Raw genomic sequence first — 72,089 nt, 5'->3', positions numbered from 1 at the left:
TATGCATTAGAGTTTTTTACTGAAATTTTGCAGGTATGGTAGGCAAATGGTGGTAGTGGTGGTAACTTTCTGGTCTTTCCTTTCTGTCATGGTCTTCTTCAAGGCATTTTTGATGAAGGAAGAGGTGTAACCATTCTGATTAAAACTCTCTATGATATTTTGGCATTCTGCTTCAATGGATGTCTTATCACAAATGTTTTCTGCTCTCATATTTAGGCATTAGATTATACCACGTTTTATCAAGGTTGGATGATAGGACTGGAAGTGTAGGTATCTATCCATGCCAGTGGGTTTTCTGTATACAGTTGTGGTTATTTGTCTTGCTTGTTTGCTGATGATTATGTCAAGAAATGGTAGACTGTTTTGTTCCTCTATTTCCATAGTGAAGTGGATTCTTTTGTCTACAGAATTGAGACTTTCTTAGAAGGCTGGTAAGTTTTCATGACTGTGGGGCCAAATAACGAAGGTGTCATTGACATAACGTCTGTAAGAACTTGGTTTTATCTGTATGGATAAAGGGCTCTTTCTTCAAAGTCTTCCATGAAATTGTCTGCTAGGATTGGAGAGAGTGGTGATCCCATGGCTAGACCATCTGTTTGTTTGGCCAACTTAATGCAGATGGATATTTGCTAAAATAAATGGAACAGTTATAATGGACCAAGGACCCTTTGCCATCTTTCAGTTATGTTGCAAATGGTTTCACTGTTGAAACTTGCATTAGTGTTCACACATCATTGAAAAATAATGGGATTAATCGTTTCTTAAATTATTCAAAGTTTTATGTATCTCCACTGGTGCGTCTAAATATTTTTCTACTTAATTACTGGCCAACTTTCTCTCTAGCATCAATAGAATTTCAGGATTTATTTTTTTCTTACTAAATTATTTTAGATAATTAAGGAATTGTTTCTTTTCCTACAAAGATAAAAAACACAATAACCAACAGTAAAAAATTTCATCCATAGTAAGATTACCATTTAAATGTATAGTTACAGTTCACAAAAGTGTACCTCATAAAGTTGTTCAAGCATTTTTTTTTTGCTTGTGTTATTAGACTTTCTTAGCTGTTTTTTGGCTCAACATTAGTTTGCAAGTATGCAACTGAAAAACAACTAAAGTACATACACACATATATTTTTAACAATTTAAAACTGATAGTAATTATAACCTTGCAGGTTGAAGATGTATCCACATGAAGTAAAACTGAACAATGGATGGGTTTCTAAAGCTGAAATATGAAGTTACACATCCAGAAGGTTCTTATGATGATTTACTATCTTATTTGAATGACAGTCAAGATAGTTCAACACAGCAAAAACTGGTAAGATTGTTCTGGTTGTTTTAAAACTCTGAATGTGGCTTTAATCAAAAAGATAAAATATATTGTCTAGACGTATAGTCCAAAGGAAAACAATAAAGAATAAATTCACATGTCTACATGAAAGCTATTTTTAGTTTATTTTCTGTGACACTTTAAGCAGATGCCATTTTTCAAACAGTAAAGACCATGTTGCAGTGGGATTATGCTCAGAAATAGTCATTAAAAGATGAGATAATGTGAATATTCTAATCATACACATTCAATATGGATCAGAGTGACAAAAGTATTGATGGTAATATTATTGAACTTATTACATAATTAGTGTTAAAGTTAGGAAGAATGTGGAAAAGAAGTAATTAGAAAATTGGATTTATAATTACAAACTCAGGAAAATGATAAACATAAATTTGCAAATTATGAAATACTAACCTAGTAAAATAAAATAATAATCGTGAGAAACAATTATTGGGTGGAAAAGACTTTTGAATAAATAAGTTTGAAGAGGGACATTTAACCAGAAGTAAGAGTTAAAGTATAAGTGCCTAAATAAAAGGCTTAAGTGAATGAACTTAGAGAAAGAGTTGACAAATTTTCATAATTATTAAAAAGTAAATATTTTGTTTATCCCACATGAGGATTTGGTGTTACGTTGAAAGATAAAATGGTGTTCAAGGCTCTCTTATGTTAACTAATTGAATGTATATTCTCATGACTGGTTTTACCATGACAGTAGGTAAACTCACTTTCTTCGTCCAGTCTACAGTGCCACTTCATGATTTTTGTTCTTTCACATCATTATTAGAAAGTTAATTGCCTGGTATAGCCAGGCAGTTAGGAAACTTGACTCATAACCTGAGGCTCATGGGTTTGAATCTCTATTCCACCAAATATGCTTGCCCTATTAGCCATGGGGGCATTATTCATTGGTAAGAGAGTAGCACAAGAGTTGGTTGTAGGTGGTGATAACTTGCTGCCTTCTCTCTAGTCTTAACTGCTAAATCAGGGACAGCAAGTTCAGATAGTTCTTGTGGAGCTTTGCAAGAAATTCAAAGACAAACCAAATAAACAACCAGTCTGTAAGTTGTTATGTTTAGCCAATATTATGATCAGTCAGCAAATAATATTACTGTACCAAGACTATTAACTCAGCTGTTAAATATCCTCTTGAACAAAAGACACTCAACTGCTATAAAGAACAAAGAAATAAAATAATTAGAAAAAAATAACCTTCATAATTTACTTATCTTTTTTTTTTCACCATTAAACCACAGAACCTACATAAGTAAACAATTTAAAAAATATCCCTGTATCACTAAAGCTGGTAGAAAACATATACCTTTTTCCCTTCTTTCTTTTGGGCTTGTTCCAAAGCAGTAATTCAATTTAACTTTAAAATCAATCATTTTAAAAATAACAAGATGATATATTGCAAAGTACAAATAATTAATAATGAAATACATATTATATGCTTTAATATTGAATATGTCAATACCTTTTAACTAAAAAAAAACAATGCACATGTACTCCCTCACATAACAGAAAACTAAGGAAAAAGCATTTACAAATGGAGAGATATAGTGTCTGTATTGAGAGCAGACAGACTAATGTGAAAAAAATCAAAAGCTAAAGTAAAATGAAGGAAATGATCATGGCAGCTTCTCACTCTAAAAATGGGGCAACCAAATGACATCTTCTTATAGAAACTAAAGATCTAAAATGAACACAAAATTAAAGCTAAGCTTAATACACTAAAAGAAATTATTAAATAACCACAAAAAAGTATATGTGCATGTAAATTTAAAAGATAAATGAAAATACTACTATAAAGCCAAAGGAAAAACCTCATATTTTCCTGCTTGCTCGTTTTCAGCAAAGGCATCAGTGTTATAAAAAAAGAATGAAATAAGTTAAATATATCTACACTGGATATGTACATAGATAAAAAACTTAAATTTAACATTTAAACCTTACAACAAGACTTTTAAATTCCCTCTTTCTCTTATAAGTTTGTATATGTGAAAGAGCGATGGAAGTGTTTTCAAAACAACCTATATAGATAAACTTGTAGAACTCCCTAAAAAAACTGTGAAGACCCTTTTTTCAAATTCATTATAACAGTAGAAGGCAGAAGGCACTCTATTTTAAAACCACATAGATAGAATACCCTTGTACTAACTTTGTGATTTTCTTGGACTGATCTCAGCATTGCTTTGTGGAAAACTTTTTGCTCACAATGATTATATTGGTCCTACCTGAGAAGCCAGTAGTTGATACCCTAGTCCTTATCATGGAGGTCCCCTTATTGATTCATGGAGTTGTTCTACAAATCAGCTGGCTCATCCAGATGACTGTTGTCAATGGAGGTCCCCTTAATGATTCATGGAGTTGTTCTACAAATCAGCTGGCTCATCCAAATGACTGTTGTCACAGTATTTTGATCTGTAGTCATCCTGGAGCCTGCACTTCCTCTGTTTTTTGGGATTGTCTCCCAGTAGTACAGTGGTGAGTCTAAAATCCAGGGTTTGATTTCCCTTGGTGGACATAATGCAGTTTTGCTCTAAAACAATCTTCTCTAGAGTTGAATGGCCTTAAGGAAGTTCTGATTCAGTTTTGGGATGTAGTGGCCCCATCAGAAGTTCAAGAACACCTGATGCAATCCTCTAGTGATATTGATGTATCATTTAATGGAACAGGACATGAGCCCTCATCATTCTCAGTTACATCTTTAAAAAGCTCCAAAGAAAACATGGTATATGTGACCACTCAGAAACATATATGCATGTAATGGAGATGGCATAACACTACCTCCACATTGTGACCATGGGGTGACATCACAGACACATCATCTTGCAGATAAGTTAGTGGTTTGCATAAACTTTGTTAAAAGAAAACACATAAAACTAGCTAGTTCATAATGATAAAAAGGTAATTCAAAGGAAATAAGTTAAGAGTAATTCAGCAGTCTTGGCTAGTGGAATACTGCTGATAACTCATCAAGAAAGATCAGTTTTGAAATGTAAGATTTGTTTGCTTTTGAAAAATGTATAGGTTCTCATGTATCACCCCTTCAAGAAAGTGTTCTGCTTAACCTCAGGGGTATGCTGCTACACCCTGATTTTTGCTTTTGCAGTAATTTCCTGAGTGTCTAACCTACTTGTCATACCAGTTCATATTTGATGCTCTGCTATCTGGCTGGGGCATTCATAGCTCTTCTATTTGATCAATATATATTCAATACATTGTTCATGGAAGAGGGTTCACTACTTTCCTCATAATTCTGACCATGCAGTAGTCCCATCCTAGGTCTTTGGTTGAGCACAGTTGTTCCACATCCTCCCAGTAATTCTGGGAGCAAGTGGAATATACCTTGCCCATTTTGTTTGAGAGTGAGAATGAATGTCTATAATTTCAGGCTGGATTAGTTCTGTATCCTTTGATTAAGTGAGACAAATGTGATCTCTTTTTCCGAGCATGGGGTGCTGTCTTTCTGGTTTCTTCAGGTGGAGGAGAATCTTTGTTCACTTCAATGTTACTTACTTTCTTGTCGTGATTCCAGTGGCTCAAAATGCATCACTCTATGGTCACAGATTGGGATCCACTCATAAGTATATGTAATGTTGTGATCCAATTGCCCTCACCACTAACGTTTGATATAGGGGCAAAGACCCCTTAATTCCTACTCTAAATAATTTTTAAAGCAGATATGACAAGGTATTCAGAGATAGTTAACTAATGCTTCACTATGCAAATGATTTGACCTAAATTTCTCCCTTACATTTTATATTTCAAATTTTTCATATCTGATTAACTGTCTTGAAATTTGAAAGATAATATCTTCATAAATTTAAAAAATATTTCTAATAATACTTATCCCCTTCTCACACTTACAGTTATTACTTGACTGCCAAGGTTTCTTCCATTGCCCATCTTAGAATTGATTTGATTTTTTTCTCGATTGATCCAATCTTTTATACCCCAAATAACTGCTCTTGAAAATATTTGTCTCATGACACTTTCCACCTATATCAATGTGCCCTCTATCCTGGTACTTTATATAAGTACCTCATTCGGATAATGTTATCACTTTTCCAGACTGACTCCATGCCAGTTTCTAACAATGGCTTTTATTGGGGAGGAAGGGTGTGAGATGGTGAATGGAGTTAAATATTATTGAAAATTCTTTTTCAATTTAAGAAAAAGTTAACTTCCAAAACATACATACCTCCTCTCCCATTTATAACTAGAGTTCCACTCTGAGAGCATTATCTATACAGAAATAGATCACAGATGTGTCAACAAAAATATTGGCACCCTAATGCAGGAACTATACTACATCCGTGGAACTGTGTATGAGTGATCATCACTATAGGCTAGTGTTAAAAATATTATAAAACATTAAATTTAAAAAAAAATGAGAGAGTTATTTGATAAAATAAAGAGAGATTGAGTCTAAATTTCTGTTGAAGTTTGGATTTTCATTCATAATATATTGACTTTTGTTTATCAACAGTTTGTAATTATTTCACCCAGAATTTAGAATTGAAAAGTATTCTAAACAAATGGGTCTGATGATGTTTTCTTGTGAGAATATATGGGAGACTTAGGTTTGTTGCTGTTGTTGTACACTATTTAATGTTAGACTTCCTTTGCCACAAAATATATCAATTTGCTAACCTTTATAAAATTGTCTTTATAAACTTAGAATTCAAAGTAAAATGTGTTTCAGTAACATTTATTAGATACACAAGGTCTCCAGTTTGTTTTGATAAACTTGGAGGTGTTTGATAGCTGTAGTCTTTTAATTGCTAAAATTAAACAATGTTCTAATAATATTATAATATACCAGTTGGAGTACCTGTCCCCAGGATGGACGTTATGTAATTCATGATTATTTAAAGGTTATATTAGAACATTAAAATTGCATCCTTATATGCAAAACTAAAAAAAAAACACAAAAATGCCCATGAAAAGTTCAAAACACAAAGTGTGAAATTGAAAATTTGGACCCAAGATACCTCCATAGCAATTTTGGTGAAGATGCATCCACACACTGTAAATTAGTAATATGGAAAGTCATCTAATAGATATGATATTGATATATCATTAATCTTTTTTTTCAGCACATACAACTTGATATTAAATATCAACTGTTTTCATTGTTGTAATTACTCTATTCATCATTATGGTACATATTGATATATACCATTCTGCAGAGATTGAATATGTAACCTTAAAATGATTTTGGAACCTCACCATAATAATACAGTCCATATCCAGTCATGCTTTGCCTTTATCTGTTTAAACATACCCTTTCTTGGAGGATTGGCTATTATGGATCACAGAGGAGATTACTTTTGAAGCCATCCCTTGGTTCCATTCCAGTGAGAGCTCAGCTCTCCTCATTTTGCATCCATGAACTCTCTTTGCAGATAACATATAAATTCTTCTCATGGACCTTTTTCTGTTTTACTCAATCTTCTCTTCCTTCTTTGTTTGTCTTTCCACCCTTCTCAGATCTCATCTATCTTCAACACCTGGAAGAGGTTGTATTCACTCTATGAGTCATTAATGCCATAGAATAGATCCTAAACCAATCTATGAGATTTTACACACTTTTCTTTTGTCATTTTCAATAATGTAGGTGAATGGTGCCCTGTCATAGATATATTGTCCCTTAACCATTTGCTTGTCATTCATCAGTCTAAGATGGCCAGTTTTCTCATTTTGAGGTGGATATTCTCTCCTTCTGTTCACCAGTCATCTTGAGCTTGTCCAAATCATCAAATTTTTCAATTTTGGGCCCTTTCATTAGGTTAGCCATGACCTTGTATATTTTTAATAGTGTTACGAGATCATTTGCATGGTAGATGAATTCATTAGATCTCCATTTTTCTTACTATTTGGATAACTTCTACTTGCTTCATCTAAAGAAGCTTTTACAGCAATGTTCTCCCTCCACCTTAAGGAATTATCTAGTTTGAGTTCACTGGTCAAATTTTCCAAGTTTGTCTTAATCCCCACTTAGTATCTAGCTCAGCTGAGAGTTTTTTTAAAAATTCAGATGCAAAGTTCGCTCAGTCATTTTCTTATATCTTCAAGATATGGAGCTTCTGGTTTAAAATGCTCTCATGTTTCCTACTTTTCCTAAAAATGAGATTCTGTTGCTCTTGGAGTCTCTAGCTTTGCTTGAGTACCTTTTTCCGCTTAGACATGACCAGATATTTCCCCTGCAATGCAACCTGGCAGGTCAACAGAATATGGAGCTTAGCATGGCCAAGTGGATAAGGCCCTCGACTTGTAATTTGAGGGTCACAGGTTCTAATCCCTGTTACACCAAACATGCTTGCCATTTCTGTCATGGGAGCATTATAATGTGATGGTCAATCCCACTATTCTTTGGTACAAGAGTAGCCCAGGAGTTGGCAGTGGATGGTGATGAATAGCTGCCTTTCCTCTAGCCTTGCACTGCAAAATTAGGGACAGCTAGTGCAGATAACCCTCATGTTGCTTTGCGAGAAATTCAAAACAGACCAAACCAAATCAACAGAATATGTGCAAAGATTATCTGTTATCTATATTATATTTACTTCTGTCTCTTCTTTTTTTACTGTCATAGTAGTTTGATTGGTCCTATGTGGCACTGGATATTGCTGTTCCATGACTCTACTCAGACCTACATCTGTTCACTGATGCCCACTTTCTTGATTGTGGGCATTTCTGGACATTTACACCCTATCTAGGATGTGGTCTCCAGAAGATTGGCCCCATCATATCAACATCCTAAAAGTGTTTGTTGCTTATTAAGTTTGCTGTCATCTTCAGTCCTATTTGTCTGGTCATCTTGTGGCTGAATAACTCCACTGTTTTGTCTTGCATTGATGTTCTTTGAGAACACTGGGATTCTGAAACTCTGATGTATAGCTATGGATTTATTTTTAGTCTTACAACCACCAACTGAAATTTATCATTTCTCATGCACTATATACCTGGTGGCAGATTGCTCATCTTGCTTGACCTCAATCCTTTCACAGAGTGGTTCTCCATCTTCTGATGTTTCAGTGAATTTATTTTTCACTTTGGGAGTATTCCTATTAATGTCTTTGCAAATTTCTCCATCACTAAACTTCTGTTTTCTGTTAACCACTCCTAGACTATGCAGCTCTGGCAGTGGATGCTGCAAGCTAGGACTAAACCATTTTCTTTCTTTATACCTATCTTATTCTTTCATTTCTTCCCATGGTTCTGTCTCTTATTCATGACACCCATTCTCTTTGACCATGGTTTCCATTTCTGCACCTCTTGATATCTGAAGAGCCTCTTTCACCTTGGAGGTTCTAGGTATGTAAGCTTTACACTTCTTCCATCTTTCTTCATATGGTGTCACATCTTCATGTGCAAGATTTGTTACCCTTTGCCAGATGTCTTTTTTTTACTCATTCTTGCAGGCCATCCATCTTTGCACTTTATCAATGTAAAGAGATGATTTACCACTACTGTTCCATTTGCCATTCCCATCCTCAAAGTTGTCCTAGTTTTTTTTTATTTTATTCCTTTTTTCTACCAGGCTATTCAAAATCAATTTAGCAATTTCTATGATTGCTAATTATAGAGTATCTTTGTCAATAACCTTCTGGCTCTTCCTTGGCTATTTTCCTTTTCTTTTTCTGGTTCTTATGGACCTCTTCCAAGATTTTCTCATCAGTTAATTGTCTCTGTTCCAAACTGGGACTTCATTCTGGCATTTTTGCTTTAGAAATATTCTGCATATTTTATCATAGGGATAATAAATTTATTTTATACATGTCCCACTACTTTCTCCTGAAGACTTGGACTGCTCAGGACAGTGACTGAGTGTTTTCTCAAATCACTTTCCCTTCTATCTCTTCTTTAAAGATCATTCCAACTCTACTCTCAACTGTGTCCTTTAAGGCTTTTTAATGTTATCATACTCTTACTGCTCCAATTTGTGGCATTATCACAGTTTTTTCTTGCAGTGGGATCCCTCTTCTTCTCAGGATTTATTATCTTCCACTTTGACTGGCCATATTTATCAACTCATCCAGGTTGTTTTTTTATTCTGTGGAAGAGGACAACTGCTATCTTTATTGTATCACCTTCCATCAGGTTTCTCACCAAGAGTGATCACACATTTATACTTCAATTATGGTATATTATTAATCCAAGGTTGACTTGTAGTAGATGTTTGAAATGTTTTATTCGTGTAAATCATTTTCCAATAATTTACAGAAGTTGGAACTTATTATTATAAATATGAAAAGAGTGAAAAGAGATTAATTAATACTTCTAACAATAATATTCTTATTTTGTGTAAATATGTATTTTTACTTTTCTTGTATTTAAAATACTAAATAGACTGTATATTGAGCAAACCTGTGCAATATTTTTTCTGTGGATTTTCTGTTGCTTTTGAATTAAGTGTAACGAAAAGTTAATGTTAATATTCTTAATCAAGCTAATTTCTTCAGTATCAAGTGTTGAAGGTTCAAGCTTGTAGATGATTCTAATTTGGTTCAATATTTGCCTATTACCTTGATACATATGTTCAGAATTCTTCAGGTTGGTTTGATGGTAAAATGAGATATTTTGTTCAGTTGTTATGACATGATGTTTTATATCTATTCTGTTTGTGATATTACTTCTAACTCTGTATGATAGTGTTATTTGTCTCCAGAAAGATTTATCCAAGTGTGAATCTTTGGAAGAGGTTAAATTCCTAGAAGTAAAGATTAATGCTGACAACAATCTTCTATCTAGAGGAGCTAAATGGTTACCTGGACTTTGTTCATTAAATTTATCTGGAAGCCGTCTCTTAAGCTTAAGGTAAAGTCTTGACCTTTTTGTGAATTATTTTTTCGTACAGGCTTTGCATTTTACTTTTTGTAATTATTTTATCTTCATATGAAGTTTTAAGGCCTTATAATTTAAGTATAAAATGATAACAGAATAATTAAGTCTCATCTGAGAAACTTAAATCCCAAGTGATAATCCAAGGATAAACTTAGCACACAATCACCTGACCTGTGCTATAAATGGACAATTGAGAATCTAGTGTATGAAAGGATAGGTGTATGAACTTCTGGAGATGGGAAGACAAGCATATAAACAGGAGTTTATTTATGTAAAAAAACAACAACACAAGAATAAGATAGGTGTTTGCTGACCACCTACTAGTTGTAGAACTATTATTTTGTGTAAGAGAGAAATGGTGTTTGGTGAAAAGTAAACAAACAAGACTATTTAATAAAATTAAAATATACTTTACTATGAAAGTAAATCAGGAACATCTATCTGTTTAACTGAATGATTAAAAGAATGGCACATGTTATCAGGTGGTCACAAAAATGGATACAAAAAGTGAATATGAGTTTTGTTATTCTTGTTGCAAACTGCATAGAAACAAATATGTTTGAAAATGCCAAAAACTGCATTTGCAAATAATGCATCTTGCTTACCATTAAAAAGATTGAATCAGAATAATTTAGAAGTACGTATCTGCTTCATGTGACAATTATAGAACAGTCTTCCGTAATAATTTAGGACATAATACAACCCTCTCATAAAACAGTGAATAGCTGATGTCACCTGATCCTACTAGAGAAAGTAACACCAAGGACTGTGAATATAAAATACATTTTACAGAAGATTGAGATATGTGATATGTGGGTACAAAATCCCTGAGACAAAACCATCAAGGAGTACTAAAATATTTAGAAAATTGTATTATTGTTATGGATCATGATTTTATTACCTTGATTGGTTTGATTTCTTTTGAATTTTGCACAAAGCTACATGAAGACTTTCTCTGCTAACCGTCTCTAAATTAGTGTTATAAGAATAGAAGTGAGGCAGATAGTCATCACCACTCACTGCCACTTTTTGGGCTACTTTTTATCAATGAGCAGCGGGATTGACTGTAATATTATAATACCCTGACAGCTGAATAGGTGAACATATTTAGTGATATGGGGATTAAAACCTGTGACTCTCAAATTGTGAGTCTTGCACCCTAACCACCTGAATATGCGAGGCCATCCTGATGGGAACTTGAACCTGGGAACCCTAAGTAGTCTTCTGAAAGTGATATGTCTTACTTCCTGGTAAACAATGAACTTTAAGCTCTTAGGCAGTAATTTCAAGGAACACCTTGTCCTTGCAACCATTCTTCTATACCTGTGTTGATCCAGCTGAGTAGTTTGATTCACCAACATATAATCACATGTGTATATTCATTTTATGTAAAAACTAAATAATCTTAGTTATCATTTATCATTGTACTCATCATAATAAACTGTATGTTTTAACTAGCTGATATGTTCATTCAAAGCAAAAAGAAAACATGGAGGCCCCAGGGAGTGACATACAGTAGGGGCTCAATATGAACACCCTGTGTGTCATTCTTTTAGGTGTTTTAAGGATGTTTTGGAGGTTTTGTAGAGATCTGTATGATAGTATGAGGAACACACAAGGTTCCCTCTGGGGGTGACATAATATGGTCAGATCTGCTCCTATTGACCCATCCTCTAACCCACTGTGGCAGCTCCTGGGGCTGGCTCAAAATGTGAATGTCAAGTTTAGTTAAAGTCCATCAAAAACTCTAGGCATGAAAAAAAGACATTTCTGTTTTGTACACACACGCAAACACATGAAGCTCACATGACATTATATGTCATTTCTTGTATTGTGTTTGTAGTCACTTGCTACAGCTAATGTATTTTTTCTCTTAAAGACTTAAACATACTGTGTTTATTTAAACTGTAGTTTATTATAAAGAGATTATGCCTGGAATATGTTTAAATATTTATTTGCACCATTCTCTGTAATCTGGAGTTTAATGTGTTATTTCCAGTATTTGAGTATTTGATTTTTACATTGTAGTTACACATTTTTTGTTGGTTTTTAGAATACAACTATCTTTAGTTTAAGATTTTTTACATATATTACACTCTGTTATAATTTTTGGACACATTATTTTATGTAAACTTATACTTTCACAACTTACATTTTTATTTTGAAATTTAATACTTATAATCCATTTAACTGTTATTAAAGATTCTTTTATTTCATATATATATCTGTTAAACTGTGCAGCTGCATGCTGCATTTTATTCTTATTTTTTATATTTAAAATATTCACTCTTTGGCCTTTCTTTAATTTCTAGCTTTATATTTGACATTTTGGTGGCCTGGCATGGCCAAGCATGTTAAGGCATGTGACTCGTATCTGAGGGTTGCGGGTTCGCATCCCGGTCGTGCCAAACATGCTCACCTTTCAGCTGTGGGGGCGTTATAATGTGACGGTCAATCCCACTATTCGTTGGTAAAAGAGTAGCCCAAGATTTGGTGGTGGGTGGTGGTGACTAGCTGCCTTCCCTCTAGTCTTACACTGCTAAATTAGGGACGGCTAGCACAGATAGCCCTCGAGTAGCTTTGTGTGAAATTCCAAAAACAAACAACCAAACAGACATTTTGGTTTAAAACATAATTGTGAATTTGCAAGTTCTGTTTTAGTTTTTTATTTTTGTTAGTTTTTTTTATCATTTACATTACTTTGCTTTAAATTTTCATTTCACATTTGATACTAGCTCTGTTTTTTTTCAATTTTATACTTTGTGATAAAAATCATGTAAAATCTAAATCCTTTCCTACTGTGTTATTCTTAATTTGTCCATTTTACAATCAGAATTAGAAGCATTTAAAAAAGCCTTTCAGATCTAACTTTTTTTTTTGTTTTCCACAAATTGCTGTCCAAATGGCCATTTGTTCAGTTCCAAAACTCACAAGTTGGGCTGGAAACTGTTATTTTTAAATGTAAAAACTTCAGTAGTTTGCAACCCATTGAAATGTAGCATTCATTTTAAGTTCAAAAAGTATCTACGTGTGATCTTCATGAAAGAAACATTAAACATTAAAAAATATATGTATTCATATATTTGTCAATTTGTAATTCTTTTATGAATATGAAAAGTAATAAAATTTTAAAGTTAGCAAAACGTTAGTTTTATTTTTTCTCAGTTGTAAGAACAGAGGGTCCTTTTTGTCCATAAAAATAATATACACTTTTTTTCCCCATTTTAATTTAGGATAATTGGGACAAGTCTTCCAAATCTGTCTGTTTTACGGGTATCTCGATGTGGTCTCTCAAGCTTTGATGGTATTGGAAATTTTGCCTCTCTTAATGAACTTCATGCATCCCACAACAAATTAACAGATACTTCACCATGTGTTTTATTGGAGAAATTAACAACATTAGATGTTAAAAGGTAAAGTGCACATGTGTAAGTTTTTTATATAAATATCCACATATTTTGAAAATTATAAGAAAAGAAAAGTGAAAGGCTAGGAAAGAATAATTGAAAAACATTACTTGAAAAATTATGGACTAATGACAAGTCTGAGGCACGAGTTTTCCTTCCTTTTAGTTGTCTCTTCAGCTCATCTCTTAATTTGTCCACAAGTTCTTTTTGTTGGACATCTTCTAGCATCATCATCTCCTTCATCAGGCCTTTTTCTTCTAATAGTTTGAAATGATTAAGCTATCATTTCCTCAGAGATTCCATCGATTTATTCTGCCTTACCTGTCTTCATATTTTAGATTACTGCAACAGTTTCATTTTTAAGAATAGTAGGACCCTCGTCTTCTTTGTCCGCACTTTCCTCTTCTTCTATTTCAAGTTTTTCTAGCTTTTGTTCCTTATTGCAAGGCCTGTAAATGTACTCCTTCTACTTTTCTTTGACTTTCTAATACAATCCCTTACCTCTTCTCACATATTAGTTTTTTACCAGTTTTATGCTGTCCTCAATATGTGCAAATATTTTTACTCTCTCTAGCCTTGAGGCTCCCACCTAAACTCACATGTTTCCATGTGCTATTTCTGTGCTGTAGCAAGAAAATGAGCATATGAAAAACCTTACAGCAGTAGGAGTATGACATCTCCTCCTAGCACAGTTCACTCTGTTCAATCATTACTTCTCAATTTGGAATTTTTGTGTAACAACATGTCTTTGTGTCACTTATAAGCTTTTCAGGTATAGGCATTTTTTAATGGAAGTATGTATAAAAACATTACCTTTTATGGAAGTATTGTTGGATTTTTACTTTCCAACATTTTCTACACCTGTATATTTTGTGGCCTTTTAATTACATTATTATTATTTCACATTAATAATATAATATAATAATTACACATTATTATTTCATAAATATCAGTAATCTTCACTTTATCTAGCATGAGACAACTAGACATTGTTCACCCTACTAATGGAATAATTATTAATACTAATATTCTCATTTTTATATGTGTATTATTATGCACACACTGTTTCAACCAGTAAATTTTCCAGCCATCATTGTTTGTTACATCAGACAACTAGAAAGCTTTTTGTGGAATTACTAGGATTCAAACCCCCCAAACTTATGTTCCTGAATTCAGCACTCTAACCACTTAGCTATCAGGAAGGCACTTTTTGGGATGTTTTGGAAGTACCTCTATTATTTTATCTGAAGTGTTTATTTCTAAACTTGGCTTACTAATAGAATTAATAGTCAATTAGTTTTTCCTTCTCCTGTAAGTGAATTCCAATCATCCATAATGACCATGTAGCTACTTCAATTTTCTGTGCCAATCATCTCTTCCATCTGTTCTTAGACTGCATATATCTCCTCTTCATCATATTCAGGTGTTTTCAAGTAGGTCTGAATGATCATTATATCCACTGATTAGGTTTTCAGTTTGACAATTAACAATACATCACTTCTTTAAACATATCTTGATAACAACACTCTTTGCTGTCTTTTCAACAAGCAACACTCCTTCTCATCTCTTACTCTTCTGTCCTGAACCACAGATAATATACTTCAGTATTGATGAATCCTCTTTCATTCATCCACTGCACATTCAGAGTCCTGATATGTTTAGCTAGGCATGCAGCAACACCTTCTTGGTGTTTGCTAAATTCTACAACCTTAAAGTTCTCTAATGTTCTTTTTTTCTTTCATTTCCTTTCTTTTTGTTCTTGTAAGCATTTCATATGTTGACAATCTACAAAGTCTTACGTCTTCCTCTGCTTCCCCGTACGTAAGTTACGAGGCTTCATTTATGTGCCTTACTATGGAAAAGTGGTTTCACTTTGTCCTCCTAAATGGATGCAGTTTAATCCCATACCCAGAATGAACTTACTTGAAGTGTATATTATTTATAGCAGATTGGCTGACTAATAGACTTTTGGTACTGCATGTGCTTTTGAAAGTTCTGTTTATATACTTCTGTGTTAAATGTATAATGTGGTCTATTTGTTGGCTCTTAAGCATAAAGATACACAATTGGTCATCTGTGCTGTGCCCATCTTAGGTATCAAAATTTGCTTTTTAGAATTATAAGGTTTCAGACTTTCAGACTTAAGATGTTAACCATACTTATTTCTCTCTATATTTTAATATCTTGTTTTGAAATGTTTATTTTTAGCAATTTCTTTATTCAAGGTGAAAATATATAATAATTCGAATCTATTTAAAATTGGGGCAATTTTTGTTTCATCCTATAAAGTAGTTGTGTATTTCAAAATAAAACATTAAACTAAATTTCTCTCATATTTTGTTTCCATGTATTAACTTGTTAAATTACATAAAAAATTTTAAAAATTATTATAACTTTTAAATAAAATTGTTATTTATTTAATGATTTAGAAGATTCTGAATACAAGTAATCTATTAAAATGTTTTGAAGTTGATATTTCATTTTATATTTACAGAAATTGGATAAGCTGTTTGAAAAACATTGAGGTGCTGTCATTATGTCCAGATTTGGCTTTTATAACACTAGAAGGTAATCCGATTTGGCAAGCTTTTATAAAATCAGAAAATGAGGTTAGTACGCTATAATCATTATTATATGAATATTAACCGTTTATTTAATATTTTGTCTTTTTTATATATTGAAATTGTTTTCATAGTTCAAAATTTTGTTTTTGCTAAAATCATCATTTTGCAAAATTTTATGTTTATATTTGTATTTTATATTTATTATTATCACCAAAATGAATATATTATATTTTGTTCCTGTTGTAATATTAAAAGTGAATTGGTATTTATACATTTTGTTTTTTAGATATGAACTGCATTAAACTGCACAAAAAAGGTTAAATAATACGTTATTTACATAATTATAATAAGCTTTAGTCCATTTGCTAACAGTATATCTACAATCACTTATTGGTGCTACTATAGCATGCAGTCTACAAAGATATTTACACTGTAACATGTGGTATACACAGATGCTACCGTCATCGTCATTTTAATGATTCACCAAAACATAATTTCTTGCTAAATGATTTATATCTACCCACATTTTTTGTCCACCAAATTATAATAATTTAATAACCCATGTTTTCCAAATGTTATAATTGAGCTAGTTTTGATTGTTGGTACTTTCATTCTGATTATATTTGCCACCACAACATTATGTAATGTTATTTTATACTTTATTAGTTTAAAAAGCATTATTTGCAATAACTGATACCAGTTGCAAATAATGGAAAGCTTAAACAGTTGTGATCATAGTATCTGTGTAGATTGCACACTATATTAGCACCCACTTATTTTGGTTAACAATAACAAATATAAATTTATTATTCAGAGTTTGAGAATATAGTGGTGATTCTTGTTACTGTTTTCTAGGAGAAAACATTTGCATCAGATGATTATAGAAAAGCAGTTAAAACTGCTATCCCACAGCTCCAGATGTTAGATGGATTCTCATTTTCCACTGAATCTGATGTCTTTACTAATTCTTCCAATGAAATGAAAAGAAATCAGCTGGTTGTTGATAAATATCATGTGGATGTCTCATCTAGCGATGAAAGTGGTATGTGATTTATTTTGTTATTGTGATGCTGCATTTTTGTATTTTTGGATATTAAGAATCTGTTAAATCAACTTTATTTGACAACTTCTTAATAGGTCCAGCATGGCCAGGTGGGTTTAGGCATTTATCTCATAATCTGATGGTCGTGAGTTCGAATCCACAACGCATCAAACATGCTTGCTTTTTCAGCCGTGGGGGTGTTATAATGTGATGGTCAATTCCACTATTTGTTGGTAAAAGAGTAGCCCAAAAGTTGGCGGTGGGTGATGATGACTAGTTGTCTTCCCTCTAGTCTTACATTGCTAAATTAGGGACGACTAGCGCAGATAGCTCTCAAGTAGCTTTGCATGAAATTGAAAAAACAAACAAACAACTTCTTAGAGATTTAGTGTTGTTTTTTTTTAAAATGATTTCCAAAGTAAACATATTAACAAAACATTCTCTAGATAATTATGAGATAAAAATGGTACTAAAAACAGAACACTCAGCAGGACACTTATTTTAAAATGACCTAAATATGTATAAAACTCTTTGTAGTGTTGATTCATGACATTATATACAAAGTGTTAATTAATGACTATTATTCATTGGTTGTTTACTAGTGAAACATATAGACATGAGAGGATCACTGACTAAATACTTAGTAGTTACATACTTTATGTAAATGTAAGTACTGTACATGCAGATAATTTAAATAAACTTTTCCATCTCAACCAATCTCCACCTATATTTTCCAGGGTCATTTTGTGCAGTTTATTCATCTGGGGTCATTTTTAATTTTTTTTTCATATAAGTACTAAATTTAGCAAATAGTTGTTTTTGTGTGCTAGGGAACATTTACTAGCATATAACAAACACTGTGCTATGTCCTTGCCAATTAATATTTGCACATATTTGAAAGAGATTTTATTATAAGCTTCTGGGTTAGATATGTATGTAATGATGGTAGAAAGGTTATGAATCATTTAATGTCCAGGTTAACGTGTCATCCGTTGCCATATGAGGGTATGTAGTTTTGATACAGTAACATGTGATTTTAAGCAAAGGAGTGTTTTACATTTTAATATTACCTTTACTGTATACCATTATTATATTAAACACCTCAATATCCAAGACTTGAGGGTTCAATACCAAGTCTAAGAAAATATGGGCTGAAACCAAGACCTTGTAATAAATTACACAAGAATAATAAAAACCATGTGTATCAAACAAACTTTGTCAACACTTTGACTGCAAGTAGTTTATATGTTAACTCCACAGTCTTTGTTTTTATGTTTCTTCCTATGGAAAAAAACAACAACAACTAATGAACAAATGAAAAAGGTTAACAAATAAATCTTAAAGCTGTTTTAGAGTCAGTACATTCTGTATGCTTTTTGGAGCCAAACACGATCACTAACATTTGGTGTAAATATGTGTCCCAGATGAGGTTTTTACAACCTTGTAGTAAACATACAAGTAATGCAATGTACAGTGGCAGTTTTTAAATAGCTCATGTTATAACCAAGAATTGGTGTACAAACATGATGATAGCAGTGTAAACAAAAACAATGGAGGTGGTATAAACATCACTACAAGGGTGTAGTACAAGGTGCCTTGTATGAACTACTGTGTAATTAATATTCAGCACTCAATAATCTGTGGTAGGTGACTGGTCTAATGCAATTAAAACTTTTTTTTTTAATTTAGCTGGTGTTGTTTTTAAAACCTTTTGAGACTGAGGCCTGGAACACTACTGTATACATATGAAAAAATTTTGAATTATAATTTCGCTTCTGTTAAAATGAATATTCTTTGTTCTTGTTTGAACATATTGCAGAAATGCTCACTTTTGTGAGAAGCAGTCTGTTTGAAAGCATATATGAATACATACAGTCCTCAGTACATAGTGGGGACTGGCATGGCGTTTGACTCGTTATCTGAGGATCACAGGTTTGAATCCTGGTCGCACCAAAACATGCTCGCCCTTTCAACCGTGGGGGCATTATAATGTGATGGTCAATCCCACTGTTCATTGGTAAAAGAGTAGCCCAAGAGTTGGCGGTGGATGGTGATAACTAGCTGCCTTCCCACTAGTCTTACACTGCTAAATTAGGGACAGCTAGTGCAGATAGCCCTCGATTAGCTTTGGGCAAAATTCAAAACAAACAAACAGTACATACTGAATGTATTTAAGTATTTAAGCACACATTGTTAGCAAGTGATTAATTTTTATATTCAACTGACTATTTTAGTTAGTACTTGAAGAGCAGAAAATTAAGTAGGGGTATTGGCAGGTCTCAGTGAGAGGGCTAAAATATTCAGGGACAAATTTTATTAGAGAGAAAAAAAGAGGTAATGGCTTTGATTTTAAGAAGTGGGGATATGTCATACCACTTTGTATCCCCTCATTTTGAACACTGATTTTAGTATCTAAATATACATATATAAAGCACAATAAAACTATAATTTCTAAAGGAACAGCAATACAAAAATTTGAGTTAAGAAACTATTTCTGTACTAATGTAAGTAAAGCAGTGAATCTGCTAATTATAATAAATAAGTTACCCTACTGTGTGGTTACAAGATAACTATTGCTTTAATCACCTGATGCAACAGATGATCCTGAAACTGACTCTTCAAGCAACTTGACATCTGCACCTGAAATAATATGTGGTCATCCTGGTAGAAAGCTTCCAAAACGACATCAAAGAGCTCTGATCTGCAATAGCACACCTATTGTGTCAGAATGTGAAGTGTATTCACAGAAACTGGTTAGTTATTTCACATTTGCTAAATTTAAAAAATTGTATCCAGGAGATATGTTATGTTCCTCTAGAAGATAAACGTAAATGAATTCCAACCTGAGTACATTTACTTTTGAATAAAAGAAGGTGTAAACCAAGTTTTTTTATTTAAGATTGTGTTTTTATTATATTTATTTGTGTGTAACAGCAATTCTTGTGGGTAACCACTTAGTGGTGGATCTGATATACTTCTTTGAGTGTTTCTGATATAATGTTCTCTACTGTTAAATATCTCATTTGTTTTTAACTGAATATTCTTTACAGCAAATTTATTTTAATTAACTAAAAGCATTGATTATAATGGAATATATATATATATATATATATATATATATATATGTGTAATGTTTCTAATGTTAATATTTTTTTCAGAGAAAGGACAATATTTCTTGCTTGAAAAAAGGAACTACAGAACAGAATGTTACTCATATATATCATAATAGGTGAACCCATATTTCTTATGTTAAGCATAATTATAACCAGTAAGATACATTTATGTCTTGCAGTGTTCATTTAAACATAAGTTGAGTGTGTTATATTAAAACTATTTTGGAACCTTACCACAACATTATAATATACATCACCACATCTATTCATGCTTTATCTGATGGCTGAGTATATTGAAAGTAGCCTGCAACACGTTTTGTTGTAAAAGGCCTAATTATAAAATTGTCATGTCAAAAACACACCACTCTTCCTTGCAAACTTTCCATATACATCTAATGTACAAGCACAGCAGCTTTTCAGTACCCACTTCAACAGTCTGATTAAATAAATCCATAGGCATTGCATCTGGCATTTTCACCAGCATGTCTTCGTATGGAATAGCATGAATACCCACCTCATTATTCATCTGTTTGAGGTATGCAGTGATTGAACTGATATATCATAGTAGAAACTTGTATACACTTGACTTATGTTGCCATTTATTATGTTTCTTTCTGTTTTTTGAGTCATGTATATTCTCACCTGTTACGAGATTCCAAACTTGATATTGCTGATGTCCTGAGTTATTCAATGTTTCATTGTTTTCCAATGTTATCCTCACCTTAGAAATTTTGAAATCCTAATCTAAATACATCTTTATGGTCTGATTTTATTAATATTTTGTGCCAGAAAGGATTATTACATACCCCTTCCCAAAAGTTATAAATTTTCATTGATATCACAGTACCTGTGAAATTCCAAATAAAATGAAAATGTTATTTTGATATATGCCACCACCATAACATTATTTTAACTGTAATTGTCATGTGATTTGCATGTTTACAATCATTTTCTTATAATGCACTCAATCCTTTCTATACAAATATAATACAATTCAGTGAAAGGTAGAATATAAACATAAGAAAAGGATCATTCTAAAACTACTGAATTGCTAAAATATACTGAGTGAAAATATCAAATCAGAATAGTAATGGAAAGTAATAAAATAAAACTAGTATTTTGATTTCATGTTTTTATTTCCATTTAAACGTGGTTTCAGTGATTAATTTTGTTTGATATGTTACCGACTTATAGAAATTATTGTAACATATTCTTCCAGTTGAAAGTTTTTCTGATATTTACCATAACAAGTAGGTATTGTCTGTGAGAAACACATTTTATTTCAGAATTCATAACTTGTGAGTGAGCCAGATTTTAAATTAATTCTATAAATGTGTTGTTACAGTAAGCCATTTAAAACAGCTATATATATACTTGTATGTATCTTCCTCAAGAAGATGATAATTTGTTAATAGTTGCCTATGCTTGTTATCAAGACTGTACAAATCTTGGAAGACAAAAATCAGTAACTTTAGCTATCACTTTTGAATATTGTGAAGTGGTCATGGTATTACTATTAATATTGAGAATACATAATACAAGACATTTATTCATTTTTTTACATTGGTCAACATGCTCTGTAGTAAGGGAGTTATTAATTAAGTAAGAGCACATGTGAGAATCTGTGATCATTACTTGAGTTACCTATATGAAATAGAAGAAAACTTAAACATAATCACATCAGTTAACAATTTTATTTGAATGCTGTACTCCTATTGACTCCACAAGACTGAAATTGAATGAATACATAATTCTAGATTATTTAATGTGCAGGTTATGAAAGGTAATTTCTGTCTTCTTAATACAAAGTGAATAAAATTAAGGTTGGCTAGAAGAAACACGATGGGGTTCTATGGTTTATCATGTTGGCCAGAGATGGAGCCTTATGATTATAACACTAATCAGCTCTTTTAATTTATTTACACAAATCATATTGGAACAAGATGTGATACAGGCATGTTAATATAATCTATCTCTGGTTTGTATTGAATATGATACTGTGTTTTACATTGGATTTTAGTTTCTTTTTTATCTCTTCATTTACTTAACTAAGAGTTTCTCTAAGAGATCAACAGCATATTTGTAAATCATGTATTTAATATTATAAATAACATGACATTTAGCTTTTGACATTAATTGAAGATTTGTATATTCTCTACATCATAAAAACATGTACGAGGTGGAGTGCCAATATTTTGCAAGTAAAATGCTCCAAAATCACACGTGAATTGTTGATTACTTTGAAAACTTTTATATTAAAAAAAAGGAACAATTTATTTCAATTTGTAGAAGATCTAATATTCCAATTGTTACATGCAGGTATTGTAAAACTGAAACAGTTGATTGGTATCTTTAGAAACTGTTGCTCTGTTAACCTAAATGATCTTGTCTTTTATTAGTTTTCTACAAAGAAGTTATCATTTTTTAAAATTACCTTCCTTATGTCAAAAACATCTATCCCATGGTTAGTTACTAATTCTCTCTCTCTCCACACATACATATACTCAGTTCTGTCTTGGAATATATGCATTCCTGGTAAACTTATGTAATTTTTGATGTGTTTTGTTTGATGGGAGTTTCCAATGTATAACATTTATTTTCTTTTTCAAAGGAAACAGGAATTCTTGTCACGCTGCCAACAAGAAGAAAATGAAAGTGAACATAATTCCACAGTGGATAATCATAACTCTTTTAGTGGCTCTTCATATGATGGTGATGTTTCTTCTTCCTTTGAAACCTCTTTGTCTCTTCAGGACTTTGATTTTCCACATATTACAAATTATGATATTCAGCTTCCAGCTCACAGATTTATTACTTCTTACTCTTCCGTTCAGCTGCCATCTCCTTCTGAAAGTGAGGATATTCTTCCACATGTTAGGAATAAGTTGAAATCCATGGTCAGACAGCAGTTCCGTTTACCTCCCAGAAACTTACAAGTACATGTACCTCGAATTGCAGCTTTCAATGAATTTAGTGTTTCTTCATGCCATGAAACCAGTGATTTAAGTCAGCCTGTTACTACCGATGAATCATTTCTTTGGCAGCATAATGACAGGAATGACATATCATTGTCTTCTGTATGTCAAGCAGACAATTCTGGAAAAGGAAAACAAGCAAACACTGAAATACTACAGCCAGAACCAAACTACTTTACATTAGAAGATGGTGTAACCACTTGGAAACGATTCCAAGATATTGGTCTCAAGCTACATTCAGATGTTTCTGTGAAAGAAGTGAAGAGTCCCATGTTGTAGCTTTATTTTAATGTATTCTAGCACACAATACTTAATTCTGTAATGAAATGGGATTGTGAGTTTAAGTGATATTTATTTTCCAGGTAACTACTTCAGGTCCTAACATTATACATGGATGGTTCTACGTAATGTTTCATGTCACGTTTCTTATGGAGCAGCTATTCTCATTTGATAAATATATTTTTGATAAATAAAATAGTCTCTCAAGACCTGTGTTTAAACTTATTGTAGAATTAGATACATGCCATATGTTCCCAAGTGTTAGAATGTATACACTTGCTCACACTAAAGTTCTCTTGAATAAATGTCCTAGTGACGACATCTTGTATATAATTTTTAGTATTCACAACTAAATCAATAGCATTTTATTCAACTCTATTTCCATTTTGTGTAACAGTGTAATTGGGATGAATTTCATTATAATTGTTTTATCTTCTGTTTAGTTGAGTGCTACCTATATAAATTTATGATTAAACTTTCCTTATATAAGATGTTGTAAAAATGAAACAGTTGATTGGTATCTTTAGAAATTGTTGTTCTGTTAACTTAAATTATTTTATCTTTTAACAGTTTTGCATAAAGAAATTATCATTTTCTTAACTTACTTTATTTTGGTGGATTTACTATTCAAGATAATACTTAATCAATAAAATACTGGTAAACTTATATCTGTTTTTATTTTCACCTAAATAGCATTACTTTGAAACTATTACTCTACAGATTTATTAGTCATTTAGCTTTACTTAAAAGTATGTCTTAATACTTCTTAAAACACATTACTGTGTAATTAACATGTGCTTTAGAACTATTTTTTCTTATATTTAAATTTATTCCAGTCTTGTAAATTACATGTGATTTTGTTTCTTCAAAGTTTGATTATAATTTTCTTATATTTATCACTATTTTCATTTAAGTCCTTTTAATTTTCCTTGTTTGTCTTGGTTAAAGTATACGTTTGTTGTCTTATTCTTGAATCTGTTTTCTGTTGTAATAAAAGATTAGTTTACAACCAAAATTATTATCCCTCTCTGTTTGAAGTAATTTTAATTTCAACATGCATATTTTTAATAGTTATTTTTGTTATAGAAAATATATATTTTTCATTTGGCCTCATGATTTGCTATTTTCATTCATGTCTACAGCAGCACCCAATGTGTGGATTATAGTTTTGTACTCACAATGTTACATATCATACCATTAACCTTAATATTCTTTTTTTTTATCTTAGTATGACATTAAATCAATGTTCATGTTTTTACGTCATAAGTTTCTATGTATGAAATTATTATATCATGATTTAGACAACTGTATCAATATAACTCAAAACAACTGTGATAATAGACCAGAGATTGGATTCTTATAAAATAATGAAATTGCCTCAAAATTATTTGTGGCCAAAGTACAAATTTTAAAAAATGTATGGCAGTTTTTTGATATTTTCAATCAAACATTTTGTTTAATTTTTCCCTTGTTCAAAACTTGGAAAGTTTTTGTATTAAAAAAAAATGAAAGAAAATGTCACCATACAATTTTTCCACTTAATTCATTCAAATTTTATATTTAATGAAATAGAAATGTCCAGATCAATCAAAGTGCTTATATCTACTGTTTGTTCTTGACTCATATGTTGCTGATGCTCAAACTATTGATGCAACTATATGTGGTACTCATATTTTAATATTATGCAGAAAATATTCACACCTTGATACAACTACATAACATGAATGTTGAGGGCAGAAGATTTATAACCCTGCTTCACAAACTGGGCACAAAATCCCAAATATTATCCTTTTGGGAAAATGTATGTAACCAGCATCCAACAAAACAAAATTTCTGATATGGTGCATTACCTACAACTCATATAAATAGCTAAGTCTGTGGATATTACAGGTAAGATTTATTTATCATCGACATTTCACGTATTGTATACCATTCCACATGCATTCTCCTTTACCTGAATTAATATTTTCTCCCCAAAATCTTCATCAGTTTGGAAGGTTAATTTCTCCCCCTTATCAGTTTTCCTTCCTCCTATTTCCCACCTTTATCTTCTGTCAGATCTGGATAGGCTACTTGTCCTGTTCATGCTATTTGTTGTTATTTGTCTGCACAACTTTTTCGTGTGGTGCTCATTCTAGCCTATTCACTCCTTGACAGACACCCTCAGTTCATGACCTCTCTCCTCCTTTTTTGACCAGTTGGGTTTGGCCTTTAATTCGATTGGCTTATTTTTCCTTATTATCTTCTTTCCAAATCTTGTAATTATTAATAGTATACTAATATTTTACGAATTGATAATACACTTCTTTCTTTATAGAGGTGTCAATATGTGCTACTACATTATCTGATCAGAAACTAATTTACATGTACAGTCTTCCACACACACCTCTATGATGTTAAGTTAACAGAACAGTGTGGTGTGGCTTCATAGTTATCTTTGTTATTGAACCAAACTTTTTGAAGAACCATCAGAAATGTGATTCCCTTGCTATAGCAGTGAAATGTAACAGACATTAACCTTTTTTATGTAAGATGATGTCCTTTTACATATTGATAAGTAAATAAAATATGTCTTCTGAGAACATTTTTAGGAAGGAATGAATTCACATCAATTTCCTTATGAAGAGCCACCCTTGTTCATTGCACATGACACCAATCGATTTCTGGTTGTGGAAGTCATACACGTACCATGGGAAGTTTTACAAAATTTCAGACCTCAGAGTTGCAACTGTCTGAAAAGTGGACAGAATACCAGTATAGATGAAAGTTGCTGCTGTAGCATTCATCATTACATTGGTATTATGTATTCTAGATGCTGAAGAAACACATTTTAATAATTGTATTTCATCAGATATCAGGTCATAATGGTGACCTTGGTGGCAAACTATGATAACTGTGGCCTTTTTTTTTTTTTGCAATTACTACCTGACAGTAATATCACATGGCCATTTTGTATGATATCACACATTCAAAGGTGATATCTTCTTTATAACCACATTGCATATGATATATACTCTTTGGGAGGGTTAGAGGTGTTGTATATTCATAATGCAGCCTCCTTTGTTAAATTAAAAGTGAATAGTGAGAGTTAAGTGGAAGCTATAGAAACCTTTAATAATAAAAATCTAATGTTAAATCTATATGATTTGAAATAACTTATTTGAGAGGAGAGAAATTGGATTTTATATACAAAAACTTTAACATAAACAAAGACAACTTTCTCATAACATTTACATTGCTCACATAACCAACCCATTTTCTCTATTATAGGGTTGACAGACAAAGTCTCAAGCTATTACACAACGGACAAAGTAGCTATTCTTTTGAGGACATCATGGTTAAAGTGACAGCCATCTTTCCTGCAGGGAAATGCATTGGTGCAATTGGCTCATGTTCAGTTAGATGAAGAAAAAAAAAAATACTTGGATGATTTTAGATATCCAAACTAAGCATAATTTTTTTTTTTAATTTTTGTGTTAACTTATAGGATACCAAACATCTTATTCCATCTTTTATTTCAGTAGCCCCCAGTGGCACAGCGGTATGTCTGTAGACTCAAACTTCTAGAAACCAGGTTTGATACTTGTGGTGGACAAAGCACAGATAGCCCATTGTGCAGCTTTGTGCTTAATAATAATAATAACAAAATTATTTGAGTAAAATAATCCATGTATTTAATTTTTTGTGGCACTAAGAGAAGAGAGTGGATTGACTTTTGTATGGTGATACAATAACTTGCTAGTTCAACTAAAGGTCCTGATGACTGTCCAGAACAATAGGTATGTTCTACTGTAAAATACTATATTTAATTTACGTTAGTTTGAGTGTGTACTAATATATAGTGTAGTAATAGCACGAGTATTGGCCAAAAGAGTGTGTAACATAAGTCCTAGTATGGTGTTTTCAGGTTGGAAATGAGTTCCTGACAAGTATTATATATAGACAGGTAGCCCTAGTAATAACAGTAGACTTGGTCATAACACAAGGATAATAATCTAAATTTAACAGCTTGACTGAGTTATTCTAGTTTGAAGTAACTAAACTCGATAAATTTCACAAAATAAATACAATATTTATCATAAAGAAGGCACAGTGTGTGTGCTGGTGCACATGAAAGTATAGTCTTCTCCACAGTTCTGTTTCTATTGGGATAGATGTCCTTCAATTTAAACATGATGATCTTAAAGAATGTCTTTACTCAAAGAATTCCATATCAACTAGGAAAATGCACTTGAATTCAACAAGTAAACTCGGTTTCTTTGTCCATTAAACCTTTGTTCTCTCACAGCATTAGTAAAACATTATCTGCTTTAGGGAACAAAGCAATTATAAAAAGGCAATCTCAACAACTTGCTGGATAAAGTGTCTAGGCCAAAGCTGCGTGTAAACTAACTTGTTCACCAGTAAAACAACAGTAAATATTCCGACTTAGAATACTAAAATCAGGGGTTCGATCCTTCATAGTGAATAGAGTGCAGATAGTCTATTATATAGCTTGCACTAAAAAAATACAAACTAAATAAACGAAACCTTTTATAAAAATCCTAAATAACCAAAGCTGATAGAATATATATGATATGTTTGCATATCACACTTCTCATCTCTTTTGTTTTTGAGATTTGTTCTATATTCGACAACTAAATTAAACTTTAAAACAAATAAATTTTAAACTCGTGATATGATCAAGGTGCACGTTAATTTTAATCCTATGAACATATGGACGTCGCAAATCCTTCAACGATGATTTATTTTAAATTATATACAGAGTGAAACGAAAGGTAATGCACTTTAACTTAGCTCAGTTAGTAAAATTTGCACAATATTCGAATTTAATTTTCACTTAAAAGCTTCCAGTGGCACAGCAATATGTCTGAAGACTTACATCACTACAAAGCGAGTTTCGATATATGTGATGGGCAGTGTACAGAGAGCCCATTATGTAGCTTTGTGCAAAACTACTGTAACAGAGACAGGTCGGTAGGTTCGACTTAGCCATTAAAGCTTCGACTAACACTGCCAGTTACAACGTTATTTATTTAATTGAGGAACGTAGTGGGCGAGTGGAGCACACAAGCACGAATTCGAGGTTTTACAGTTAAACCAAAGAATTTGAATACGAGACTAAGAATCCCAAAACAAATACTTTTATTAAACTTTCCACAGGCCCGGCATGGCCAAGCGTTTTAAGGCGTTCGACTCGTAATCTGAGGGTCGCGGGTTCGAATCCCGGTTGCGCCAAACATGCTCACTCTTTCAGCTGTGGGAGCGTTATAACGTGACGGTCAATCCCACTATTCGTTGGTAAAAGAGTGGCCCAAGAGTTGGCGGTGGGTGGTGATGACTAGCTGCCTTCCCTCTAGTCTTACACTGCTAAATTAGGGACGGCTAGCGCAGATAGCCCTCGAGTAGCTTTGCGCGAAATTCAAAACCAATTAAACTTTCCAAACATCAAAGGTTTACACTTAACATGACATATTTTCGTTAGACTAAACACCCATCTAGAGCAAATACTTTCCACACATCAACTCAAGTTTTTTTTATTATGTTAATCAATGCTAAGAATAATGGCAATAAGTTACTTACAGAGAGTTCAGGCGAGAAACGCTTAGAAACCCCACCATTCCAGTGTTTATATTTGCTTCAACTCAAAGAACTGACATAGGGTCTGGAGAACAGTCTTTTTGGTTGCAGAACTGATTTTCCGTTCGTTACATGAGTTTTTATTCAATTTTTCCTTGTATTCTTACGATCTGACAAATATTATGCATAAATACCCGCAGATAGTTCTGATAATTAATTGGTCATTTGTTCTGCAATGTGTGCAACATCTAGAAACTAAAATAAATCCACTTATTCGTTGGTTGCACACAGAGTCGGTAAATCGACAGCTTCTTCTCTTGTATTTCCAGACATATTATTTTTATAAATATTTCTTGAAAGGGTCAAGTCTTTCCCTCTTTTGATAGTTTTGTGCATGACAATAATCAATAATTCACAGCTTTAGCGTTTCCGAGTTCTTGGGGAATTTTCTCAGTTCCATCTTGCTGACGATGCCTTCATAACTTTCGTAACCTCTTTCTGACCTTGATAGCGTGATAGCAGAAGGTTTCTCAAATTGTTTCTCATCTTAGGGAATCGTCGTTATAAAACGATATTTCAATATTTCTGTGAATATGCATCACACTTCATCTTAATACACAAAAATATTCAATATTTGAAGAATCTGAAATTTTGGTTTGGTTTGCTTTTTTTGGAATTTCGCGCAAAGCTATACGAGGGCTATCTGCACTAGCCGTCTCTAATTTAGTAATGTAAGACTATAGGGAAGGCAGCTAGTCATCACCACCCACCGCCAATTTTTCGCCTACTCTTTTACCAACGATTAATGGGATTTACCATCACATTATAACGCCCCCATGGCTGAAATGGATTAGTGTGACGGGGATTCAAACCCGTAACCCTCAGATAACGAGTCAAATGCCTTAATCACTTGACCATGCAGAGCCCTACTGTACATTCGCAAGTTCTTTTGTACACTGTGAACTATAGGCTTAGCTTCGGGAGAGTATTTATACATTTTTAACAGCTCGTCATCTTAAAATTATTTTGAGTTTGTTTATTTGCTTTCATTATTGCACTGTAATTTCGATGTATCCCAAACCTTTGTTCTCATGATCTAAATATTTTTGAATGAATATTTGGTTTGTTTTCAAGTAAAATGTCTGAAACAGTGCTATGCCTTACTAATTTACGTATCATCTGCTGCATTTCAGTGCTAGGTATCTTCCTACTGCTACATGAAAGCTGACATGGTTGTCGCTCTATCGTTCATCATTACCTGTATCTATATGACACTGAGTCACAAGTGTTTGACATGTTATCACAAAAATACATTAGCATATACACCTAACAAGTCATTAAGTTACTTTTGCAGTATTGGATCCAGATTATTAGACTGTTGTCAGTCAATTAATTTAAATGTGTTGGTAGCATGATATTTACTTTTGTGCATGACGAAATGATGTAACTTTAGCGTTAACGCAAATGTAATTTACTTCCATTGTGTTTATTATCCCTACAACCATTTCAGACCCCAGTAGGATAGCCAATCATTTATAATTATAAAGCAACACTGGGACTTCCTGCTTTGTGAAATTGATCACTGCTTGAAGTAATGCTTCCTCATTTCTGGACAGGAAAACAGCTTATTTCATTCATGGCTTTACCGGCCATTTTATATGGCACCAATGAGTTACATTTCATCCATATTAAACTGTGGAATACTTCATTTGCACATGGAGGTACTATTAATCCCTTGACTACATACTCTTGATTAGTCTATTGTTTCAGGGCTCACTTTAGGCCTGCGGCATTGTTTGTCGTTCTTGAGGAAAATCACTTCATTAACTGCACAACAAAATTGACATCAGAACTTTAACAAATTGTACTATTCTCAGTGAAAAACAGTATTTGAACTTTGAACCATCAATTAGTCGTCCCGGTATCTTTTATAGACTGCCTAAAGTTCATAAAGAAAGATATCCTTTAAAAAAACCTACTTTTCCTACGGTCGGAACTTATAATCATGACTTTGCTGGTTTTATGGTTGATTAAAAATAATGGTTACAAATAAATACACCTTACGAAACTGTTTGGAATTTTAATAGAAAAATTAACGATTTGAATTTTATTGTAATGCACATTGTGCGAGTTTTAATGTAGAGTTTCTACATACCAGTATATCGGAAGTGACAATACAACTATCTATTGAATTAGTGTTTAAAAACTTTAATACTGTGTCTGTACCTAAATTATTATTCTTGAAACTGGTGAAATTTCTTACCAAGGGTTCAAATGTTTTGTTTGATGGACAACTTTATGACCAGAACGATAGAGTTGCTATCGGATCAAAACTTACGCTATTTTTAGCCACTATAATTGTTTCTATGGCCTCACGAAAGATAATGGCTTGAAAATTGCGCTCAACAATTTAAATCTCTCTGCTACAGTAGGCATGTAAATCAAACCTATATTATCTTTACGAGTTCTGATCAAAATATTTAGTTTTATAGTACCTAAATAGTAGACATAACAGTATAAAATATACTGTAAACATCAACAAGATTATAAACTTCCGCTTTTGAACATTATACTTTGGAAAACTCTATCGTAAACTTTCTGACAAGAAAATATTCAGAGATTTATATTTTGTTTGTTTGTTTTGAATTTCGCGCAAAGCTACTCGAGGGCTATCTGCGCTAGCTGTCCATAATTTAGCAATGTAAGACTAGACAGAAGGCAGCTAGTCATCACCACCCACCGCCAACTGTTGTGCTACTCTTTTACGAACGAATAGTGCGATTGATCGTCACACTATAACGCCCCCACCGCTGAAAAGGCGAGCATGTTTGGTGCAACGGGGATGCGAACCCGTGATCCTCAAATTACGAGTCGCATACTTTAACCCATCTGGCCATGCCGGGCCCATTCATTGATAAAAGAATAGCCTAAGAGTTGGTGGTAATGATTAGCTGCTTTTTTACTTATCATTCACTGTTAGATTATGGACGAATGACACAGTTAGTTCTCGTGTAGCTTTGTGCGAAATTAAAAAAGAAAGGTAATCTTAACCTTATTTTTTTCATTTCACATTTTTTCAACCGACCACCGTTCCATCATTTATCGACAGATTACCTCGAAACTTGGTAGGGTTATATCTCGATCTAATGCCGTAGAATTAATCTTTTGTAAAATATTTTATGAAGTCAAAGGTAAAACAACTCTAAAATATATTTTTTTGGACTCCTGTACAATCATATTTACACCAATTAAGATGAAAGTTGACACAAATATCAGCTTTCATATTTTCAATACACTGACGTAAAAATGTTAGATTGGTGAACTTTCTTGTATTGGAGTTAGAGCTTGTAAAAAGTAGTAATATTTGGGGTTTAGTCAGTTATTCGGCCATATTTTGTCAAGTTGACATGTGATTTGGCATATAGATACTTGTCTACAGATTGAAAACCAAAAGTGGTGGTTTTTCCTGTTTTAGTAATTACAGTTGCTGAGTCAAGGTGCACAAAAATAATAATTTTAGGTTTTTTGACAAATATTATGCCAAAATTCGACTAATTTTGTTGGAGTTGGCATAATGATACTTTGTAGAGGTTACAAACAGAGATCCCCGTTTGTACAGCGGTAAGTTATACGGATTTACAACGCTGAAATCAGAGGTCCGATTCCTCTTGGTGGACTCAGCATGTAGCCCTAGGTAGCTTTGCTATAAGAAAACACACCCACGAACAGAGATTTAAAAATTTTTGTCTTTTGCTTAATTTTTCAATCAGGAAAGATTTTTTTATGTAATTAAGCGCACGGCTACACAAAGAACTATCTATGCTCTGCCTACCACGAGTATTGAAACATGGTTTCTAGCGCTACAAGTCCGCAGTGCCACTGGAGGCTCAGCCTTGAAAGCACAATTTTGGGTTTTAGTGAAGTATTTATGTATATATCAATCGATCTACATGAGTTTTGGTACAAAAATACCTAGTTTTATCTCTCAAGTAGTAATACAAATAGACAATTTTTGATTTTTCTGGTGTCAAAATTGGCTGTGTTGGGATTGCGTAGTGGATGAATGTTTCCCTCATTGCGAATGTTAATCTTTATAATTAATTTTGTTTCTAAAATACAAAATACATACATATATATATTCAGTTCATTATTTAAAATCTAAATTGCTTAAATTTCTATTCTATATTCATGAATTCACTTTTCATTAATAATTCCATTTTTAGTTTATCCATTTCAATCTTTCATTTATAATAAGAGCTCAGAGCGTATTTTCTTATACGTGTATTTTTGTAGGGGTATGTTGCAACGAGACAAAGACTGGGGGCGAGAATAATAACGTTCAAACCACGTTGGTTCAGGATACAGGAATTGTAAGTGTTTGATTTAGGTAAAGACTGAAAAATTTCATTTTTAATAAACTAAGTTAAGGCAGAATAATTTAAATTTAGTGAGATATGTATTTGAGTAAGGAGGCACAATACGGTAGTATAATAATAGGTAGGCAAAGAACGATTTATAAATGCAAGGAGTTTTACTATACGTGATCATTGATTATCGTCTATAATTTCGACAGAACATTGTTTTCATGTGTAAACAGTACTAAATAATACAAGGTTTATTTATTTTTACAAAGATAAGGATTAAGTGTGACGGAAATGGTGTTAGCAGGTAACAGAATATAGGAAAAGGCAGGAATGAAATTATCAAAATAGTAGAAATACTCCGCTGGGTGAAGTGGACCAGGTTTTAAAATCTGAGAAAGTAAAAAATTACTTGTAAGCATAAAAGCTATCAAAGAAGCTCACATAAATGCCAGTAGTTGGTTGTTCTCAGTACTGGGGAATACCGGCAGAATTTCAATCTTGGATAAAGGTCGTGTATAAACGGTGAATAGATTTTACCAAATACTGATGTTGTGTGGACCATTAACACAGTTTAATAAAAGATCATTTTCTTTGGTTGTTTTAAGTCTGTAGTTTTTAAATATCTTTTTTTTTTTTTTTTTTCGTTTTGGGTTAGTGTATGTGAAGCATTTCATCCAAAAATATTTTGTGACCTGTTTTTTATAGGTTATATGTTAAAGGGAATTCTAGAATTCTAGAAATCTGCTTTAACATTTTGATATGCAATAGATCACAAAATACTTTGGGTCTAAACCAACTAAAAAAGAAAGGTTGTTTAGAAACTACAAAACTAAAATCATCAAAGCAAATAGTCTTTCATTAAATTGTGGTAATGATATTAGTAACATCATCAGTATTTGGTAAAGTCTATTCACCATTCATACACTTGACCAGATCTTTTCCTGTCACCTGCTGACACCATTTCCCTCACATTTAATCCTTGTGTCTTTTGTCTTTCTAAATCGTAATGACATGTAAACCTTGTATTACTTAATAGTGATCATATCTGAAAAAGAGAATATTCTGTTGAAACATAGTATGTTCTCACTGATATGTATTGAAAGCTATATATTTTTACTTGCATATTACAACTTAGGTTAATATTTATTATACATGTCTTTAACAGTTATATTTTTACTTGCAATAAGCTTCAATACTTTAAAAAAGAAACTAACTTTATTCCTTTGTAATTGTGGCTTTAAGTCTGAGTTTAACTAGATCTGTCTTTTATCAGATTTATTCATTTAAGTGATGTTCAATGATGAAAATGGTTAAAATTAACTTAGAAGATTTATATTAGTGTTTACAAATTGAAGTTGAAAATCTTTGACAGTGTTTCATGTCTTCCAGTTACTAGATGTCTCAGACTATTTACACAATTGGCAGGATTAATGATTTTGTTTACCCATCAACATAACAATATCAAATATGGTTTTATGCATATAATTATGTAATATAATATGAGAATGACATTCATTGATTAAATAATAATAATAAAATAGTTGTTGTGTTAATATCATTTTCTACATTCTTAACTACACTGAAAGTTTTCATAAAATTCAATGACATTGTTTCTGAAATTCAGTTTCCATATACTAATATAGTGTAAAAATGTAAGGTATTTGATCATTGGTTCATCATTAGTATTTTTGACAGAACTTTGTCTTCTTCAGGTATGATCAGCACTAAACAATATAAAGTTTGTTTATCTTTACAAAAAAGGCTTAATTGTGATAGAAATGGTGCAGCAGGTGATAGGACTTAGATAAGGTCATGGGTGAAATTGACTACTTTCTAACCAAAATTTACAAAGTGTCATTATTTGGCTGCAAAAGAATGCTTGTAAATCAGTATTTACAGACAGTGATAACCCCTTCCCAGTAAAGGAGGAATACACAAAATGTTGAGGGAGTTGCACTCTGAATTTTGTAGCTGTAAGTACTGTAAAATTTTGGAAATGAATTAAACAGTTGGTGCTTAAATTTGTTTGTTACCTTCACAAGGATAGGGTATGGGATGGCTTAGTGGTTGTGGTGCTTAGCTTGTAATTTTACAAACATTGTAGTATTATAATGTGATGGTAAATCCCACTATTCATCAATAAAAAGGTAGCTCAGGAATTGACTAGCTGCCATTCCTCTAGTTTATCACTGTTAGATTATGAAAAGGTAACACAGATAGTCTTCATGTAGCTTTGTGCAAAATTCAAAACAAAACAAACCAGTTGTAAAGATTATACATATGAGATAAAAAAATACCAGAAAAATATATATGTAAACATGACTGGTATGGGTTGAGAAAATGTTTTATGTAGAGGAGCAAACAACGTTTCGACCTTCTTTGGTCATTGTCAGGTTCACAAAGAAAGATAGAGGTAACTGACCGATAGCTGACCACATGTTTGAAGGGGATTGTGTAATTGAGTGTATGAATGTAGAGGGTATGCTTAGATATTTGATATTTATTAATATCAGTATAAAGCTGTTCCTTTGTATTGGTTTATTTTGGGCTTGTTGTTGTATAAGTAAAGCTTCTTTGATTTTACGTTTGTGTATGTTTGTTTCATTATTTAGTATTTGGGTGTTTTTATGGTTATGTTGTGTTTTTGATTTGCAGTGTTTGAAAACATGTGAAGGTGACTTTTTGTGTTTATTATTTGCTTATAGATGTTTGTCAGCAGTACAAGTAAAGAAATGATTGAGTGTCAAGGTACAACATTCATTGACATAGTATTAATAGAAAAATATTTTTTTTTTTTTGATGTAAACAAATGAAACTTTTTTGATAAAACAAAACTGTTACAACATTTAGTGGCTTAAAATATATTTTGACATAAGAAAAAATGTTTTGTGCAAATTAGCACAAATATGAACAAATGGATTTTTAATATACATATTATAAAGAACTCATGGAATGTATTCTATTTTGATTTCTCTGCATTCAGGGAAAATAAAAAGTAAATCCATCCATTTATGAGCTGACATAAAAGTTGATGTTGCTTTTGAACTGAACTTTAACTTGTATCTACTTTGAAGGATGTTCACATTCTTGAAACCTGTTGGATTTCATATTGAGATCCAATGAGATTTCTTCTATTCATCATATAGTCACCTGCAGTTCAAACTATACCATTTCACATGTAAGTAAAGTGAACAAACAAGCATGTTACTATCAAAGCAAAATAAATGACAGACCAAAACTAAGTTTGTTTTTCTTATCTGATTGAGCCAGTAACAATCCAGTCTTTGAATCAGGGAAACAGTTATGGTAAATGGATTTTTCTAAAAAATATTTTGATTTCTGAATAGAAATTTGAACTCATCATATCTAGAATATGCATTGCTGATCTCCATCTTAGTTCTTTAAATGTGACCCTCCAAGTAAACCATAGGCATACATCTCCATCTTAGTTCTTTAAATGTAACCCTCCAAGTAAACCATAGGCATACATCTCCATCTTAGTTCTTTAAATGTAACCCTCCAAGTAAACCATAGGCATACATCTCCATCTTAGTTCTTTAAATGTAACCCTCCAAGTAAACCATAGGTATACATCTCCATTTTAGTTCTTTAAATGTGACCCTCCAAGTAAACCATAGGCATACATCTCCATCTTAGTTCTTTAAATGTAACCCTCCAAGTAAACCATAGGCATACATCTCCATCTTAGTTCTTTAAATGTAACCCTCCAAGTAAACCATAGGCATACATCTCCATCTTAGTTCTTTAAATGTAACCCTCCAAGTAAACCATAGGTATACATCTCCATTTTAGTTCTTTAAATGTGACCCTCCAAGTAAACCATAGGCATACATCTCCATCTTAGTTCTTTAAATGTAACCCTCCAAGTAAACCATAGGTATACATCTCCATTTTAGTTCTTTAAATGTAACCCTCCAAGTAAACCATAGGTATACATCTCCATCTTAGTTCTTTAAATGTGACCCTCCAAGTAAACCATAAGCATACATCTCCATCTTAGTTCTTTAAATGTAACCCTCCAAGTAAACCATAAGCATACATCTCCATCTTAGTTCTTTAAATGTAACCCTCCAAGTAAACCATAGGCATGCATCTCCATCTTAGTTCTTTAAATGTAACCCTCCAAGTAAACCATAGGCATACATCTCCATCTTAGTTCTTTAAATGTAACCCTCCAAGTAAACCATAGGCATACATCTCCAACTTAGTTCTTTAAATGTAACCCTCCAAGTAAACCATAGGTATACATCTCCATTTTAGTTCTTTAAATGTAACCCTCCAAGTAAACCATAGGTATACATCTCCATTTTAGTTCTTTAAATGTAACCCTCCAAGTAAACCATAGGTATACATCTCCATCTTTGTCACCTTCAATTCAGCATGATACTTTTCGTCAGTTTCATGTTGTACTTTATTACATCTCCAGGTTTAAAAGAAAAATGGGAATAGAAGAAGAGTCAAAAACTGGTGAGGTGAAAGGTGAAAGTTCAAATAATCCAGAAGAAAATAAGGTGTGTTTTCATTTTTATAATACTGATTTGATCTGCTCAAGTAAATAATCACAGGTATTATGTTAGATAAGTAGTTTTAAAAAAGTGTGAAAATATATTTTGATTCTGATATAATTTGTGATTTTTGATTGTAACTTAGCCAAAAATCACTAAATCTTTTGATTTTTGTTTATAAGAATGCAGAAGAAGTTAAAGATGCCGAAGTTCAGAAAAGTCCTACAGAGTTGGAGTTAAAAATTATAAGACAAGTCGAGGTAAGTTTTTTATTTCTCACTTGGCTAATCGGACATAATCTAGTCAAAACTACTGTGTTACAAAATTGCTTGTCACAGAAAATGCTACATTAACTTAAATCTAATAGGTCTTAGTTGCACAAAACAACTTTGCACGTATTAATGTACAGATGTGTTGTTATAGTTCACTGAAGGGCACTTATTAATGTACAGATGTGTTCTTATGGTTCACTGAAGGGCACTTCTTTTTGTGTTATCAATTATACTTAATACAGTTCTTTTGTTTATTGAACTGAATCTTCCTGTCACTTTGTGTGGCTGTGTATCCACTGTTCAGAAATTATTTTAGTATACTCTAAAGAAGACTCAAAATGAGCAAAATTAAAAAGATTGTTTCCAGCTTCATGAAAATATTTGTCAAGCTATTCTAATTTAATGTTATCTTCAGAGTTTCAGTCTTAGATCATGATATATTGAAGCAACTATTACTTATAAAGTTACTTATTTTTGCTGTGTAAAGGAATGTGCTTGATCCAATTTTAAACAATTAAGAAGAGCATCTACCAGCAGCTCCCTCAAAATATGTCTGTTGGAATAATTTGTGCCTTGACTAAAAGCTGGTACAGTAGGATCTTACAACTACAATATTTTAAGGATGACTAATAATAGATTAAAGATTTTAAAATGTTAGTGATTACCAAACAAGACTGGCATGAAATCCAGAATAGTTTAACTGGCCCATCTCTTATGATAATTGAAAGTTTATTTTGAATTATATCTTAAATTTTTTTGTTAGAAAGCATATCACAGTTATTGTATATTTTGTTTGTTGTTTGTCATTTGTAGATCAGTGTTTGGATTAGTTTTCAAATAAAATACTAAAATAACCATATTTCTAATACTTCTCTCAGCCATTATTTTATGGGCAATTGTTATTACACACTATTTTTTGTACTATGTGTAAATACTACTGATTGGTGTTTGTTTAAAAGAAAAAGTGACATTTTTAAGTGTTTAAAGTTTACAATCCATGTCATAATTATTTTATATAGCATCATAAAGAGGAATTACCTTTGAAACTATTTTCAGTATTATTTTGGAGACTTCAACCTTGTCAAAGATCATTTCCTTCAAGAGCAGATTAAAAAAGATGATGGTTGTATCCTTCGAGTTTGAGATCATGTTTTCAAGAAAAATATTTATATGCCCAAACTCCTTTGTATTAAATTTTTAAATTTAAATTTTCAGGAATTTTTCTAAAAGTGTTTAATTTAATCTGATTTCATTCTCATAGAAATTTATGTAATTAATTTTAATCACAACTTTGACAGACATTTTAGCTACTGATTGGCAAAAGAGTGTTTCTGAAGTACATATTTGTACCTGTGGAGCATGTGCTATGCATTTGGTATTAGTTTGAATTTCATGGCTGTTCTTAATATAAATCTGAACATTTATATAAAGTGTATGTTCATATCTCAATTTTTCTACAAATTTCAGTGATATAGATAACTAGTTTAATTTACAACTCCCAGTTTACCTATAAATTTTTAAAGCTATTATTTGAAGTGGTCAAAATTGTTTGTGAAAATGACTTAAAAATCCTGTATTTATTTTCAACCAACCCAAACCAGGTATGTGGGAATTTTGTGTTGTAAAAATAATGTTAGAAATAGGATCCTTGAGGAAAGGTTAATTTTCACTGTAACAAAAAAAAAACAACAAACTATTTTGATAAATTGGTAAGTATTCTTTGGGGAGAAAAAAAATCCATTTTGGTCCCAGTAGTTGTATTGCTCATTTATGTATTGTTCAGACTGGAAGTATTTAACTGAAAACTTAAGCAAAAATGGTAACCTATATTTTCCTGGGCAGAGAGCCAACAAAAACTAGTTTGTTTTTTTTTACATCACAACCTGTTTTGTTTAGTCTATTTCTCTTTCCCTCTTCTTTTGTTATTTATTTATTCTGAAATGTCATTTTCGTAGAGATTCATGCATTTCTGAGATTTCTTCATGTGGGTCACTTTTCTGTTATTCATGTGAATCCTGTTTAAAAATATTTTTGGAGGAGTCAGCCTACAGCTGCTTTCTGTGGATTCATGTAGCTGTGCCAGTTTTTATCATGCTTATATAAAGACATCAACTGAAATTCACCTATAATTTGCCATCTAACTTCAAAAACATAATCAGTAGACCTGTCTCTTTTTCATATGTCAATATATTTATTACAGCCATTTATCCTAAAATAAGCAATAAAACTTGGATAAAAACACTGTTGGATTTAGTTCATCACTGGGTTGATCAGTCACATTTTTATAGCTACACAGAGCTATTCTAACCACATGTTGTAATGTTAATGGACACATTATCTTTGGTATAAAAATGGTTGTACCTAAAGGGAATACTTTTATTCTGAAAGCTGTAAATTTTCAAGGTTAGCAGATGCTTGGCTGGTTCTGTGTGAATTTCCATTTATTTGAGGAATTGTTCTTTTAATAGTATGCTCTACTTTATTTGTGATTTAAATTTTAATAAACAAATCAGAGTTTTCCTCTAATTTGTCTGTTGTTTTAAATACTTCCACAAACTTTATTGTAGTAACCTGCTTCCTGCAATCTTGGTACTATTGTTCAATGTTTTTGTCAGTAATATGCTGATAGTTTTATCTCCTAGTACCATATTTGCCAGTTTCGTATTCCAACTAACTTTGAACATTTGTCAAAGAAAATCTAAGCACTACTTTTCCTCAACTCTTGGGTAGCTGTATTGTGTACAATTTAGAATTCTCACTTTTCATATATCTTTAATTAAATGTGCATTTAATACTACTTGGTATTAAATTTATCTGTTCATCATATTTTAAATTTCATATCAGAAGCTTTTGACTTAGGTTCATTTATCATCTTACATTATTTACGTGCAGCTTGCTTTTATCTCTAACTTGGTGGAATTCCATATTATAAGTTTGAATTTTTCTGTGCTTGTATGAATTTCACTTAATGGCTTAAGTTTTTATATTTTGTTAGCTTCATTTCAAGATCTTTGTTTTGTGACTACATTTGTCAACAATTGATCCTTAATAACATTCCATACTTTCTACATGTTATTTGCTTTTGTAATTCAATAATTATTATTATTATATGCAGCATGTTTATGTGACTGTTATTCTGCTCACAGTTTATAAAAAATGTTGAATTTATGTACATATGTTTGGTGTGGTAATGGTTGTTTACATTCTTATAGATTAACCCTTTTATGATGGGTCACAGGTTGTGTCAGTGCATTTATTGACTTACATTCAAAATTTTATTTAACTACTATGTTATAAATTTTTATGTCGGTACATTTGGAATCAGAATGTATATTATAACCCAAACCTTAATATTATACGAGTTACTTTCTTAATTTTAAAGTAAATATTAAAAGAACATATCCAAATATAGATTTTAGCAAGTCGTGGTATGTTGAATGCAGCACTATTTAAAGTTAATGGTTATGATGTCAAAATACTAAGTCTGTAGTTTTTTACAAATTATGAATTCAAATAATCAATATTAACAAGCTAGAAAATAAAATAAGAACCTCGTATCTTTTAATTTTGCTGAGATATAACTATTGAATCAAAGGGGCCTTGGAAACAGTCTTTTATATGTACACTTCAATGTATGATGTGGATAACCAATCAACATCTTCAAGATGTTTGAAAATGCTACAGTGTTCTTTCCATTTAAGATTTAAATGAAGTAAGTGTTGTTTTTAGTCTTCTCAGTTTCATATTTTTTAAAATATAAATAAATCTTAGTTATTAAGCTTAATAAATTATAGTTGAATTCTGTGGTATCAGTGTAGTTATTTATTATTTTTTGGTTATTCAACTGTACATATAAAACTTTAAAAAAAAAATGATATCCTCCACATGCGAAACTTTAAAAGGCTTAGCAGCAACTGGATACAAGGTTTGTAAAGATTATACGAGTTGTATCAAACGTTATGTTATCAATACTTGTGTGCAAATGTGCAGATGAGCTCATGTATATTATATTGAGCCCATTGTGAATTTTGGTTTTAATATTAATTTGTTTCAGGCTGCTTTCAGCATCAATTGAACTTTGCATTTCCATCTGGTGCTTACAGCATATTAATTTAAGAAACACAAACATCTATAAAATATTCATCTTTCATTAAGCATATCTGGCTTTAACTGGGTTTTCAAAATAGGATATTGCAAAGCATTGAACATACTTGTTTATTTACATTAATTGTGGGGAAACAGTGGGGACACTATTACATCACTTCTTGGATATCTGGAGTACTGTCACAAATATCCATGGGTGCTCCATGTTTTGGCTTCAGGGCTGGTCATTCACTTTACATTTCCTTCACCATTTTCTGCTCAACCTACTGCTTTTTCACCTCCAATAGATTCATGGCAAATGTTCTCAGGCCATAGGAGAGTTATTAAAAAAGGCCTATCTGATTCATTCAGGATTTTATTCCCAGGAAGATGAGATTGGCATCCAATCATTGGTTTATCATGACTAAACCAAATTTGAGATTCTTCTAGCTTCATAGGGGAGTAATTTCTCAACCTTTCTAGCACTTTGCACCAGAGCTCTGGATGACAAAGTTTGATGTTTATCTCTATATTCCTATAGCAAAATCCTCAAAGAGGTTTCTTTGGTTTGTGCACAAGGTTCAAATGCTAGCTCTTTTTTTTGATCTTGCATCATTGCCTTGTGTCTTCTGCATAGTTGTTTGAGCTTTTACCATCATTTGCATTTCTTATGCTTGTGCACACATCATTATATGGATTATTAGCTTCTTCTGACTCCATTCTGTCAATTAGTAGAACAAAACTCTCAGATTCACCCCTTCATTGGTGACTGAGTGACAAATGGATCATGCATTCTGATCCTTTGGATCATCCTGTTTCATAACTCTGGAGCAACATCATTGATTGAGAATGTTTGTTGGATCAGAGCAACCCATTCCACCACCTCCTAAGATTCATCTGTTCACAAATGCATATCTTCAGGGATGGGGAGATTATCTTCAAGGTTAGGAGTTCCAAGATACTTGGATAGAAGATTAGTTTACCTTCTATATCAATGTTTTCAAACTTCTTGCAGTACGTCGGGAAATGGTTCAAGGTCTGTCTCTCTTGAATGGAAGAATTGTCATAATACATTCTGAAAATTTTCACTTGGTTTATCAGACTTCTCATCAAGGAGAGGCATACATTCTCAAGACCTTTATTTTCATACCTTGGTCTTCTCTGTTGGGCTCATTCCCATCGTATCAGTCTTTAGTGTGCCATGTTTCAGAAGTGATGAGTTAATTGTAGATCACTTGTTTTGACCAAACTGGATTCGTATGATAGAATGGATACTACATATGAGGTTTTTCAGTGGATTTGCATTCAATTTGGGTCTCCAGCATCAGTGTCTTTGCAACTTGTTGGAATTCTCAACTTCGTTTTTAAGCACTGGTAGTAGATGCAGAACTTGACAGGCTTACATCTATCTACCTTTCTCTCAATTCACCTATTGCCCCAGGTTTTTACTAGGGTTCATTCTACTCTCTGTCAAGTTCTCTTGATTACATCCTATTGGCTAGCTCAAACATGATTTTTTCTTCTTCAGTATCTTCAGGAATGTCCACAACTACATTTTAAACATTGGTAGTCTCTGTTTAGACAATCTTGACCAGACATTCTCCACCCACATCTTCAGAAACTCAATTTTTATACTTGGAAGTTATTACAGTCCTTTGTTTAATATAACGGTTTAAGTTCTAAGGTTTCTCTGTATTTAACTAAATCTTTTAGTAGGCCAGCCATAGTAGTTTATCAACAGAAGTGTAATATTTTCAGTGGTATAATAAAAGTAATTTAAACTCTCTTCATCCAAAAGTATCTATCATATTCTATTTTTAACATGGGTATTTGAGAAAGGTTGTTGCTTCATCTACAGTGACTTTATAGAAGGTATCCTTATCCACTACTTTTAGGTGTTATAAATATCAGAAGATTTTTAAGTCCTCAATTCTGTCAGGTCTACTAAAATCTTTTTGTACTCTTTGGCCCAAATGATCTTTACAATTATAGAATTTGTATTTTACAGTTGTTTTACATGTGTTGTCTAATCCTCCTTTTGAACCTTTAGATTCATTTTCTTTGTTTCACCTTACTCTTAAATTATATATTTTGTAGTTGTTGGCCTGTGAATGTCATCAGTCAGAGTTGTTTACAATCTGTGTTAATATGACTATCTTTCCACATCTGTCCAGCTTTACTCTGATAGGTCTTTTCTTCCAAGACTCTGGCAGACAGGAAGGAGAAAGATCCCTTTCACCAATTAATTTGCCAGTTGTTTCTCACTTCTATGACCACTCTAATTCTGATCATTTATGTCCTGTCAGGCCCTCAAGTGTTATGTGGCTTGTACTAACTCATTTTGAGGTACTGAGAACCAGTTTATTAATTGGGATCCTTCTATTTCCCTTGATTTATCTTCTGTTACCCCTAAAAAGTGGCTTTGTAAATTGATTCATATGGCCTGTAATGGAATATTATTACAAGAAAGGAATCTTTTGTGTATCACTTGCTATCATATGCTTCATATCTCTATGTAATTAGCTATCTGATTGAATTGTTCTCGGGAAGATGTGTGGGCTGGTATGTGGACTATTACTGATACTTTTTTATCTTTTTACTTACATGATCTGGCAGTTTCCTCTTCATAAAGTTTTGACTAACTCTGTAGATATTTTTATCACATCTGTTATACTTCACTGGATCTCCCTGTACAATGAGTGTTGCCTAGGCAGGTATGCTTTTTTCTTCTCAATTCTGCACTAGCAGCTACTTTCTATATAAATACTAGCAGGTTGCAACAGGCTCTTTTGAGATGAAATGTTTCATGAGGTCATCTTGGCACCTACAGCATGGTATTACCATATTGTGGACCATCACTCGTGAAAAATCATTGGCAATGCTAAAGGGGGTTCTCACCAATCCCTGCTGATCTTCAGTTGAATAAATTGGGATCAGTTTGCTTTTTAAATGTAGGGAACTGTATTTACCTATTGCACAATTTCCAGAGGACTGATTTCAGGATTCCCCAGTGTGTTCTACCTTCTCCCCCAGACTTTACTCGTGGATTTTGGGAGTCCATACCACCCCTAGTTTCCAGTTACTAGGGTGGTAGATAGAGGATATTCTCAAGTTTTTGAGCATGTTCTTCCACTGTTGGAGAAGAGGACAAAGTTGGAGCCCTCCTATTTGGGTCCCTGGATTGATTCTCCTGATATCAGTAGGAGTGGCACTAGCCTACTCGTAATTCTGGTTCAGATTTGACACAAAGTTGTCTGGTAGGGGAGTGCATGGCCCTTCTATTTGATCAGTGTTGGTTTTGTATATTGTTCATGGAAAGTGGTTCAAGGTCTCCTCATAATTGCAAATATGAAGCGATCTCGTCCTGGCTCCTCAGTTGATTACAGGTTCCACATCCTCTCCACAATTCCAGGGATATGCAGAATACTCCTTGTCTACTTGGTTGAGGAGTGAGGATGTATGTTCATAATTTGAGGCTGGATGAATTGTATTATTTATATTTTGAGTATGACATACATGATACTGTCATTCTGAGTCTGGGATGTTGTCTTTTGGATGTTGCATACTTTCTCATTATGATTCCAATAGTGTGAAACATATCATTCTATGGCTATGGGTTGGGATTGAATCAAAAATATATACATAACATTGCAGTCCAATGCCCATCACCACCAATGCGGGATACAGGTACCACTGCCCCTTTAATTCCACCCCCAAGTTGTGGAGCCTCAGCTATCTGGTTAGGGTTGGCCTATACTGATGATTATCCATATTGTATTTCATCTTTGATATTGGAACTCAGTTCAATGCGAAGAGCATACTTATTCTGGATGTAGTGCAGTTTCTCCACTCTTATGGCTTTTTTTTTTTTTTTTACACTCCTGTTTTATATAAATCTTTTCTGTATGGATTATGCCTGCACCAGCCCTTCCACCTTCTTGATGTGAGATTTTAGCTGTAGTTTAAGCAGATGGTATGTTTTGGAAGTTCCCAAATTGTATTTCCAAAAATAATAACCTTCACTGACACTCTCCTACTTTACATCCCCACAAAAAAAGTTTGTCTTAAAAGTGACTACATTATCTGAATGAGGTGTTTATATATAGTACCTAGTTAGAGGGCACATTGCAGTGGGTGGAGAACATTGCAAATTATAATTTGCTTAAGGCATTCAAGTGGGGCTATAAAAGACAGGAGCAAGTGTTCTCAGTGTTTAGATGGGCAAAGAATGGAAACCATGGAGATCTAGAAATAGCTGTAGTTTAAGTAGAAGTAAGTATTATTTGAAATACATTTTCAGTTTAGGAAACTGTTAACTTTTGTTTCCAATACACCTTTTATACATATGTGAAATATTACTGTAGGAGTTTGAGTCAATTGTGATTCCACATTTTATACTGACATTATGGATTTAGAAAGGTATAACAGAGAAATTATTTGTCAGGTGATATACACAAATTACAATTTTAGGACAATTGTATATCATGCATATAAAAGCAAAATGTTTTTATTAAAGTTTCAGCACAAACATTTATTCATTATATATACTTGTTTTCCTTAATTGTATCCAGGGGTTCCTCTTGAAACCATGATCAAGTTCAATAGGTTAAAGGTAATTTTTCCATATACTTCTAATTTTATAAACTTTGGTGTTTTTGTAGTGTTAATGGTAATTTGTTTTATAACTGATAGTTATAAGTTGATGATTTAATTGATCAACTGATATAAGTGATGTTTGAGCAATGATTACATTGATTTGTGTCTCATAAAATAATCTGTTAATTAGAATTATGATTTAATCAGTTGAAAAGTGAAAATCAACTAATTGAAATTAATGTTTTGATTATTACTGTTATTTATATATCAACCATTGTTAATTTGAAATTATGATGAAATTGATTTTCATAACAATCATCCAATCAAAATGATACTTTGTTTATTATTATTATCCCCAGTATCTATGTAATCAAAATATCTTTTTTACTGCAAAGTCACTAAGTTCATGCCTGTTTTGTAATGTTTAAAACTCATTGTTTATACTATCAAGTGAAGTCTGTAGGTTTATGTGATACTTTAAATCAGAATTATACAAATGTGTTTCAGTTTGATAGATAAAGTGGTTAATTCATTTACTAAACTGTTCACTTTGCTGTAAACATTGTGATTGGAATAAATTTGATAAATGTATAAATAAATTGTGCACAGCTCAGTTTATAGTGTTGAAAAGTTCATGAGGTCTGGTCTACTTCGTTTCAACTTTCTAATATCTCGTACAAGACTCAGAATAAAGAAAACAAACATTACATTGTTGTGGTTTGAATAAGCAACAGAACAAATCTGAATGTTAAATAGTTTTTTTATAGTTTACTAATTTATTACAAAAGCCATATCAGTTATCATTGGCTGGAAGAAAAAAATTGGTTAAAGTATTATCCAGACCTGACATGACCAGATAATTAGGGTACTTGACTCGTAATCTGAAGCTCATGGGTTCAAATCCCATTCACACCATACATGCTTACCCTTTCATTTGTGGGGACATTATAATGTGGTGGTCAGTCCCACTATTTGTTGGTAAGAGTAGCCCAAACATTTGCAGTGGGTAGTGATAACTGTCTGCCTTCCCTCTAGTCTTTCACTGCTAAATTAGAGATGGCTAGTGCAGATAGCTGTTGTGTAGCTTTGAGTGAAATTCAAAAAACAAGCAAGCAAACAAACGAAACCATAATTGAAAGTAAGTGCAAGAATATTGAAACACAAAAATGTTGTGTTTGTAGTACTGTAGGCCTGTTAAGTATATTATTACATACATTTTATAAAGTTTAAATATTTTTGAAATCAGTTTCTTAAAATTAAATTTTCTTCTTTTGTATAGACTTTGGCTACAGATTTTGTTGCTATCAGAAAGGCCCTTGAAAAATCCCCAACACAACTTCTCCAGGTATGACTAAATTTTTTTTCTGTGTATTACAAGTCAAGTTACTTAAAATAATGTTTTAAGTACAGTGTTATTGAAAATTGTTCATTTTGGGTCTGAAATGTTTTGCCAGCAAAAATCATAAATTACTGTATCTCAGCTTGAAAATTGTCATAAAAGTAACATATTATGATGTTTTGTTATCCATGTTGTGAATGAAAAAGGGTTTATCCCATATTGTTCAATAATCTATGACATAAATTTTGGAAATGGAGATTGTATTATAATTAAATGTAATTTTACAAACAACTAGGCCAGGCTTAAAATATTTGTTTGCTGTTTGTGACTGACTATTTGAAATTGATGCTGACTGAGTGATTTTGTTGATGTTATAATCTGGAAAATTTTTATTTTTACCAATTGCTGCCAATATACCAACCCATCTCACAAAATTTGCTGAATTTAAGATTTTTTTATGGCTGTATTATGGTTTTAATATTTTTTCTCAGATTTTCACATTGTCTGCAACAGTGCGGGAGGGTATAGCCTAAATACCAATCAGGAACTCAATACTTATTGGCCAATGCATTGAAGTTTGACAACACGACTTACCTTATCCACAGGACCCTTCACACTAAACTAATAAGTATATTACCTGGCAGGGGATAATTTACTGTTAGTGAGTGTACATGAATAACATGGTGAACACAAGTCTATTCAGTGTATTTGTTTAAAATAAGCTCTTATGGATTGAGGATTAGGGTGAAAACACTTCCCTTCACGTGGATTTACTTGGCAAGTGAGATGAAACAGAAAAATAACTTGTAAATGTTTTTGCAGCAATCTTTTCAACTTGATAAATTGAGGTCAGTAGTGACCAGTGTGTTTGTGTGTTGTAAAAGAAACTTAAATTTCTGTAATTCTCTTCATATAAAAATTCTTTAAAGTGATTGTATTAATAGATTAACATGTTATGTTTCAGGGGATAATGGAATTAGTAGTTTTTTGTTGTTTTTTTTGTCGTCAACCAGTTTGGGAAAACCTACCTTACCTTTTTAAATCAGTTTAGGGTTACAGCAAACAAGAATATTTTTAAGTCTGGTCTTTGTGAAATAGTTAAGTTTAGCATGCATGAGCAGTTATATTGCAGGTATGTCTATGGAAGTATAAAATGTGGCACGTCTAAATATTTTGTTTTTTGTAATTTTGTATGGAAAACTGCTAATTAAACATTTCTTAACATGAAAAGATACCAGACAATTATACAATGTATATATTACCCTTACAGGTGCTAAGAGGGACTGTTCATTTAATTCATTTTTTTTAAGTACATTTTCTTAATATTTTAAATACTTGTAGTAAAGTGACTTTGTAGTTTTTATTAATTTTGCACACTTTTTAATGCAGTTATTAATGAAAATTCAACATCAAAGCAAGTATGGTCAGTTTCTAATGCCAGTGAAATATTTTCACTGTTTACACCTATATTGATAGGGTTTTCTCTTACAGTTGAGGCTAGTAGAGGTTAATATAACTGATCGTTATTGAGTGATGTGGAGAAACCCACTTGTTGAGAAATTTATATTTTCTCAACCCAAACTAGCCGTTTTTGCATATAAATTGATCGTTATTGAGTTTGTTGAGTATAGAGACAAAGATAATTTAGTCAATAAATAGCGTTTGGCAGTTTGAATTAATGGTAAAAAGACAATAAAGAAAAGAGCTGTTTAATTCTTAATGTAAACTTTAATATTTATGTTCTATCATAATGTAAGAAATGTTTCTTGCATGCAAGCATGGTTAAAGCGGATACAGATGTCGGTATAATCATCACAAATCTGTGAACAGTACAATACAATATTATAAATTTATTTATTTATACATATACTAGTATAAAAAAAATGACGGGTAACTAAAACCTACAAAATGTGAATCCTCCAGTATGCACTTACAGATTTCCCATTTGTAAACAGATATAAGAAAAATACAGAGTCTTCTAACATTGGAAAACCAAAGCCTATCATGAGCTTCACCTACAATATTTCTCTTCCACGATATTCACTGACCACATTTATTTCATAATCACATCGGTTGTATTATATTGATAGTTTTCTTCAAACAGCTATTTCACTCAGTGCTAAATAGATCCTTGGTATAAAAACTCCCTTCTTGACAGGCTTTTATATAGTAGAAAAAGTGCCAATATTTAGGATACATTTACACCTGTGTTATTAATTTACTTCAACTAAAATGTAAGTGGCCAGTCAGTATTATTGGAGAAAAAATAGTGTTTGATTTGTGTGACTCATTAAATTTGGAATAATTGAGTGGAACTGTCTAAACATTTGGCTTTTATGATATATATACATTTAGCTGTTGTAAGACTGAACCGGTTTTATAATGCCAGTTTTTACTATTATGTAAGTGAGATACTAATGATCAGATGTGATTTGAAATTTAAAAGAAATTTTTGAAATTAACCACATTTTATCTATCCTGGTGGGCTGTTTTGGATCCTGCCCTAGTGGTAAAATTGTAAAATAGACTTGTGGTCATTTTTTCACTCTACATTTACAATATTTAAGTGCTGTGAATTCGAGTTATTCTCCTACTGTTTCGTGTAGGGTATGTATATTAAACATTTATATATATAATCTTACATTAACTGTTGATCATTTGTAAACAAACTGTTAAAAGTACCTAGCAGTGCAGATCTTTGGAAAGTACTACTGTGACTGAGCACTTGGGGTCATCCTCTTCCAGTATTTTGAGCTGTTGCACATGAACCCTTTTTCCAGTTTGTAGGTGGTACTGCTTTGCATGACATGAAATGCCACCTTTATTTGGCATATGCTTTGTGTATTTTGCTAATTGAATAACAGTGGTAGTTTAAAATTTGTCAAAAGCCATTGTGTAATTTATTTTTAATTATTTTCTTCACATTGTTTGTTAAATGATCACTGAGATGTGGATTCAGTTGGCAAGGTTTTATGACAATGTCATTATATTTTCATTAAACATCTTGTGTTTAAGGGTAAAAATTGCCTTGATATGCTGATGCTTCACTATTTCCTTAAATATTCTATTGCAACAGTTGATAGTGTTGATGTTTAAAGTATTTCTTGTTTTGTTTGCTAAGTGGGAGCATAGAATAGGATTGTTTAGTTTCACGGCAACAGCAGAACATGGTTGTGTGTTCCTGCAAAAATAATTTTCTCAGAAAATAGCATACAAGATCTAAAGAAGTATATAAGTTATTTCAAGTTAACAAATCTACTTCCTCATACCATAATGGAATTTCTCAAATTAAAATATTAAATTATTTGCTAAAGAGCATTTATAAAGCATTAATATGATGTCATCTACTCATAGTATTTGAAGGCATCAGAATCATCAAGAAAAGTGGATTTTCTATTAGGGAAGTCCACATTCCAAAAGCAGTCAGATTGTTGGGTTTCATTTCTTATCCCTTGATCTAATCTGATCTGGGTGTAAACGTAATTGCTTCAAACATGTTTTGTTTTCACAAAAATGGAAACTATATTTTGGTATTAAACAATCACTTTTAATTAACAACAGATTAGTGAGGATGGAAATAAAATTAGAAGAGATCCATCAAAACCTCTTCCAGAGAAAACTAAATCTTATCATGATGAAATGATGAGCAGAACAGCTTATGCAGTAAGTATTGTATAAAATCTGTGATTTTTTTTTGTCATTTTGAATACCTTTTTTTTCTGACTATTACAGATATCCATTTGTAAGCTGTTGTTTTATCTGCATTCTTTACTTTTTTCCCTGATAAACTTGAAAATGTATATTTAGACTTGTTAATTTATATCACTAAGTTTGATTGAAAGACAAGGCACATTATATTTTATCAGTGTATGTATTATTATGAGTTTCTATAAAAATCATTGATGTTCACCAATAATGTTCACATAAAAATTTAATAAAATTTCAAAGTGTGAACAATGAACTTCAATTTCTTGCTTTTTTAAAGAAACTTTAAAATTTTCCTTCATTAAATGTAGTAGTATTATAAGTTTTCAAAAGTGGAATATTTTTCTAACTTGTTTATCTTGCAAATTGTTTTCCTTTTAAAATTATTTAGTGTCGTAATTTACTGATGCATTCTGCAATGGATATTTTTTTTTCTAAAGTTTTAAATAATTTCCTATATCATAAGACCAAACAAGCTTTATCTTAATTGTTGTTTGTTTGTTTTTAGAAAGGATTTCCTAGAAACACCTGTTTAGATGACGTTTTGGAGTTTTTTGAGTCTTATGGTAAAGTGGAAAATGTTGTTATGAGAAAATTTCCAAATTCACCAACATTCAGAGTAAGTAATCATGTTAAAAGGTGTTTAAATTCAGCATATAGATTTTTGGATGGACAAAAAAGTTGAGAGGCTGCCTAGAAAGTCATATAACAGGCATGTGGTTAGATAAATAGTTTGCAAAAGGAGAGGTGGATGATTTATAAGTTAAAAAAAAAAGATACGATATAATGGACATTGAACAAAGATAAGTACAGTAGAAATAATTGGTGGCCTACACGCTATGCCAATTAATGGACTAGGAAACATTTCAACTTACAAAATAAAACAACTTAGTGGAAAAGTGAAAGTTCAAAAGACATTAACAGATTCATAATCAAAATGAGAAGATGAAATGGGTAACAAGATGGCACTTGAACAAATTTGTCTGTTTTATATGGAATTCTTGATACTTTAAGATAATGTAACTTTCATGTTGTTTGATGTAGTTTGGAGATGCCAAATAAAAATTTACATGAATTACAAACGTTTATGTTTTACTGAATAGGTATTAAAATATTTGGATTCTTCAACTCCCTGCTATGATTTGTTGTTAACCACATCATTCTTTTGTGAAAGTTTAGTTTTCATATTTGGCATTTTGACTGGAATAGCATGAGAGTACACCTTTTATTCTCAAGCTACTTGACATACAGAAGACTAAATTTGAGTTGTGACTAGATGCCTTATCTTGACGAATGCTTACCCTATTTGATACATTTTAAAATGGTTATCCTTCTTGATTGGAGTTTTGCTTCTGATATTTATGTTGAAGAATTTTCACCTTTTAAGACTCTACTGTTTGTTTAATTCTATTGGCAAATGACTTGTTGTGGATTTATTTCTGGATTGTCTAGGTGTATCAGTTTGGTTCATGTTCCTTTGTTTTACAATGCCATTATGTACAATGGATTTCTCCATCTTGGAAACTCTAAATCCCCATTGTGAATACATGTCTGTGGACTTGACATCTTCATATATTTAACTTAGTTTCCAATTGTGGAAGAATTTATTGAGTATTTGTAAGTTGTGGATGGCCCATGTTTTTTTTTCTTTTAAGTAATTGAATCAAATTTCAAAACTGAAATTAATGTTGTTTTCTTCAGTAACTTTGAAATTACTTTTATCTCATTAGTTTAACCATTTACAAATATTATTTCTTTAATTATGAACATTTAATATTCATATAGTATTTGTATTTTCACTTTAATTTTGGCTCATTGTTATTGAGATAGTAAACTTTACAGAAGTTTTTCAATCCCTCTTAGGGTTCTGTTTTTGCAACATTCATTAATAAAGAAGATGCTGAAAAATTTGTTGCAGCCAAGGACATAAAGTTTAAAAACATTTCATTACTTAGACAAATGAAGTGAGTACTGTTAAAATTACAGGTTTAAGATAAAAATTTGGTAAGTAATTTTTTACTGAGTTCCAAAATATGCTGAACAAACGTAATTGACCAACTTATTAAACTCGTAATTAATTTAAAAATAATAAAAATCCATAAAGGTAGATGTAATCGATATCATGATTACTTGTGTAGTTGATATTGAATGTTTGATCATTTGTTGTTTAACCTCATTTCTAGGTCTATTACCTGTTTTGAATAATAAATCAAACTCAAAATTGTAAGAGTATTGGAATTAAAATCTGAAGACAGAAAACACTTTTTTTGTAAATAAGAACCTGAACTACATCAGTGACAAGATTTTAATTGGTTTTGTATAAAATGTTATTTTTTCAACTTATAATTTTTTTTTCTTGTATGACAGTTTACATGGTCTTAATTTGAAATAAAGCTAGCATATATAATGTTGCACCTATGTATATCATACAAAATAGAAATAACATGTACAACTTGTGGTAGAAAGTTCACTTTGGTGAAGTTAAGCAAATGCATTTTTATTATTAAGCCTCTTTAGTCCAGTTAAAATATTTGATGCTTTTTACCTAAGAAATAGGTTAAAATATTTGTTTAATTTATGTTTTGTGAAAATATTCATGGTATTTATGTTGTAGTTTACTTCAGATGATTTTAAGTACAGCGTTTAGAAACGTGTATTTGTAATAAGTATTTGATAGTGAGTTATTTGAATAAAACAGAACTTTGTATTCATTTCTTGGCTTTCAGTGTAGATTTTAAGAAAAGAAAAGAAATAGAGTACCAAGAGAGGATGAAGTAAGTTTACATTTTCATTATAATTAATAAAAAACACCTTACATGAGAAACCAAAGGGTTTAAAAAAGATTTAGTATTTGACTTAAATGAATGAAATCAAAGTTGGTAGCCAAACTAGTGGCTATACTTACAGCGTTGGTTAGCAGCCAAACTGGTGGCTACACGTACAGCATTGGTTGGCAGCCAAACTGGTGGCTACACGTACAGCATTGGTTGGCAGCCAAACTGGTTGGCAGCCAAACTGGTGGCTAAACTGGTGGCTACACGTACAGCATTGGTTGGCAGCCAAACTGGTGGCTACACGTACAGCATTGGTTGGCAGCCAAACTGGTGGCTACACGTACAGTGTTGGTTGGCAGTCAAACTAGTGGCTAAACTTATAGCTTTGATAAGAACTTTACAGCAAATATTTGTTCATTAGCTAGTCAGGTAACATTTTTTGTTTAACTTGGGGCACATGATGATTGGTAAAACCTTGCATCTCCACTTCATTATTTTTTTTTATTTAGTAGATAATTATACTTTGCCAGCTTTATTTAAAAACATCCTTCACACTTGAAAGTAATTTCCTTATTTTCTCAAAATCAAAGACAGGTGAATGTTATTGTTAACATCTTAGTTTTTGCATAGTTCTTGTTTTTCCTACTACCCATCAAACTGATCTTGATTTTTTTTTTTAAATTATTATTTAGAAAAGTAGTAAATTATTCACCTAATATCAGTCAAACCCTGATATATTACAAGGAGAATCGAAGGTTGACATAACTTAAACTGTAGTAATTACACTACTTTTTAACCTTGTATAATTTATATCAATAAGTTTAGAATCAAATTGTAGATTACATAATTTAAACTTTAATTTTCTCCTTATCAATAAAAGTGTTAATACCCATACCAGCTGTTTTGAGATACATTTTTATTTCAAGTGTTTCTTGTCATCAAGAAATGTAATGAAATGTTTAAGATTAAGAAATAGAAATAACTACAGGCCTTTTAACTCTTTGTTGAATATCTAAAAATATTTTTTCATTTTCATCCATACTTTCATATTTTTATTTTCTCACTTAGTTTATTTTTCTTTCCTGTCCTTTACAATTTATTATTCATCTCAGCACACGACAACAACACTCTTAAGGTGTATTACAGTATCTTCATAAAAGATGTACAAGCCTTTGCAGAAATTACCTTCCACTTGTGCATGACCATAACCCTTGAGAACTGGGACAGTGTTCGAGATAACCTTTAAAAAACATTTAAATCTTTCAGTTATTAAAACATAAGTAATACATAATTAACTAAAGTATAAAAGTAAAGCCTAAATGCAACTTAACTGTCTCTCTGACCGTAATATATTTAGGTAAAAAAGAACAAAAGTATTATTGTGAACAAAGCAGCCAACAATACTATGAGTAGTTAAATTTATTTTATGGTGATAGTTAATGAAACTTTCAAAATAACCATTGTTACATTATAGTTTAAAATATAAGTTTTTCTAATGACTATATACATGTATGTGTAGGAAATGTAAGTATTTCTTAAAGGTTTCTTTTGAAGTAAAGGAATTAAAATTTATATAAAATAAAACTCAATTATATGTTATGTTAATTTCCTGGATGTTCATTGATAGTACAATGAAATATTGAGTGTAACCTGGTGAGCTTTGCAGAAAGGGGTTAATAGCCAAAAAATAAAAGAAGCCCTGTTAATAAAAAGTAAACAAAATATTTCCCTGTTCTTAATAAATACAAAGGTATTTATTTATATTGCTCCCTTCTTCCTTGTGTATATAATGAATTTCTATAATTACTTGGGCCTGAACGATTTATTTATGTATTCATATATTTTGTTTGGCATACGCAAAGTAAATTGCTGTATGTTAATCTTGTGATTATTCCACTTTAACAGCTTTCTGCATTATAGTGCCTCTCGTGAAGTTGCCTCTTATTAAAAGATCTCGTGGCTAGCATTCTTCTGTGTCATTATCAACCAAACTAAAAACCTTTGTGTCAGTTTGAGGTTATTGTAAGAACAATTGTAACAATTTTATGTCTGTAGCAGGAGTTTGACTTTTGCAGGCCAGAAATAAAGGTATCAGTTGTATTTATGTGCTTGTGTTGGTCTGGCCTGAATTTTGGCTGAGGAATATTTCAGTAGGAGTGGCCACTTAGTTTAGGAATTACAGTGATGATTAACCATAAAAGGAAAATCCTTCTGGATTAGTGCAGTAGTATATAATAATGTGTGAATTATACCTAATTATGTGTTAACTCTAAATTCTACACAAAATATATGGAAGGAAAGCACCATTATGAACACTATACATGAATTGAAGAGTGTGTGTGCTCGTTTGGACTTGGTAATTAGTGTTATTGTGGGTTACAACGAAAATGCATGTGTGACTTACTTTTAGTTTTTGTGATTCATATTTATAAATAATTGGTCTGTTAAAAATTTAACCCTTTAAAACCTCTTAGTATATGTAATACCATCTTTGATTGATATTGTCTAAATTATTAAAACTAATCTAAATAGATAGTGCTTGTATTATTTTATAAATAACACCTGTGATTGCCTTACACTACTTTGTTTACACGTATTAAAAAATGTAATGTTTCTTTTCCTAGAGGGCAAAATATAATGAAGTTATAAAACTTGTTACCTCTTGTAAACAGATAATTAAGTGCCAAAATAATTACTTTAGTAATGTAATAAACATCATAGGAAACTTGTGCAGTTAGTATATTACCTTTCTATGACTTACAGAATAGAAAATCATGTATTTGTACAGATAGTTGACTTTTACAGCTTTTAACATCTCTAGATTTAAAAAATGCACTTGAAACTATTACAACTAAAAATAAACTTCATACAAATGCAGCATTGCAACAGTTATAGCTTAGTTTTGTCTACTAGCAAGTAGTATCTGTATAGGTGGGAAATTTAATGGTTTCCACCATGTCAGTATTAATGGCAAAAGTAATAAAAAAAAAAACTGGTTATTTGTTTCATTTAATTACTTCACTTAAACAAATGTTAATAAAACTTGCATCTGAAGAAATTTTAAATCTCAATTCTGTTGGCAGCTTTTAGGGGATAGTTCACCCAATTTTTCTTAACTTTGTGTCCCTTTAAGTAATTGATTTTAAGACATGTTTTGTGTGAATGTTTCACTGATAGTAAAACCACTATGTTTTATATCATTTATTATATAAAAGACTCAATAAGCAAACATTTCAAAATACATAATCATCTGATGGATATGTATCTTTGAAAATCCTTGAGAAGTAGCTTTTTTTATGTGCAAGAAGTACTTGAAAGTATTATAATAGCAGAATATATATCTATATGTCTTACATGTTGCAACATTGAATGCAAGAAACACTCCGTTTCATTGTTAGTCTGCATTCATATATTGAATAAAAATAAATAGGAATTTTATGAGATTACAGTGGAGTCTGATTGATTTTGATGTACATTTTAGCTTCCAAAAAAGTGTTTGGAAAACATTCTGAGTGCTAAGAAAGTCCTTGAAACTAATCTGAGTAATTCAGTGTGAACTATGGTCTTAACTTTTGTTGTAGCATTTAAGATATTAATGCACAAATTATATTTTTTTTCTCAAATTGGATAGAAAGAAACAAAAAGAGAAGGAAAATCAAGCCAGAGACGAAGAAGCTGATGATCAGGTTTCTAATTTCTTGTGTATTGAAAGATATTTTGACACTTGTTTTCATTATATTAATAGTAGTATATGACATTTTATTTTTATTATTATCATTGTAATAAAGCACTTACCTTTTACTTTTATATTTGTAATGGTTATCATTTACCATACTTTTTAAAAATTTCATATGCACTTTAATTGTCATGAACACAGGTCAAGAATGTTAGCGTCCACATAATCTCTAATTACATGTTTGCTGTAGCCTTTGTTGTCTTTGCAATTCCAGCTGGGAAATAGACATTATAAAAATGTTAGAGTATCTGTAAAAGTCGCCAAAAGCAAATTCTTAGCCATGGCTATGTGGAGAAATTGTACAAATTATTCAAGGGAAGTTATTTAGGCTTAGAATTTTGGTGGTTTAACTGAAAAATAATTTTTGGATATGAGATGTAGTTTAATGATAACTAGTTTTGTATTTCCAAACATTTCTAAGTATGTGTGAAATTCATTTTAAAAATCACAAGTCTTAACTTTTTGATTACTTTGTTTCAAAAATCATGTTTAAAAATACTTATTTCTTAGAAACATAGAGAATTAATAAAATGTACTTATGCAACATTTATGGTAGGTATACATTACTGTGTACAATGTATGTTGAAAAAGATGGTATGTACTAGTTACTATAAAAAGAAAAACATATAAATTTTTTGTCATACATTATATGCACCATAATTTAGATAAATTTTTATTCAGAAATTTACAGTATCTAGTTTTATACTGCCGTATTTTTAGGGTTAAGTTGTAAGAGAGTTATCTAATATCAGTAATGACATTTTTACTTTGTTACTTAGAAATTTGTCGAGGAAGAAATAGTCAAAGGCTGTGTTCTCAAGTTAAGTGGGTTATCTAAAAATATTTCTCGCATGGACATCAAAGAAATCTTTAACCCACATGCCACGGTCGCCTATGTTGAGTATAATGTTGATGATCCTGAGGTGAGTTTTTTTCTGTTATACAAAAGTAATGAAATAAAAGGGTTAAAATGTTAATTTCTTTAATTCAAAAGCTACTCATTAGAGATGTACAACATTTGGTACATGAACTAGTGAGATACTTAGACAACACTCAGTGACAAGAGGAGAGGTTTTGATTGTGAAATTTGTACATACTGAAAATGATGATGCAACACTGCTGTGTCTTGCACTGCTTTGTGTGGCTTAATGGTTAGTTTGCTAGACTGTGAACCAAGGCTCCATGGTTGAATGGTTAGCTTGCTAGACTGTGAACCAAGGCTCCATGGTTGAATGGTTAGCTTGCTAGACTGTGAACCAAGGCTCCATGGTTGATGCCCTGTTATAGAACAGACAGAAAAAACTCTGCACTAAAGCTTTTAAATTTCACTGTTTTATTAGAATAGCTCACATTAATAGCTTATTACATCAAAAATTAGGTATGGCTAATGTGTATAACTAGAGTAACTTTGCACAAAATCCATAAACAGATAATTCTTACATTTGAATAGTAATGTTCAGTTTCTAATCTAACATCTTATTTATTAAGCTTTACAATGTATTTTTGGTGGCTTCCATAATCAAAATGCATTAGGTTTTAGGGTAGGATCTAAAGACCACTTGACTGTTTGTGTAGAAAAGTTTTGCTTTATGTATTCCAAAGCATGTAATTGCAGTGTAATAACAGTCTTTGTAGTTTGGACAATACTTCACCTTCATGTGTGAAGATGTTTGCATCATATTTTTTTCTTAAATGAAAGTGACTTGTTTGCACATGAATTGGGTAACACCTACTGTAGTTTTGTTAAATCCATCATTTGTTGGTATCTTGGAGAAATATGGCCAAATGATATTTGTATGTGAATCCAACCCATGCTGTAATAACATTTTCAGCCAATAGTCATGATGTGAAGACACATACTTTCTTCTCAGATCATATGGTTTTTGAATGCTGATTTGATTAAGCAGAGAAACTAATCAATCCATATGATATTTTCTGGCTAGGTGCTGTCTAATCTGACTTGTATTAGAAATTGGCTGCAAATTTTAGCCATTTACGTGCATTTCCTGGGTGGCCCAGCATGACCAAGCGTGTTAAGGCATTCGACTTGTAATCTGAGGGTCGCGGGTTCGAATCCCGGTCGCACCAAACCTCGTTGGTGAAAGAGTAGCCCGAGAGTTGGCGGTTGGTGGTGATGACTAGCTGCCTTCCCTCTTGTCTTACACTGCTCAATTAGGGACGGCTAGCACAGATAGCCCGTGAGTATCTTTTCGCGAAATTCAAACAAACAAGCATTTTCTGGTAGCTGTTATTAGTAACATGTAACCTGTAATAGTACAACCTCAAACTGATTTACACATGATTTTACAGACTCTTGGTTGTGGGTGTTCAGTGTGCTTGGTAACTTCAACTGATGCTCCATTCTTCAGTCGTAGTGAATTTTACTGTAACTTTGTAAGATGTCATGACCTGCAAAAAGGGCTAATGGGTGTTTTAGGGTGACCATTATAAGTTGTATCATTTTTCAGTCTTCTTGAAGCGAATGTTAATCTGATTTCTATAAGCTTCTTCACTCTTTAGTGCTCTTTGTTTGCTGCTTTATTGTTAATGAGATTTCAATATTGTAAGGTTATTATTTTACAAATCAACTCCAGCATTGGCAAATCATTTGTTAGAAGCCATTTATAAAACTAAAATGAAGTCTAGGTTGTTTAATGCTGTTTTTTTTTTTATATACACCATGGTATGAAAATTTAATGTACAATAATAATTACTTTTAGACAATGAAGTCATCTCTTGTAATACTTTATTGGCGCATCTTTCAAATATTATAGCTTTCTGGGTGCTTTTTGAATTTTAAATGTTAAAATAGGGGGATTAGCTTATAACTACACCTTAAAATGTAACATGTTTATGGTATTGTATTATTTGTATTTTTCACAAGTTTGCCATAACAGTGAGGTAATTTTTTGTCATTGTTAGTGTTTACATATACATGAATGAAAATGAAACAACTGTAAAATATTGTATCAGCATCTTGAAAGATGGTTAGTTAACAAACTATATATACATTAAACTTTTTTGATACGTCCTCATCTTCTATAACATTGTGTTGCTAGACTTCAGTGATGACGAGAAACCCACTTGTTGAGAAATATATATGCAAAACCGGCTCGTTTGGGCTGAGAAAACACTTTACATAGAAGAGCTTAACAACGCTTCGACCTTCTTCGGTCATCGCCAGGTTCACAAAGAAAGAGGTAACTGACCGAAGCTGACCACATGTTTGAAAGGGGTTGTGTAACTGTGTGTCGAAATGTAGAGGGCGGTATTAGATGTTTGAATATATAATTTTATTTATTATATTAATATAGGTATAAAGCATGCCTTTATATTGGTTTATTTTGGGTTTAAGTTGTTGTATAAGTAAGGCTTCTTTAATTTTACGCTTGTTTATGTTTGTTTCTTTATTTAGTATTTGAGTGTTTTCTATGGTTATGTTGTGTTTATTTGACTTGCAGTGTTCGAGAACGTGTGAAGGTGACTTTTATGTTCTTTGAATCTGGTTTCCATTTTCTACTTGTTTCTCCAATATAGAAGTCGTGGCAGTTATCACATTGTATTTTATAAATAATGTTGGTGTGGTGTTTGTCAGTGTAGTTTTACATAGTATAGACCTCAGTTTTGTGTCGGTTTTGAATAAATTTGGTATTAATTGGAATGTCATATTTTGTTACTAATTTTGCCAAATGTTGGTTATTTGTTTGCTGATGTCGGAATATATGGTATACAGCAGTATATGGTTTCGTGGTTTTGATTCGTGAGCTGTATTTACTTTAGTTGGTTGATTTTGCTTTCTGTGTAGGTGTGTGCGATAATGTTTTCTACGGTTTGTGGAGGAAACTTATTGATGTTGGTGAAGTATTGTTTTATTTTGTCTAATTCATCGCTAATTTTATCTGGTGAGCATAGTTTTATGGCTGTGTTTATTTGGTTTCTTAGTATGTTGAGTTTTTGTTTTGTTTCATGTGCTGAGTCCCAAGGAATGTATAGTCCAGTATGGGTGATTTTTCGTGGATTTCTGTTTGAAATTGTGTATCAGTTCTTGTAATTTTGAGGTTAAGAAATGATATTTGATTGTTTTCTTCCTGTTCACATGTGAAGTTGATGTTGGGATGTATAGAGTTAATGTGATTGAAAAATTAAGTATGTGTTCTGTAGATTTGAATCCCAAAACCGTGTCATCTACATATCTATACCAGTATAGTGGTGGATGTAATGCTGTGTTAATTGCTTGTGTTTCAACTTGTGTCATAAAAATATTGGCTAGAACTGGTGATACTGGGTTGCCCATGCTTAGGCCGTTTGTTTGTATATAGTTTTGGTTGTTGAACATGAAGTTTGTCTTTATCGTAGTGAATTCTATGAGGGTTGCTAACTGGTTACTGGGAATTTCTATAGTTGGGTTAGGGTCTCGGATATAGAGTTCTAAGGCTATCTTGCAGGCTTCAGTGGTTGGAACTTCTGTAAAGAGGGATATAACATCGAAACTGGCCATTAAGGCTTTATGATTAAGTTGATGAAAAAAATGAATAACATCCTATCAGACACGAACAAATTTAAACCAATACACACAAATCCAACAAAGACACACGAGACGCAACTGAACAAATTACTACTACAAATGAAAAAGCCAACACAATTTCACAAACACTTTATTCCTACCTACGTAAAACCGACTCACGCACACCGCAAATATATACGGCATCCCCAAACCTCATAAACCAGATTGTCCATTACGACACCAATAATGTCCACATATGAATCGTTTAATTACAACCTTGGTAAATACATAGCATGGGCATTCTCCAAATATGTAACATCAGCCAGCTCATTTATCAAAGACTCTTTTAATTTCAAGTCTAATCTAAATCAACTTAATCATAAAGCCTTAATGGCCAGTTTCGATGTTATATCCCTCTTTACAGAAGTTCCAACCACTGAAGCCTGCAAGATAGCCTTAGAACTCTATATCCGAGACCCTAACCCAACTATAGAAATTCCCAGTAACCAGTTAGCAACCCTCATAGAATTCACCACGATAAAGACAAACTTCATGTTCAACAACCAAAACTATATACAAACAAACGGCCTAAGCATGGGCAACCCAGTATCACCAGTTCTAGCCAATATTTTTTATGACACAAGTTGAAACACAAGCAATTAACACAGCATTACATCCACCACTATACTGGTATAGATATGTAGATGACACGGTTATGGATTCAAATCTACAGAACACATACTTAATTTTTTCAATCACATTAACTCTATACATCCCAACATCAACTTCACATGTGAACAGGAAGAAAACAATCAAATATCATTTCTTAACCTCAAAATTACAAGAACTGATACACAATTTCAAACAGAAATCCACCAAAAAATCACCCATACTGGACTATACATTCCTTGGGACTCAGCACATGAAACAAAACAAAACTCAACATACTAAGAAACCAAATAAACACAGCCATAAAACTATGCTCACCAGATAAAATTAACGATGAATTAGACAAAATAAAACAATACTTCACCAACATCAATAAGTTTCCTCCACAAACCGTAGAAAACATTATACGCACACACCTACACAGAAAGCAAAATCAACCAACTAAAGTAAATACAGCTCACTAATCAAAAAAACCACTTAAAACCATATACTGCTGTATACCATATATTCCCGACATCAGCAAACAAATAACCAACATTTGGCAAAATTAGTAACAAAATATGACATTCCAATTAATACCAAATTTATTCAAAACCCGCACAAAACTGAGGTCTATACTATGTAAAACTACACTGACAAACACCACACCAACATTATTTATAAAATACAATGTGATAACTGCCACGACTTCTATATTGGAGAAACAAGTAGAAAATGGAAACCAGATTCAAAGAACATAAAAGTCACCTTCACACGCTTTTGAACACTGCAAGTCAAATAAACACAACATAACCATAGAAAACACTCAAATACTAAATAAAGAAACAAACATAAACAAACGTAAAATTAAAGAAGCCTTACTTATACAACAACTTAAACCCAAAATAAACCAATATAAAGGAACGCCTTTATACCTATATTAATATAATAAATAAAATTATATATTCAAACATCTAATACCGCCCTCTACATTTCGACACACAGTTACACAACCCCTTTCAAACATGTGGTCAGCTTCCGTCAGTTACCTCTTTCTTTGTGAACCTGACGATGACCGAAGAAGGTCGAAACGTTGTTCGCTCTTCTATGTAAAGTGTTTTCTCAGCCCAAACGAGCCGTTTTTGCATATATATGTTGCTAGACTTGTTTCACTCATTGTATATATTAAAGTCAATAATACTCTTACACTATTATTGTAAACTCAGATACTTGTATGCTTTGTAAATTTAGTTTTATAAATTAAGTATGATTGTGAAACGTGGTCATTTGTTTATTTATCTGTTGCAACTTGCTGCAACACTAGGCCTTTGTAAGGTTTGCAGAAGAGGGAGTTGCCATGTTTGCTGTAGAGAAGGCTTTGACTGGAGAAAGTGATGATAAAAAACTGGTCATCTGTGGCACTGAACTCAAGTATCAGGTTTTAGAAGGTAGTATTCCACTTTCATCTGAAAAAACTGTTGATCTTTAAACTAATGGTTTGAAACGTGTGGCATTATGTAGTAGTCATTGGCTGTTGTTTGTCGGTTTTGTAAATTCCTGCATAGGTATTCAAATTGACAGATTAACGATAAAGTATTTAATAGTTGTGTTGATTAATGACAGATAAATTGTTAATAATTAAAAAGTCTTGTTGAATTTTATAGGTTGCTTGTGCATCTTAATATGAAACATGCTAGTTGGTTTAATGATATATTGTTAGTTCAGCCACAGGAGTTTCAATAGTTTGAACTTAACATTTTGTATGAAAGTGATTTCATGAGCTGAAAGGTTAGCGTTAGCTGAATGACAATGGAAGTACCAAAATAACTGGTAAATAACCAGAATTACGATCTTTCGTGTAGTTTTTCCTCAGTAAGAAATGTACCTGACAAGCTGTTTGAACTTTCTACTATAATAATAATAGTTTTGAACTAAATGCATCACAAAAACAAATTTTTGGATAATTTTACTTTATGACAGCCTTGTTACTAAAACATACAAACAACAATAACAAAACCGTAAACTAAAACACTACCTTTCAGTGAGTTGTTTTGCAGTATAACATAAAAGTACAGGAAGCAATGTAAGGACCTAAAGCTTTTCAGGAAATATTCCATAAAATTTAGCTAGTTGGGTGAACATAGATTATTCTAATAAATTTTACTTAAGCCCATAAAATTTATAGCAATATACAGTTATGAACATGATTAAGTAATAATAATTTATCTGCAGTATACAGTGGATTTTTTATGTACTAGGGGAGGAAGAACAGCAGTACTGGAAGAGATTTGCAAAGACCAGAGCTGCATGGAGGAAGAACATGCGTATGTTTTTCTTACAAGACATTTGTTTGAAATACTAATGTGTAACCCATTACACAAATAACAATTAGTATAACAAAGGAAAAACAACAACAAAGCTCTCTGTGTTCAAATTTTAAATGGGTTCCTAGTTTTCCTATTTGGTTTCCTTTGCATGAGTAAAAACAAAAGTGTTTTCAAGACGTAAACATTAATGTAACAAATTTAATTTAAGCCTAGATATTAATATTTCACAACTGATTGAGGAAATTTATTTTAAATAAGAAGTTTGTGGTAAACCAGGTCAGTTATTTTGGTATCAAAATAGAATAGCAACTTTGAAAAATAGGTTTCCTAATAAAGCTGTTTTGCTGTGGTGTGAGATGTAATTTGCTGCAATTTATATACAATTTCAGTTTATGTGTAACTTGATGTAGGTACCACGTTGCTTAAACATGATGGTTAGGCTTTATAGTAGAACTTAATGTGTTGATGTGACAGTTTTCCTAAAGAGTGAAAAAACTTGGTGTATTATATTCCACATAGATAATATCAAATATTGAAACGGACTTGGTGTTGGCCTGGTACTTAGGGTGTTCAATTAGCAATCTACAAATCATGAATTCTAATTCTTGTGACTGAAGGTGCTCCCAATTTTTAGCCCAAGAGTTAGCAATGGGTGGTGTTGACTAGCTGCTTTCCTTCTAGTCTATCACTGTTAAATTAGGGATGGCTAAACCACGTAAATTGGAGTAACCTTGCAAAAAAATTCAAAACAAAACTTTGAAATAATTTTACAAACTAATCTGTTATTAGTAGTGACATTGTGTCAGATATCATATTGGTAATCTTTTAAACATTATGGAATAAAAAGTTCAGTATTAATGATGCATTTAATGTACACAGAGAAAAACAACAGTTCTGGTAGAGGAAGAAGAGGTTTTGGAAGGAAAAGAGGTGGTGGTTCTGGTAGAAGAGGAAGGGGTCCCAGAGGAGGAAGACAGTTTAGTCAAGAGGATAGAAATGGTAAGTGTAATCTTTAATTTTATTGTATGTTTTGGAGATGGTTGCATGTCAAGTGTATGTCATTAAACAAATTATTGAATATCCTCTAAATTTAGGTATACTTGTATCTAGTTAATCCATTAAAAAAAATACATTTTGAACATAGCTTTTCTTATTAAATTTTTTAGGTGTATGTATGGGTTTAAAACAATAGAACAAGTAGTTTCATATCTTTGCCACAAAGTAACTAAAGCTACTAGATTCATAAACACCTGAGTTTTCTTCATAATATTGTAATATTTTATAATATAATTTGAAATTTAAATAATTAAAGTAATCGACAAATTCAGAATTCCAAGTAGAATTCTCGATGTATTTGTTACAAGATTGTCTTGCATTTTTAAACCTTTAAAAACCAGATTATAGTATCTGTAAGCATAAGACTGACAAAAAAGGAAGATGTGAGAAATAATCTTTTTCTAAAGCAGTAGAAACTACAAACAATAAGATTAAAAATTATTGTTCTTAAGTTTGTGTAATGCAAACTAGGATTTATTTTTATATCCAGTAAAGCTACTAAATATGAACTACATGATAGATGCCATACCAAAAAAAAACATTGTTTATGAAGTACCTTGTGGCAGATGCTGACTAGTGCATGTATAGGAGAAACTTGTCAATCCATATGTAATCTAATCTAAAAATGTGTTACATTCAACATCTCAATACTAACTATGGTATTGCAGAATATTATGAAAAGAACATGGCCCAGAGCAAGTGAATTCCATCTTCTATTGGTTGTCAAGATCTTGTCTGTCAAAATTTTTTGGGCAGAAAAGTCAAATAACCCATTTTAATCAAATAAAAGAAATACTAAGTGTAGAGATATCATTAAATAATTTATTTGTTGAATTTTTCCAGAGTCACTATACACTTAAGTGCTCAAATAGATTTTCAGACATTGTTTTAAGTATGTATTGATACAATAAGATGGACAAATACTCACCAATACAAATATGAAGGAATTTGTTCAGGTATGTAATGTATTCTAGTCAAAATCCAATGATGTTAATACTTATTGGTTTTACACTTGTTATTTATATAAAATTCTTGGTTTCATTTGCCTTAACAATAAAAATTTAAGGATCTTTAGTATTTTGATATATGAACTTTCTAAACATGTCAGTGTTTGATTTATCAATGACAGAGTTTCAGTTTAGATTTAACTGGATTAGTGAACTTCTAGGATGTGAATAGGTCATGACAAAGTTGTCATAACCAAATAGTGAGCTAATAAAGATGCATTATGGAGATGTAGGTCATGATTTTATTAGCGTTTATAAATAAGTGTAAACAAAATTGAATAATTTGCTCAATTAATGATATATCAGACTATTAAATAAGGGTAACAGTTATCTTAGTAGGAATAAAACAGTTTGTAATATAAGAATAAGATACAATGGAAACTGATTGAAGACTGATTATTCACAGTCTTTTTAAATGAAACCTTATCCTGATGGAGGTTTATTTGTTGCAACCACTCAAAAAAGAGTTTTCTTCATTAAATTAGTGCAAATCTTTTAAAGACATGGAAGGTATTATCTCTTTCTATTTTATAATTTTTGTGTATTTTTTGCATTCTAACCAATTACTTTAATGAAATAACAGAAAATAAAACCTGAAAATGTATAGAAATTGTTAAAATTTTTGTATAGAAAATATAACTATGCAGTGATATTTTTGATTAATGCCATTCATTGGGACATGTTGCTAAGAAACCTTGTTTAAACAGAGATTAAAGTTCTCCTTTGAATAACTGTACAAAGAAGAGGTAAAAATATGTGTAGCTTTCATAGTTTTATGTCATGGTGACATTATTCTGGAAGCAACTTGGGTGACATATCTACAGTTGTTGCTTATTAATTACACCATTAATATACTTGATTTGTAAAAGGTGTGATCTTTAGTGGAATGTGGATATATTTAAAACAAGAATCAAAGTTTTGTAAAGTCAGTATAATAAAAGTATTAGAAGCCTAATGTAGAATAAAATGTATTTTTATTTGCAAGTCATTTTAATTTTGATTCAATTTCTCTTGATAAGACAAGACTTTATGGTGCTCATGTTAAGATTGCACCTGAGAGATAGCTTGTATTAACATGCTGCATAGTAAAAGCAGCATTAGTTTCTGTAGTTAAAATTGTTTAAAAAATAATCAGATAGATTACAGAGGTAGAGTGTGTTATATTAAGAAAAATTTAAAGTGTCACCACAGTGTTGCAGTCAGTGTTTTCCATACATGATTTTGCTTTTATCTGTGGATATGTATCTTGACATTAGCACTGCAGCATAGCATTCATTGAAGAAGGCTTTATTGTTAGTTGTCATGCCCAAAGCACAGCACAAGTTAGTAGTTGCTTTCCATAAGTTACCTAGTGTATAGGGATGACTGTTTTCCAACTACCATTTCAACAGGTTGAATGCACAGATTTCTATAAGTGGTTATGTTATGGATGAATACCTATTTCATTCAACAGCTAGGTTGAGGCATACATCACAGAATCAGCTTCTGTACACATGATTTGTGTCACTTTTCCAGGTGGAGATCCTTGATTATTGCATTGACCTTTGTGTTTTTGAAGTACCACTTGTTACAAGGTTCTGCACTGATTACCGTAGCTGTGGTAATATTAATTGCAAGTCCCTTGTTGGATAGTCTTGGTGTCCCAAATAATATCAAAATTTAGATAAATATGATTTGTCTGCTCAAAATTACTTTTAATGTAATATACTCATCTTGCTGTATTTCTTGGTATGTATGATAAGTCATTATTTTTCTTTATAGGAAAATTTAATGGTGGAATATTTCTTTTATTTTAGTAATGCTTTGCAAATTGTTGAACTATTTTAAGGGTTGTATATGTCAGTAGTAAAATGGTTAAAATTAACCTGTTGACTGCCAAGTATTTCAGCTGCTTCAGTACAACTCTAATGCTTCTTCATTTTGTAACTTTTTGATGACGCCATTTTGGATCGAAAGTGAAACAGTTTGCAAGTAGGTCAAATGTGTGTATGGTGCTGACATCTAGCGTTGAAGTTAGGTATTATTGAGAACTAATTAACTAATCTGTGGCACTGTGTTACCAATCGGCTTGGACGAGTTATCTCGTCTACGGCACTGAACAGGTTAAAAAACCATAATTTTAAAAGGGCACAGAAAAACTTTACTGTTTCTTTTATGCATTTGCAGGCAAAGAAGACAAACTGAAAACAACAGAGCAAAAATCACCAAGTAAAACTGAAGTAACTGAAACATTAGAAAGTGAACCACCAGCTAAACGGTTAAAATCTGAAAACAGTGAAACATCGGTTGACTAATTCTTTTTTGTCTGTATTGACAAGCACTGTATTTTTAATGCAAAAACTATTAAATGCTAATTCCATAGTGTAGTAGATTTTTCTCATGATCAGAATCATTTTGTTTTTATTGTGCATTATTTTTCTTATTCATTGCAAAATAAAGAAATTCTTTAAATGTGCCAACTGTCTCCTAGATTTTCATAACCGAAGAGCAGAGATTTAGGTAATTAACCTTATTCAGTATTTCTCTGTTTCTAAGGTTAATTAAAGAATTACAAGTTAACCTTTCATTATCAGAGTCTATATTTTTATTGAAACTTCTAGTTTTACACATTTTTATTTTTGAAACAAAGGTATTAAAACTGATTACTTGGATTATTTGGAAGATTCTCAACACCCATTTTTAGCAGTAAAGTACTAATTACATATTTTAGGGAATACTTTATAACTGTTTAACAAAAGCCTTTTCATTTTCATGTATTTGAAACCAGCTTGATGTTTTTGAATAAAGGATGTTTTGTTTGTAAGATTTATTTTTTTGATTTACAGATAAACGTAACTATATATAAAATCTTTATTTTTAAACCACTTTGTTTCACTAGGTTTACGTAGCATTGTCAGGTAGCATGCTATCAGTATAATCTTGTTACAGTTTAAATTGTCAATGTTAAGGTATCAGTGATGATATTTAATTATGAAAATTACTGTTTTTTGTTATTCACTTTATTAGCTGCCACCCTACCTTAAAACTATTTCAAATTTTTTGTTAATCAACTTTGAGTTTTGAGATACATCCTGAAATACAAGAAATAGCAAAATAATATTCTTTAAATATGCCAAAATGCTATGTTGTTTATGTTTAGAATGTTAAAAGATAAATGTTAAGCTATCAGCTTGTGTTATTGTTATTATTAGTGTAATTATGGTCAAGTATGGGATATTTAAGATATGAAAAACTTTCATATTGTGGTGAAAATAATACAGTTCATTTTCCAAGTGTACAGTGTTAGATTCTTATATCTTTAAAATTCATAGTTTACCAAAAAATCTTGAAAAGCAGAATTCTTCATTTCATCCCATTGCATCTACTTGAACTGTAATCTTAAACCTCTTATCTTTATTATTTGCCCTTTGACAGAGGGGCTCATATTAATGTTTCTTTTAAAATTTGAGTGTAATTCATTCTAAAGTTAAGTTTATGCTGAAAAGTAAAGTTGGTGTAATCTATCATTTTTTTGTTTTACTGTGAAAAAACAAAGTGAATTTCACATCTTCAGTTTTGTAAGGATTTGTGTTTGGGAGTTTACCTTCATTTGATTCTTTCCGTGAACTAAAACAAAACAAATAAAAAAAAAAGTAACAAAACTTTTTTCACACAATTGAACTTTGTTTCTTTTGCCAAGATTTTCTAAGAAAAAATTGTAAACATCTCAACTTTTGCATCACAAAGTAAGTAACCTTCAGAAGTAATGAATTAAACTGTCACCCCTAGGAAATTAATTAAATGGTAAAATGATAACAGGAAACCATTTCTTTTTATTGTATGTTATCATAATCTTGACTTTCACACACTACCCCAAAACATGGTAAGAAACGAATATATATATGTTTTCATTTACTTAAAAGGGAAAAATTAAGCCAGCTTCTTTCAATAATATGTGATGACAGTGACACATCAGGAACCTGCCAAATTAAATACAAATACTGATCATTCTTACCTTGTCAAT

General features: G+C 31.8%; 2 protein-coding genes across 8 annotated transcripts in view; both read left to right on the top strand.

The window, feature by feature from the left end:
- Window positions 1–24,465, top strand: part of LOC143244331 (uncharacterized) — a 35,226-nt gene extending 10,761 nt beyond the window's left edge. For 2 of the 5 annotated variants that reach the window (XM_076488800.1, XM_076488809.1), the window contains exons 2-9: window positions 1,176–1,321; window positions 10,014–10,162; window positions 13,423–13,602; window positions 16,091–16,205; window positions 17,016–17,202; window positions 19,801–19,955; window positions 20,361–20,431; window positions 22,927–24,462. In XM_076488800.1, coding sequence (XP_076344915.1) covers window positions 1,211–1,321; window positions 10,014–10,162; window positions 13,423–13,602; window positions 16,091–16,205; window positions 17,016–17,202; window positions 19,801–19,955; window positions 20,361–20,431; window positions 22,927–23,569 — 1,611 coding nt within the window. In that variant the 5' untranslated portion in view covers window positions 1,176–1,210 and the 3' untranslated portion in view covers window positions 23,570–24,462. Of the gene's footprint in view, window positions 1–1,175; window positions 1,322–9,997; window positions 10,163–13,422; window positions 13,603–16,090; window positions 16,206–17,015; window positions 17,203–19,800; window positions 19,956–20,360; window positions 20,432–22,926 lie in introns of all 5 variants that reach the window. The other 3 variants (XM_076488827.1, XM_076488819.1, XM_076488838.1) reach the window with 3 other exon arrangements.
- Window positions 24,466–33,412: 8,947 nt separating this feature from the next.
- La (La autoantigen-like) lies at window positions 33,413–71,741 on the top strand. 3 transcript variants are annotated; one of them, XM_076488764.1, is made up of 16 exons: window positions 33,413–33,519; window positions 37,961–38,045; window positions 38,222–38,299; window positions 39,368–39,437; window positions 46,966–47,006; window positions 48,270–48,335; window positions 51,891–51,992; window positions 52,543–52,653; window positions 53,898–53,998; window positions 54,761–54,808; window positions 58,440–58,494; window positions 59,324–59,467; window positions 65,021–65,144; window positions 65,955–66,020; window positions 66,903–67,022; window positions 70,253–71,741. In XM_076488764.1, exons 2-16 carry the CDS (start codon window positions 37,974–37,976, stop codon window positions 70,378–70,380), a joined length of 1,326 nt encoding a protein of 441 aa, XP_076344879.1. In that variant the 5' UTR covers window positions 33,413–33,519; window positions 37,961–37,973; the 3' UTR covers window positions 70,381–71,741. The 3 variants fall into 3 exon arrangements, with proteins under 3 accessions (XP_076344879.1, XP_076344872.1, XP_076344889.1); XM_076488757.1 differs by having other exon boundaries at window positions 33,418–33,536; XM_076488774.1 differs by lacking the exon at window positions 65,955–66,020 and having other exon boundaries at window positions 33,418–33,536.
- Window positions 71,742–72,089: the final 348 nt, after the last annotated feature.

The sequence above is a fragment of the Tachypleus tridentatus genome, chromosome 1 (assembly GCF_004210375.1).
Source record: "Tachypleus tridentatus isolate NWPU-2018 chromosome 1, ASM421037v1, whole genome shotgun sequence".
Lineage (NCBI taxonomy): Eukaryota > Metazoa > Arthropoda > Merostomata > Xiphosura > Limulidae > Tachypleus > Tachypleus tridentatus.
The sequence above is the reverse complement of the archived record's forward strand: the minus strand, read 5'-3'. Positions and strand labels throughout refer to the sequence as shown.

What these genes read in the sequence shown, in the direction of transcription:
- La (XM_076488764.1), top strand. Translation starts at nt 37,974, where the DNA reads ATGGGAATAGAAGAAGAGTCAAAAACTGGTGAGGTGAAAGGTGAAAGT. An exon ending in GATTAAAAAAGATGATGGTT is followed by an intron (nt 39,438 to 46,965) that starts GTATCCTTCGAG and finishes AATTGTATCCAG; the next exon opens with GGGTTCCTCTTGAAACCATG. An exon ending in TCAAGTTCAATAGGTTAAAG is followed by an intron (nt 47,007 to 48,269) that starts GTAATTTTTCCA and finishes TCTTTTGTATAG; the next exon opens with ACTTTGGCTACAGATTTTGT.